The sequence below is a fragment of the Xenopus laevis genome, chromosome 5S, assembly GCF_017654675.1.
Source record: "Xenopus laevis strain J_2021 chromosome 5S, Xenopus_laevis_v10.1, whole genome shotgun sequence".
Taxonomy (NCBI): Eukaryota; Metazoa; Chordata; class Amphibia; order Anura; family Pipidae; genus Xenopus; species Xenopus laevis.
The window spans coordinates 119,165,638-119,237,726 of record NC_054380.1 but is presented as its reverse complement, the minus strand read 5'-3'; the positions used below and the strand labels follow the sequence as shown (position 1 = coordinate 119,237,726).

Here is a 72,089-nt window from a genome sequence, read left to right as displayed (position 1 = left end):
CAATTTTTCTTTTTTAATATTTGAATTCGAATTTACCATTCAAACCTTAAACCATAAGGGTATATATTCAAGGCAACCTATAAAAATCAGTGGCACATCATTTACAAAATGCCTACAAAAATGAGTTTTGGCACAATGATGTCACACAAAGACATGACAGAGATGTGTGAATCATATGACAAGATGCACTAGCTTACTATTACATTGACAATGATTAGTACCTGAATATATCCTTTGAATGTAACCTAAAACATCAAAAAAAAAAAAAACTGCCACTATTTTTCCATTGCTCAACTTCCTGTGCCTTTATTTTTCCCCGTGACAATCTTAATGGACCTATGTGTTTCAGCTTCTTGTAATGGTTCATAACGCCCAACCTTTTCCTGACATTCTCAGTGGTGAAAACTATGACTCATTCTGCCAGATGATGAACTCATGCTCATGGATACTACGGATACTACGGATACTATGGACTGAAAAGGAGAATTAAATGAGTTTCTTTATAATTACAGATAACCCTATCAGTGGTTTCGCTGAACATAGCCACGGTCACATGCAACAATGCCAAAATGAGAGCATGAGACAGAGAGAAAAGAAGGAAGCCGCAATGATTTGACTTCAACAGCTCTAAATGGAAAGACCTACATATAGTCATGTGATTATTAAAACATGAAGACGTGAATTTGTCTTATCAAATTGGACAGATGGCCAACTTCTCTATGATATTTTGCCCACAGAACATTGGTATAATATCCCAATGTGATGAAATGTAACAAATAGTACAGCTGCTTGTGAAATCAGAAGCTTGGCGCTGGCCGCCTACATATACATGATCTGTTATCCAGAAACCTGTCTCCCATAGACTCCGTCTTACCCAAATAATTCATATTTTTACAAATGATTTCCTTTACCTCAGTAATAATAAAACAGTAGCTTGTACCTGATCCAAACTCAGAAATAATTAATCGTTATTGGAAGCAAAACCAGACTATTATTTTCTAGTAGTCTAAAGGTATGAAGATCCATATTACCGAATAGTGATGGGTGAAGTTATTCGGCAGGTGCGAATTCGAGTTGAATTCCTGCGATTCACAAAATCCCGCCGGCGTCAAAAAAATGGATGCAGGCGTCAAAAACGGGACGCCGGCGCCATTTCATGAATTTTCCACCGTTTAGCGAATTTCGTGGGAAATTCGAGAATTTTTTGGTGAAGTGAAATGCCCCAAAATCACTATTACCGAAAGATCCATTATGGGGAAAACCCCCAGCCCTGAGCTTTCTGGATAATAGGTTCCATACCCGTACTTAAATTGTTTACATATTTTTACACAGGGGAATGAAAAATTTAAAATTTAAGTAAAACTTTCATAAATGTTCTAAAAAGGTAAATAATTCACTTGACCGTTATTGAGGGCTTTGTTAGCCTGTACATGAAAACGTTCTCATTTTTTAACAATTCAGTTCATCTTTCTTATTGTGGAAAACAATAGAATTAAATGAAACATAAAATAGGGGTCAACCTGAGGCCCTTCTGCCGTTGGCAACATATTTTACCATTTTGCATAGTTTACCAAAACTCTACCGAGGAGGTGATTCATCCTGCATTATACTGACATCTTTTAGGATTGCTTTCTAAGATGGGATATCACCGTGTAAGGTTAAAGAACTATTACATTTTGTATAAATTCTGTTTTCCTCAATGCAACAAAAAAATGTCTCTTCTAAAGATACCATGCCATTTGGAAATAATATAAAATACACGTAAAATGGTTTTGTTGTAGAACTATTCAAGTTGATTAAATAAGGGGTTTTCCATTTCTGGGGGGTGCTACGGTCAAAATTTGGTCTGATGGTGGGTTGCCCTGTGTTGGCGGGAAAGGTTCTCCTTTTGTGTTAAAATGGCCCTGAGAAAGCAAAATCCGTTTCTAAAGAAAAATAACCAGTGAAAAGAAATAAATAAAATACAGTGAGATTTGATCATTATTCCAATTTACTACAATTTGGTCTAATGCTAAAACTTTTTGCTTCAATATGGTGCTCATGAATGTGCTCACTGCTGGCGCCTGGAGCTTGATTTGGTTTTAACTGGCAGTGATCTGATTATACTAAATATTTGTTATGCAGATGCATACATTTATAAATACAGAAATATTGCTACCACAGGGTTCAGTTAAAAACAATACTTTTTATCCTATATTAAATAAATAATAATTCTATATTAATCTAATTTTGCAATCCAATGCCCCTCTTGTTTCTTTTATTAAATACATGGATGCCCTGTTATAAAGATATAAGGTCATCTGTGCCATAAAGGATAGGAGAGAAAGGAGAATAAATTTCCCTATAGAACAAAAATAGTATCAGCATTTAGAAAATGCTTTTTTTGACGTTGGTCATGGTGGGTTGATGATTAGTGATAGGCGAAATTATTCGCCAGGCGCGAATTCACTGCGAATTCCTGCGATTCGCCACCGGCGTCAAAAGAAAAATGGACACTGGCGCATTTATGCCAGCGAATAAAAAACGCATGCCAGCATCCAAAAAACGGACACCAGTGTCAAAAACTATACGCCAGCGTCAAATACGAGAAATTTTCCAGCGAAGCGAAACACCCCAAATTCGCCCATCACTATTGATGATCCATATTGCATAAAACTTCAGTTACCTTGTCTGAGTGTCACCCCCAGCCCATTACATCTGTTAGTCATGAGCCCTACAGGGTGTGGAAAGGAGATCATTTGCATGGTAAACAAAAACCTCCTGGTACAGAAAGCAGCACTTATCTGCCAGTTTCTGATTAGGCCATGGGCGGAACCCTGGTATAAGCGTGTGTATTTCTCATTCATGACATATACTCAATTCCAGAGCAATAATACATGCACAGATCCTTGATTGAGAAGCGCCTTAAGAAAGTTGTGAGTGAATTCTATCATGGCTGTAACAATGTGCCAGTCTTTGGGATTCTTTATCTCCCTTGTAGGGGTGGCTGGGATCATTGCAGCAACTTGCATGAATCAATGGAGCACCCAAGATCTCTACAATAATCCAGTTACAGCCGTCTTTAATTACCAGGGTTTGTGGCAGACCTGTGTCAAGCAAACCTCTGGATTCACAGAGTGCCGTGCATATTTCACCATCCTTGGACTTCCAGGTGAGAGAAGTGCTATGATTAACTATGATCAGTTTATGTTGATATTTGCTATTTGGCAATAATATGAAACTAGAAATTATTATTATGGGGAGGAGCCAAGCATCCCCTGGGATTATTATCATGACATGGTACAGAGTCAGTACAGTGTCTTCTGTAGGACAGGACAGAAATGGATTGTAACTGTATCAGAGGGGCTGTTGCTAAAGGACCTATAATATTATGAAAAGGGTGTTAGATTACATTATTCGGAAATCCCAAAAGCTAAATTTAAACAAACTCTTTATAATTATATACTGATTTTGTTTTGCTTTGTTAGGATAAAACAGTACAATGTGCTTAATGGTAACTAAGCTAGCATAAATCCATGTCAGTATCAAACCTGTTTAAATGTATTTAGTAGCCTTAAGGTAAAGTGCACCAAATTTAGGAAAAAACCCTTACCTGGAAAGGTCTTAAGGTAGTTATTAGGTCCCATTCCTGTATGTTCTCTACATCAGATACTGTATTTGTGAACTGCAACTGAAAATCCGACAATCTGTATTTTCTTGTCTTGGAATTCTGTGTATTGTGGATCAACAATTTAGAAGGGGAACAATGGGCAAATATTTAATTCTTATACTACCCGAATAGCCTTCTTGCATCACCACCCTCGACCCCTCTAACTGTGTCCCTGTTTCAGTTAAGTTTGTCATAAAGAGCGGCTGATATTTTATTTATGTGGAGTTTTATTGGAGTGTTTTAATGAATCCAGTGGTATGAAAAGTAATTTTCTTTCTCTGATTCATTCATTAAGTCTAAAGCGGGTGCAGTTATCTCTACCTGCAGTAATACAAATGAATTAATTCATTCTCAGCTGTGAAAAATTAAGGTAATTGGAGAGGCGTATCTCGGATAGCATGAGTCTTTTATATTAGTTACTATTTTTAATGAGTTTGTCTGAGCATTTTGCACTACAGATACTGTAAACATTATTATATCTGTTTAATATATCTGTCTTATATACAGTAGCTTCACTACTCTTCTACTTGTACCCACTCTCCTACCCCTTGACCAACTCTGTGAAATCTCTGTAAAGCAGTATACCCTCTTAAAAGAACACCATAATATAAACATGTGTTCACTACAGTAAAAACAGATATATAGCTTATTGTACCTGGTAAGTGCTAAGCAAATATCACAGTGAAGCTTTATCCCCTTGAGAACCTGTTGTTTTTAGAGGTAAATGTGGCAATTACCTGCTACTAAAAATCTGCTCATAAGATACTGGTCATTACAATCACCAGAACAGATGGATGGTCATATTGCTTGTACCCAAACCTTGCATGTCACCTTTCCATTACTTCTTTCTCCTATCTATAAAATTCTCTCATCTGCTTATACTTTCTCCCTGAAGTTTACTTGGTCACTGGTCAAGAAACAGGTCAACTCTTCACCGTTTCCATCGCCAATTCTTTATCCCACATGTATACAAACATGGTTGATAACAGGGTCACAAGTAAATGATCTTGGGCCTCAACTCTGGTCAACGCCAGACTCCTTTGTCCCTATATATCACCAATATCAGAATCCTGATCGTTCTATAAATATATCTTCCATTCTAACCTTAGGTGGCATTTTTGATACAGTAAAATAATAATACGGTGGGAAAGGGACAAGAGAAGAAATCCAATAATGAAATGTGATATTTATATTTCTGGTTTTTCTTTGTCCAATGATATCCATATTAAACCTCTAATCATAACACCTTGGAATATTTATTTGGGCTATGCAAGTAGCAATTTCTGAATTAACTCTTTCTCAAACATAGGAGAGTTGATGTTTAACGTAGCATGGTCACACCACCCCCCCAATAAAATATTCCTTCCTTATTTTGTGCAAAGTTTCTCTGTAGACAATAATGTAAGCATTGACTAGCGATGGGCGAATCTGTGTAAAAAATTTGCAAAACGCATTGAAGGCAATGGACATCAAAATAATTTTGATGTCAATTTTGATGTGAGCGACAATTTTTTTACGTGCGACTGTTTTGTCTAAATACATTAAAGTCAATGGGCGTCGAATAATTTTGACACACAACAATTTTATGTGCGCGACAACTTTTTTTTGGCAGCGGAAATTCACAGCAAATCCGTGCCTGGTGAATTAATTCACCCATCACTAGCATTGACATATCTCTGCTTGCTGCTGTTAGAAAAAATGGAAACAACCTCAGCAATATGGCAACTTTCATTCAAACACAAAATAATTTTTAATTCTCCATTTGGGTTAAAAATACAAATATTTTAAGAACGTGCATTTCGACAGTTGTAAAGTCAAAAGAACGCATGTCTCCAGTCCAGTTCATGAAAATTTGTGCTGTGTTTAAGGCAATTAAGGGAAATAGTTTCATATGCATTGCTTCTTTTCTTGTTTTGGGATATAGTTACAGCTTGTTCTCTGAGATAAAAGTTAAGTTGTATGTTTTAACAAGCAGAAAACACAGTGAATACCTCTTGTTAAAGCATCATAATGTCTTTCTTCAAACGGCTGCAGGCAGCATGAACTCACAATAATGCCCCACTCTGCCACTATTGTGGCTTATTTGAGCAAAGTACATCATATAAAAAAAAAAATCAGCACTGAGCTCAGACTTGTCTAATTTCAAAGAAACAGCAGCATTTTATTTGTCCATGAGCAATAAAACCTTAAGTAGTCTTATTAAAAGTGTACACGCAGTTAATAAACTGAAGTAGATATTCTAACAAATAAAAACAGAAAGCTGGAACTTTTTCCACTAGATCTTGAAGAAAATGTATGTATTTTTTAGCATATTTTTTTGCAAATATCTTTTTTTGTTAGGGGGGAATTATACTGATTAGTCAGCCCACTACAAGATGATTTATCAATAATTAAGGTTGGGCTTTGGGTCAATTGATTTTTACAAAGTGTGACTGTGTTTTTTAAATCAAACACAATCTGTTTTTTTTATCTTTTAAAATATTTAAAATATAAAATAAACAAAGCTGGTCCTTTTTCCGATGATAAGCTTTTTATTCTTTTATATACATGTATGTGTGTATGTGACTTTTACAAGAAACACCCATTTGAAAAGAAAAATAATTATGGGAATGTGGTAAAGTTAAACATATGTTAAATTAAAAAAAACAAGCTCAGTCCAAGCAAACATTTTTTTTTAAAAGTGTGGCTCCTCAATGACCTTAAAATAACAATAACAATACAATCCCCCTTAGAACGAAGATAAAGAAAAAACCTTTTTTAGAAATTGTATATTTTCTTCTTTTACAATTTTTTAATCTATTCTGCCTCTCTCTAACCTGACTTTAAAATACTATCCACTATTCTAGGCAATATCAAATAAGCAGATTAAAATATACAGAAGCAACATATATATGAGCACCTCATACAGTTTTGCTGCAAAATTCAGTGGCAATCTGTTCTAGAATTTCACCATAAGTTTTGGTTAGCTGGAAAAAAAAGCAGAACAAAAAACAAAAACACAGATTGACTGCAATGTACTGTATATGACTTGAGAAAACACCACCAATAATGCAACAATGTTTAATGCACTTTGTATTTTCTACACCAAAGTTATTATTTCTGAATCAATATATCAATATAGGTTACCTTAAGTAGGGGTAACATTTGCTTCTGCACCTCTGATTATTTTCTGAAAGATTTGGTGTGCCCTCCATGCACTATTTCGATTTATTTCTGAATCAACACAGCTATTAATTAGTTTGCAAACTGCATATTTGGTTTATTAATATTTTTATATATTATCAGAAATTATTCTCAAGCTCCAAATATTCAGGTTTGTTCCCTTCACAACACCTTACTGGGAAATTTACAAAATAAAATCTAAAACAAGTATTTCACAATTTGCTTATTAATGAGTCTGTAAATAGGACAATTTTTGTCCCATTGACTGTCTTACACTTTTTACACCTACACATTTTTTTTTGTAAATTTCCCAGTAAGGTATCGGTTACAAAACAAATCTGAATATTTGGAGCAGAAGAATAATTTCTGATGATAATAGCTAAAACTAAAATATGCAGTTTGCAAACTAACTAATAGCTGTGTTGATTAGTGATGGGTGAATTTATTCTCCAGGCATGAATTTCAGTGTTCCAATGTTTTCGTGAAACTGTGGCGAAAATTCACTGATGAAAATTTTTCCGCAACAAAAATGGTCATGCATCAAAATTGGCGAATGCATAAAAATTGTTGAACCTCAAAATTATTCAAAAGTCCATTGACTTTAATGCATTTGGACAAAATAGTTGTGTGTCTTAAAATTGTCACTTGCGTCAAAATTATTTTGACGCCCATTGACTTTTGACGCCCATTGACTTTTGCGTTTTACAATTTTTTTGCAGAAACAGGACAGATTCGCCCATCACTAGTGTTGATTCAGAAATCATCACTTTGGTGTAGAAAAGTGCAAAGTGCATAAAAATTGTTGGGATATTGGTGGTGTTTTCTCAAGTCACATACAGTACATTGCAGTCAGGGAAACAGCATGAAGAAATTCTAATAATGCTGTTGGTGTTTTTTTCTGGCTATCTGAAACTGGAGGATCATTTCTGATGATAACTATATGTCTAAAACATGCAGTTTTTCTCACTAATGAAGAGCTGAGTTGATGCAGAAATAATGACATTGGTGTAGAAAGTGCAGTATAAATATAAAAATATTGGTGGATTTGCTGCAAAAAGACACTTGAGAATAGTTTACACCCATTTCAATCACCAGTTCAGCTTCTGCATTCTATATACACAGCTAACGTATGATCTTCTTTATGTGGACACATTAAGCCATAGGAAATAAAGTAGAGCTGCTGTACTCGCTAATGAAATTCTTTGTAGAATTTTTCTGATAATTTTAACTCAGCTAGGTGTTGGGAAATGTGACTGCGTTGTACCTCCTACAGAGAAGTAATATTAATGTACTACCAAGGCACCATTTTGAAAATAGGAACTAACTGTTAAAAGATGTATTTGCCCTTTGCTTTTCCCTCCAATGCCAATACTGTTCTTATGTACCAATGATGAAAAAACTGCAATATAACTATTAGCAGGACAGATTGTTAAGAAGGGTGTTTTTTTTTAATAAAGTATCTTTTTAATAACATAATTACAATCAGGTGTGTTCCTTGGAGAACCCAGAATATGTAATAAAATAAAACTAGATCCACTTGTTTTGGTTGGTTTGGCTTCATACACAGTCCAATAAATTACCAACTCAGTCTCACCTTTAGACAGTAACTCTTTAGTCTAAAACACAAAGCTTGTTTTCTTGTCTTCTTGACTTCTAATTCCGAATGTTGGGGATATTTGAGTAGGAAGTAAAATGATGTACACAGAAACTGCCCCAAAGGGTCATTTCGTTAGCAAAAAAATATGAAGCAAACAGCTTGATCTCATCATATTGTGGGTGACCATGACATCATGAAACTCCCACCTCAGTGCCTACAGTTTCATTCTGTGTGAATATCATATCATATGAAACTGGCTACGCACAGCCCACAAAGAGGTCGAAACCAAACAATCTTACGAAAACATACTAAGCAAACAAAGCTAGAAAAGAGAGAGGAGGTGATATCTGTCCTTATGAATGGTACTTCTGTAAATTAATAGAGGGAAGCACATTGTGCTTGGACAATACACAGCTCACAGCCATGTCGGTAACAATGTGTCAAACTCTGGGCTTTATTGTATCAGCCCTGGGCTTTGCTGGGATCATAGCAGCAACGTCTTTGGACCCATGGAGCACCCAGGATTTATACGATAATCCAGTTACTGCTGTATTTCAGTACCAGGGCCTCTGGAGGAGTTGTGTTCAAGAGAGTTCAGGCTTTACTGAGTGTCGACCCTACTACACCATCCTTGGGCTGCCAGGTTATTGCTTTCTTTTTCCTAGTGTTTCATGTTTTCATCATTTATCAAAATGGCATTAATAAGAAATGTGTCTCCATCTACAGGTTCAGATGTTTCATCAAAAAGTTCATCATCTAATATATTCGTTTTTATAAATAATATCAAGTTGTTGTCTTGTCTATTGTTGATTAAAACAGTGAACCTGACGTTTAGTTTTTACTAATATGGAATTGAATTGAACAAAGTAGAATGTATTACCTCTCTTCTGGCATCTCTAAGTTTTTATTGAAGGAATATTTAGCAAAAACTAAGATTTAATCCTTATTTTAAATTATTTTTTTCCCCTCTGCATTAGCAAAGAAAGATGTGGAAGGATAGTCAGTGTTGAGCTCTTGTTAGGAAGGGGGCAAACTCTTTTTATACTCCTCTTACCAGTTATTTAATCAGTATTAAGTATCTAGAAAAATTTCAAGACTAATGTATTTTGGAGATGAATACAGAGACAATTCTGTAATTGGCTACTGAAGTAAAATCTGACTCTCTCATTTAATTGTAATGCTAACATTTTGTATAAAAATACACAAAGATTTTATACTTCATGGATTACTTTTTCTAGAACCATAATGATTAAAAGGGAACTATGGCGACATTGTAAATTTAATATAAGCTTCATCATACTGAAATAAGAAACTTTGTAAATGCAATCAATTAAATAATTGTTTCTGAAACAAGTTTATGTTCACTTTCCATCTCTCAGCATCTCTTTCTCTTCATTCTGTCTTCATGCAGAAATTGGATATTCATTGACAGTTAGATCCAATATATCTTATAGCGGGGCTTCCTTTCCTAGCAGCTGTATTAAAGTTCACTAACAAATATCTTACAAAATAACTGCCTTTTGCACAAATCCTGCATGTAGAGAGACAGGATTTCTGGTGATTTTAATAGAGCGAGCTCTAATACATCTTCTAGGCAAAAGGAGCCCCCTATAAGATATATTGGATCTAACTGTCAATGAATATCTGACGACCAATTGCTACATGAAGACAGAATGACGAAAAAACAGATGCTGAGAGAGGAATAGTGAAGAGAAACTTGATTATTTTAGAAACTGTACACCATTTTTAATTGATTGTATTTAGAAAGTTTCTTATTTCAGTATGATGAAGCTTATATAAAATTTTAATTTTCATGATATTTCCCCTTTAATCAAAAAGAGTAAACTCATAAGTGCTAAAGCATGTTCAGAGGTATTCAGATCTTGTACATTGTCAATAAGAGTCCAAGACTACAAATTATTTCCTTGCATTTCAAGCTGACCATTGAGAAACCATCATCAATAAACTAATACAAACTGGGTAATTTAAAATGTTGTATGTTTTCTGTAATTATAGGAAATATGTTTTGCAACACTAACACATTTACCAAGGGATATGGATTATGATCATTCAAGGGTTAAGGAGTAAAAAGGATTTTTACATTATAAGCGAAACTGGGGTATTGTTTTCCTTATCAGAAATGCAGGAGCTAAGCACCTTATCAGTTTTTCCCTTCTATTTATCCATGACTTCTGTTCAATTTACACCCTGCTTATAAATAATGGAGTTCAAATAAGAACAGATTGTCATACCTCCAAGAAGGAAGTATATGAGGCCACTGTAGTGTTACCGGTAGTTTGAAAGCAAAAGCAATAAGGCACTACAGGATGCAACTCTTTAACGCTTCCATTTTTGCACAATTTCTTTAAGTACCATAATATAGCACTTAGTAATCATTGTGATGTTTGTTACTCCATATGTTCTATGTATGTAATTCATGTGATTTACTTGTATAATCACATTTTCTTTACAGTGCTACGCAATATGTTGGCGCTATATAAATACATGTTAATAATAAAATAGTATATGAGAATATTAAAATAAGGGAATTAGTGATTTGGTTTTTTACGATATTATTTAGTATTATATAGTACAGGTATGGGATCTGTTATCCAGAATGCTCAGGACCTTGGGTTTTCTGGATAAGGGATCTTTCTGTAATATGTATCACCATACTTGAAGTCCTAAAAAATCATTTAAACATTAAATAAACTCAATAGGATTGTTTGCCTCCAACATGGATTAATTACATCCTAGTTGCCAAGACAGAAAATTTGTGTGGGTGAGCAGTTAAGGAATAGTGATCATAACATGGTCTCTGTTGCAGAAAAAACTCTATAAGGGAGCAACTAAAACACTAAACTTTAGTTGTACAAACTGACAGTATCTCTGCAACATATTAAGTACGAAATGCTTTTCACAGTGTTAAAAACAGACTTTTTTTGGGGGGGGAATTTTTAAAATGCTGCTTAATAAACATACATGTCAGTATATTCTGCGTGTTGTAAAACAAAACCATTGTGGTTCAATAGAAGTGTTTGTGTTGAGGTGGGTAAGAAAAGTAGGATTCAACCTTTTTCAGCAGGATTCGGATTTGGCCAAATCCTTGTACCTAGCTGAACCGAATTCTAATTTGCATATGTAAATTAGGGGTGGCTATGGAAATCATGTGATTTTTTGTCACAAAAGAAGAATTTTTAAAATGTTTTCCCTTCCTGACCCTAATTTGCATATTCATATTAGGATTCTGATTTGATTCAGATTCGGTTCAGTATTGGGCCGAGGATCAAGAAGGCCAATAATTCATGCAAAAAAGCTATCAGACAAGCTAAAATCGATATTTTTTTTTGCACCAAGCAGTAAAAATAATCCAACATTATTTTTTAAATATATAAATAGTAAAAAAATGAAGCAGGAAGGGGTGGGGCCCTTAATATAGGAGGGGGGGTCAGTTTGTTTATGAGAACAGAAAAAAAGCAGAGATTCTGATTTTTTGGTCTGTCGACACAAATGATGAACCAGTTAATGAAGGTTTCCTTCTTAATAGTCCCAATCCTATTAATACAACTAATGTTGCTTGGTTCACGCATCTGGAAATTCAAAAGTGACTAGAACATTTTAAGATAAACAAAGGTCTGGGACAGGATGATATTCATCTTAGGGGACCTTAGCTTTGTGATTGCCAAACTGCTTTACTTAATTTTTAAGGATTCATTGAGGTCTGGCATGGTGCCGAGAGACTGGCATATTGCTAAGTGGTGCCACTTTTTAAAAAGAGATCCTGTTCAAAACTATAGGCCGGTTCATCTGACATCAGTGGTAGGAAAGCTTTTCCAAAGGATATTATATGCTGAAAATAATAATACTATGAGTTTGTGCCAATATAGTTTTCTGCGTAATAGATCTTGCCAGACTAATTTATTTTCATTTTATGAGAAAGGTGAGCAGGGGCCTTGATTCTGGGAAGGCAGTGGATATGATCTACGTTGCTAAAGCATTTGATACAGTACCACACATAAGATTACTGTTTAAATTAAGGAATGTTGACCTGGAACATAGTATTTGTACCTAGATAACTGGCTAAAAGATAGACTACAAAGAGTGATGGTAAATGAAACATTTTCTAATTGGACCAGTGTTGTTAGTGGAGTACCGCAGGGCTCTGTACTAGGTCCCTTGCTTTTCAACTTGTTTATTAATGACCTGGAGGTGGGCATTGAAAGTACTGTTTCTATTTTTGCAGAAGATACTAAGTTGGGCAGAACTATAGGTTCCATGCAGAATGCTGCCACTTTGCAGAGTGATTTGACTTAATTGGAAAACTGGGCAGCAAACTGGAAAATGAGGTTCAAATGTTGATAAATGCAAGGTTATGCACTTTGGCAGAAATAATATAAATGCAAGTTATACACTAAATGGCAGTGTGTTGGGAGTTTCCTTAAATGAGAAGGATCTGGTGTTTTTGTAGATAACAAGTTGTCATATTGTGGGCAGTGTCACTCTGTGGCTACTAAAGCAAATAAAGTTCTGTCTTGCATAAAAAAGGGCATTAACTTAAGGGATCAAAACATAATTTTGCTTCTTTATAGGACTCTGGTAAGGCCTCACTGGGAGTATGCATACCTCCCAACCCTCCCGTTTTTAGAGGGACAGTCTTTTGATAGCTCAACTCGCAATTCCTCGTTTGTACTGGAAAGTCCCATTTTCCTCTGCACTGAACAAGCAGAAAAAGAAACAATGTTTCTAACTTAATTGGCTTTTGGCAGAGAGCCCAGAACAGCCACAGCAGATAAGATACTTTTGTAACAATTTCTAGAGAAGCAAATGAGTAATTGTAACAATATAAGATAACAGGTCCCTTGGGAAAAGTTTAAGACTCACAGCTTAAAGGGGAATTCACCTTCATTAGCAAAACTGTAATAACTGAAAAAAAACACAGAATTATGTTCAAACTTTCATAACCTGCCAAATTTTGTAAAATGAACATGGTGATTAGGGGGTATGGCCAAAAAATGGGTGTGGTCCAAAAAAATTCACACTTGATAAAGGGTTTGTACCCGAAACATGTTGTGTTTTACACTGCTAATAATAAAGAACCTTTGCAGTTATTAATTACTGCCTGGAAGCTGTCTATTCCTTTATGCATTTCTACTTAATTTTGCAGGGAATAAATTAAGAAAATATATATATATTTACAAATATATAAATAAATTAAATTATTTTATTAAATATAATCTATGGCAGCTGGCTTCCCAATAATTCTGAGCTTTCTAGACAACGGGTTTCCCGGATAATTGGTCCCATACCTGAATTATTGGTATTTGGCACTGACAAGGTTTGAATACAAAATTTGCAAGGTATGGGATCCATTATCTGGAAACCTGTTATCCAGAAAGCTCAAAATTAAGGAAAGGCTGTCTCCCATAGACTCAATTTTATCCAAATAATCCAAAATTGTGAACTTTGTTTCCTTTTTCCTCTGTAATAATGAAACATTATCTTGTGCATGATCTCTAGTGATGGGCGCAAATTTGCAAATTTCCGGCAAAATAAGCGAAACTGTGACAAATTCACGGAAAATCATGAAATCAGAAGGTTCCCAAAAAAATCGTGAAATTTGGAAGTTTTCACTCAAAAATCTTGAAATTTAAAGGTTTTCACAAAAAAATCGTGAAAATTGGACATTATCACTAAAACAATCATGAAAATCGGAAATTTGTACAAAAAAATTGTGAAAATCGGAAATTGATGCTGGCAAATCATCACCAGCAAATTTTCACGGGAGATTCGCGAATTTATTCACCGACGGCGAAACCCGGAAATTCGCCTCAAATTTGTGCCAGGTGAATTTATTCGCCCATCACTAATGATCTCAACTAAGACATAATTAATCCTTATTGGAAGCAAAACATAGAAGTTTAACAAGATATTTCAGCTGTATGTACTATGGCAATAGAATAATTATATTTATTTTATATAACAGTGAGGGTTTATTTACAAGTGTTTGAGCCTTAAGGGGTGCAAAAAACTGCCCTTAATGCTTAGTTACAAAACACTTCAGCAGGGCATTAGTGGCAAAGGTACAATGTTATTGGCAGTACAGGCAGTAAAGACAGGGCTCAGCTGCACAAACACCCTCTGGCACTCCCTAAATGAATGTTACGATGGGTAGTATGCGCCTTTTTGCCTCGCCCAGCCTGTTTCTTGGCTGAATGTAGGCAGAACTGTGTTTACTAGGGGAGGGGTACCAACTGTGAATGTTTTCTGCAGTTTGCACACTGCCCCATGGTTTGTGACCTATTGGGAGTTGGCACAATTTGCTGCCCTTAGACTAACCAAGTCTCTTAGTTCAGCCACATAGTTTAGGAGCCACTGTCTAATGCTGGTAGTGAGAACAAAGAGATATCTGTGTTTGAAATCTGTCTCAGGAAAAGTCTAAAGAAACCTGCCAATATAAATGTTACAATGAGGCTAATTGTTTTTTTATGCTTTTGCAGCAATGTTCCAGGCAGTCAGAGCCCTGATGATCGTGGGCATAGTGTTGGGAGGCATTGGCTTACTTGTGGCCATTATTTCCCTAAAGTGCCTTCGCATTGGTAACATGGAGGACTCTGCCAAGGCCAACATTACCTTGACATCTGGTATCATGTTCATTCTAGCAGGTGAGTGATTCTTGCAGTACTGCTTATGAATAGTAAAATGATTTGCCCAGTAAGATACCACAGTGGCAATCAACATGATATGAGGCAATATTTTCTATTGTACTTGTTAAAAAATTAGAATACTACCCAGAGTTCTCTCTAATACCTTCTCATCTTTGTGCGAAAAACCATTCTTTTGTGCGCACATTTTTAATATGTGTTAGGAGTTTTTAAAAACCGTGTGCGCAGTTCAAAGTTGATTTGTGTTTTCACGCAAAATTCCTTCTTGCACACCACAATTTGTTGTGTTCGCTAGCCTCAAAATGCGTGCGGGTGCACACCTGAGGCATGTCAGAACTGCTGATTATTTGCAGTGTAAACAGTACAATTTAGAAATAAAAACTACACCATAAAAATCATGACAAAATCCTTTTAAAGTCTCTGAAAGGTAAGTTTTTTTTATACATTTACCTTTTATGGGAGATCTGTATGAGAACTGCATCCAGATGTTTGGCCAAACACCTTTAAAAAGGACTTACTATGAATAAAAATGGGGAATTGCCACTCTAGATTAGAACTAGGTCACATCAAGATCAATGTAAAATGAGTTTTAGAGGCAGGTGTAGTGCTGTTGACTTTTTAGACTATGGTGATCCAAGGTATATTCATTGACGGTCTCTTGATCCCTCCAAATTTTGTATACAAAAAATACATAAACACTTGCAAAAATGTGAACAATCACATATGAAGAATCTATGAATTACACAATTAGAAAATTATGCATCTTTTCAGCAATACATATTATTGTTAAATTCAGAATGCTTTGTTTGGTATGGCTTTTGGGGCAAGTCATGCATATGTATTATCTAGGGCTCCATGTCATATAATAGACTGGGTGTAGCTTTGGTTAGGCAAGGTGGTATGGCTTATTGGATCTACTAGTCTGTTACAATGAAGTGGTGGTCCTTATTGGCCTTGTTAAGATGCACAGTGTCACGACCGGCACCCAATACCATAACAAGTGCCAAGCACCCTGGTCTCGGCTCGGCTTCACCAGTAGTGTGACCACCGTTGGGCTTTGGGAGGAGCCCTCAGCTTACTTGGGTGCCACCTGGACTTAACAAGAGGTGCAAGGCGAGATGTTCTGGCTGGCAAAGGGGCACGGCTGTTAGCAGAGTCTTTTGGGCCGAAGGTCACGGTACAAAATGGAGCAGGCAAGAGAATCATCAGACAGGCTGGGTCGAGGCAGGCAGATATCAAGAATCGTCAGGCAGGCAAGGGTCAAACCGGGTTGTCAACCAAGGGGTTAAGCAGGAAGAGTTGTCGTAGGCAGGCGAGGGTCAGGATACAGAATGCAGAGTAGTCAGGAACAGGCTGGGTCAAACACGGGTAATCAAACAGACTAGATACAGAACAGATTGGATGCACAAGGCTCAGGAAACCACTAGAAACAAGTTCTATTACACACAGTGAGCAACAAATCACAGTGTTCCCTAACACAGTGAGATATAAATTGTAGTTTCCTGTCAGGTCCATCTAGCTGCTGATTGGTTGGGATCCTACAGTGCAAAGGGCTAAGAGATGCAGATGCTCCTGCATTGCTTGGTGGGTACTAGTACTACTTTACTGTAAAACAGCCCAAAAAGCAACTTCTAAAAGCACATTCCTGTTATATTTAGAGGTGAAGAATGCAATGGCAAATGCTTTCCCTTTAAAATTGCTTTCTTGGATATTTATAACAAGAGTGGGAGGAGGGATAGATACTTAGTCAAACTCTAGTGTCTAGTAAAACCCCAGTGCAGAACCATGAACCATTTGCCCTTAAAAAATAAAGCATGTTTAAAAGAAAATGTTTAATTTTCGGTACAATCTTGAGTTGTCCCCTGGCCTGACACCTTAATGTTTTTTTAATACATATTTGTTTTATTCAGGACTGTGTTCAATTATTGGAGTATCTGTCTTTGCCAACATGTTGGTTACAAACTTCTGGATGACTACAGCCAATATGTACACAGGAGGTGCTATCAGTGGAATGGGAGGAATGGGCGGCTTGCAGACTCTACAGACGAGGTAGCCTTCATTTTGTGTAGTGCACATAATTACTAGAACAAGAAATTCAATATATGTACGCATGTGCAGGGCCGCCATCAGAAATCACAGGGCCCCATACGAAAAAATTTCCTGGGCTGCGCCTACCACAAGCCGCACCTCCCCACCCCACAGCTCCACCCCCACCACACACTAAAAAAAAAAAAAACATTGGTGGCTATGGTTCCCACATGTTAATAAAAAAATTAAAAAATATTGCTGGTCAGGGCCTCCCCCATTGCAAAAAACATTTGTGGTCAGGGCCCCCCATTAAAAAACATTTGTGGTCAGGGCCCCCCATTTAAAAATATTGGTGGCTAGGACCCCACATGGGTAAAAAAATTGGTGGCCAGGCCCCCCCACACACACGTTATAAGAAAATTGGTGGCCAGGGCCCCCCTTAAACGTCCATGCAAAAAAACTTGCACCCCCAGAAGTTGAAAAAAATTTGGTGCCCAGGGCCTCACCACACAACAGGGACCACAAAGGGTTACCTTTAGGGAGGGCCTGCCATGTTACACTTACTTCATTAGTGTGACCCACCTGCTGTCAGTGAGCTGCCAACTACAGAAGGGAGGAGGGGAGCACAGGTGGCTGCATCTTCTTCCAGTGACAGCATTTTCTTCCCTTATTGGTCACAGAATTTCTAGTCCTGGTAAAGCTGCATGGTGATTGGATGAGCTGGAGAAGTTCAAACCTCAGCTATCCAATACCTGAACAGCTCAACTGGGACTTAAATTCAGTGACCAATAAGGGGAAGTAATGGACAGAAGATACCTCCCCTTGTGCTCCTGCCCTGCCTTCCCGAAGTCAGCAGCTCTCAGAAAGCAGGGGGCCCCGCTAATCAAGAAAGTGCGGTTTAGCTAGGCCCCCCTTACCCTCGGGGCCCCCTACAACCCTCCCCCCTTGTCCCCCCCTGATGGCTGCCCTGCGCATGTGCCATACATCTTCCTCCAACAAACCAGAAGCATCAGCTAATATCTTTATGTATAGGTGTATATTAGCAATTTTCTACATAATTATAACCACAGAAAAACTTGAATATACAACTTTGCCTTACTATAGCCACTCTCTTACTGCTCTTCTTCATGGCAGGAAGATGGTTGGGTACTATCAGACAAAGCTGTTTATTGCTGTAATGTGTTTCTCTGATACTGACAGCTTCCCATAGCAAATGCTGTCAATCACCAGAAATGACAAAGGAGGGATACTAGGGGCATTTTGACTTCTAAAGAGCTATGGTGACCTTCGGCTGGTATTGAAGCTCGAACCATTTAGCTTTTTTTAAATAATTGTTTGTTGATGTTTATTTCTCCTTTAATGTCCTATGAATGGACAAATGCCCGAAGTATATGAATATTCCTGAGAAAGTTGTGAAAACAGGTTGCAGAAATTAGATCCTTCAATATCCTTCAAGTGATATAATCACATTTATTTTCTGATATCTAGATATACTTTTGGAGCAGCACTTTTTGTTGGATGGGTAGCTGGAGGCTTGACAGTGATTGGAGGAGTTATGATGTGCATAGCATGCCGCGGACTCATGCCAGAGGAAAGCAAGTAAGCTATATGAAGAACATCTCACATACTAAAACAATATGTAGGAGATACAGTGCAACAAATAGTGTGGAACTCTGGTAGATTTAATAAATATTAAACTGGGGAATCCAGAGGGAGGCCAAGCTGTTCAACATTTTACTCAGCTATTTCTATTTACTCAACACTTACTTAACATTTAGAGGCTCATTTATTAAGGCATGATTTTTTTTTTTGTGGCATCTGTTTTGATGCCGAAAAAGTTGCGGTTAAAAAAGACGATATCCCCCCCCCCCGATTTATTATGCCTCAAATCTGTTCCAAGTCTGAATACAAAAATACTCCATCTAAAACCTGTTGAATTCATGTAAAATTCAATGGCAGATATTTATTTTATAATCTGAAGATGTTTTATCCCTCACAAAATGTTTGGAGTTTTCCGGGTTTGACGCTGTTTTTTCCATGAAAACTCGGGCATGAAACTCTAAAGATTCGGGTTTTTTGCTCGACAATCCAAATAAGTCACGTTTTTTCTTGAACCGATTTTTTTAATTGATAAATAGGGGCAAATCGTGAATTCTAGTTTGGTCAGACTTTTTTTAATTAAAAAAATCAGAAACATTCAAATTTTGATAAATAACCCCCTAACTGTCTGTGATGTACCTGAGGAATTTATGGAAGACTCAACCACTTCACGGGCACTAAGATGCATTCAAGATTCAGCCTTACAGAGGCAATATACAGAGACAATGAAATATCATCCTTTATAACATAGTATACAATCATGCAAAAGTCCATTATTGTAGTTACTGTAATAAAATAGACGAACCTATATTAATAATCATCATCTGTTTTCTGCAGCTACAAGGCAGTCTCCTACCACGTTTCTGGAAAAACTCCAGCCTACAAAACATCTGCCTACGAGGAGAAGAGTAAAAAATCCATTTACAACGAATCCAAAAGGAGCGAGGATGGGAAGAGCTACCCTTCAAAATATGATTATGTGTAGCTGTCTAAGAACCTGGTATCTACCTACAGTTGTACCGTTTAATATAAGGGGATGGCCAAATTAATTAGTGCAACCCATCAAGATAACTTACTGCTAAACTGTAACACGGTACAGCTAATGGGCAAGTTTAAGTTAACCTGTATCTCATGGCTATGCACTGTTTATTAAGCCAAAGCCTTTTTTCTTGTTTTGTAGTATATTTTATAATGCTTTTTACATAAAACTGTTTGTATCTATAAATTCTAGTTTATAGTTTTTTTCATGACAAAGTTGTTTATTAAAGATATTATAGCCAAAGATTTCTGGAAGGGATTACATTTAGATGAACCCTCCTCTACTGGTTTCCAGGCCGCTACAAGGTTCTGTCTGCATTTTGGGCTGGGAACTTGTATCTTCAGCAGTATCTCCACCTTGGGCAGGCCCTTGGACGTTGAACCTCTGATGTATATCTATGCTTATTAGTTACACATAGCTGACTCTTTCTAAAACTTCCTTCCCAAATTCTTAGGGGCCGATTCACAAAGGGTCGAATATCGAGGGTTAATTAACCCTCGATATTCGACTGGGAATCAAAATCCTTCGACTTCGAATATCGAAGTCGAAGGATTTTAGCGCAAATAGTGCGATCGAACGATCGAAGGAATAATCCTTCGATTGAACGATAAAATTTTTTAATCCAACGATCGAAGGATTATCCTTCGACCAAAAAAATTTAGGAAAGCCTATGGGGACCTTCCCCATAGGCTAACATTGAGAGTTCGGTAGCTTTTAGATGGCGAACTAGGGGGTCGAAGTTTTTTCTTAAAGAGACAGTACTTCGACTATCGAATGGTCGAATAGTCGAACGATTTTTAGCTCGAATAGTTTGATTGAAAGTCGAAGTCGTAGTTGAAGGTCGAAGTAGCCCATTCGATGGTCGAAGTAGCCCAAAAAACACTTAGAAATTCAAAGTTTTTTTACTTCGAATCCTTCACTCGAAGTTAGTGAATCGGCCCCATAGATATTACCCAGTAGTGGAAACTAGTGCAGTAGGCCAATGCATTCAGACATTTCCCTTCTTTATTCTAGTTATACTAGTTAATTGTTGACTGGTTCCTACAGACAATTGGGATGATCCAAAATTGTACCTTTATTAGTAAATAGACCCCAATGCTTTGTTATATTAATCAACTGTATTTTCATAAAACAAATCTTGCATATAGAACTTTAACCAGCATCCAACACCTAAGGTGTCTACTGAATTCTGAGCATCTGTCTGCCTTTAGAAAAGAATCCTGAGTGCCCACAATGCTCTGAACACAGGATGGATGCCTTTGAACCCATGAAGCATCCTGGCATTATGCTTTGCGGTTAGACCCAAGTATTAAGGTTATTACGTGATACGGGTTTTCAGATCTGGTTTATACTATCTCCCCCCCCCCCCGTTAAAACCTTTTTATTCCTGGAAACTTTTCTTTTTTGTGAGAGATTTCCAAGTCTATAAAAAGTTCTAAGTGCGCCATCTGAAAACTTTCTTCGCAGCTGGTCGGCGCTATAAACATGGAAATGTTGCAATACTATTTTGTGAGAAGGAAAAGGGAATTTTAAGAGCTTTCAAGAGTCTTTCAAAGTGTATTGAGTGAAGCAATTGCTATTCATGGGGACTATGCATTTCATGTTCTAGCGAATTCCTTTGCTAACGCTGTATCTGCAAATGGATATTTCGACAAAGTTATAAAATACATAAATCTGGAGTTTTACTCGCTGTCAGAGTTCTATAATGCTTCACACTAAAGAAAGATAGAAGCATTGAGAAAACATTTCTATTGCATTTTGAAGGCTGAACACAGGCATTTCCCGAATTTTATTGTCGCCAACAATCACTGAGGTGCAGCGGTTTAAGGGTCTATGGAATATTACATCTATTCAATTTGCAATTCTACTCCTCTTCTGTGAATAAAGATGGATTTCATTTAAAACCTCCCTGTACCTCTCTGTGTGAGAATAAATAATGTCACAGTGATTGCTCTCCTAAAATAATGCAGTGCTGCAGCTCTTTAATCCCACAAAACTATTTAATAAAGTTATCCTATGCAGCTAGAATGGAAAGCTTTGTCTTTCTAGAACTACTTAAATGAAACACTACAATAAGCCTTTACGTGATTTTCTGTGTGTGTGCAGAACATAAATTGCCCTTATACATATAATCAGGAGATGTTGAAGTGCAATGGTAAGTGCTTAGGGTAACCCCTAGGGATCATGCTGCAGATGTCTATCAATAATAAGTATGGAAACCCATATGGCTGGTATAAATGCAAATAAGGAATGTTTTATGCATTTTAAGGGGCAGATTTATCAAGGGTCGAATTTCGAAGTGTAAAAAACTTCGAAATTCGACCATCGAATTGCATTACTTCGATAATCGAAGTCGAAGCCGAATTTAGGCCTATTCGATGGTCGAAGTACCCAAAAAATAGTTCGAAATTCAAAGTTTTTGAATTCGAAAATTCACTTCGACCCTTAGTAAATCTGACCCTATGTGTTTTAAGTGCCAGTGATTGCCATATGGATGAATAGGGGGGAAATTCCAAGCATTTTATTACAAATCCATTAGCCGGAAACCCATTGAGTTTATTCAATGTTTACATGATTTGCTAGTATTCTTAATTTACGGAGATCCAAATTACAGAAAGTTCCCTTATCGCTAGGTCCCGAGCATTCTGGATAACAGGTCTCAAACCTGTACCAGCATGCAAAATTTGATAACACTCAACAAAAAGTACAAAATCTCCCTGTATGTCAATACCCTTTCTGACTCAGTATTTCTGATTGAAATAATGCTTAAGTTTTAGATGGGGATTAAGAATTAATCTCCAGACTTGCACCAGACCATAACCCCCCCCCTCCCTCCACCTGTGTCTGCCCAAGCCCAACTTTCGGCTTCCATTTAGACCAGCACCGCCCCGCTTAAAACATCATAAAAGAGGTGGGGTGTTCAGGAGCACATCTATAAAAAAGGAAGCCGGAAGTTGGAAGCAGGCAGTGCAAGGTGGCGGAGGGGAGAGCAGGAAAAAGAGCTTAACTCAGACCCGTTCGCCACCCACAAAAGGGGATGCGAGGTTGGCCCGAACCCGCCCGACCCGTGGGTAAACCCGCAGGTCCCGCGGGTATCAGGCCGGCCCGCACATCACTAAAAGCTTCATTGGAGCCTTTTCGAGTAAATGAATGCCATGATATCTGACATGTAAAATTGTGCCAATGTAGATGTCTAAAAAACCTTCTGTCATAGAATTGTATACTGCTAAACGTTTGCCCAAATCTTTATCATGTTTTTATGCACCTTTATAGCTATACCCCTAGGTGTTTCAGTAACAGCCCTTGGATTGGTAGTTCAGCAACATCTCAAAAGCCAAAGACTATAGAGCTGTATTCTACTTTGGGTAGCTCCCCTTAGTACTGGAATTTTTTTTGGTACAAATGGTGCACCTCAAAGGTCAGATTTGAGCAATCGTTCTTCATAGATCTCTATAAATAGCAGAAGTGTTCCAAAAAATAAAAATGAAGGTTGCCATGGAAATGGAATATAAAACATATGTTAACTGAAAACTATACATTGACTTACCAGATAGCAGAATTGCCTATTGTGTCATTGACTAATACTTTGGGCCAGATTCAATTAATTGAGAAAAATTTATCTCATGATTTATCACGTAAAAATGAGTGTCAATTAGAGGAGAAAAAACTTTTCTCCAAATTCAGTTCCAGTTTTTTCCTTATAGACTTCAGAAGAGTTTTCACGTCATAAACCGTGAGATAAGTTTTCCTGATTTTAATGGCATCTCAAATAGAACCTTGTCCATGAATTTTCATGTGATAAATCTTTTTCTCACTAAATTGAATCTGGCTCTTTGTTGGAAAAATAATTCCCACCAAAGAGAAATGTTATTTACCGTCTTTCCTAGTATTCTAGATTTTTACTTAGCACCAGTGTATAAAGTCCCATTCAATATATAAACTTCCTCATTACAAACTTGTACACATAGCTTTAATACCCGATAATATGAGTTCAACAGGTAAAAGCCAGAAAAACAACAATTTTAGAATTTGAATACCTTTGATGTATTAGAATACTTTTTGTAGAAAAGGATTTTTATGTTATTGGTTCATTGTTTTCTGCTATTTTCTGCTGTTTACATTTTGGTTATTCTGTAATAAATATGTTGGAAATATAATAATATTCATGTAGATGTTTCATTTTGTTAGAAACTTATATTGATTTAAGATGCCAAAAAAAAAAGTCCAACAGGAAATCACTCCTCCTCCATATGGGAGTAGTAGTGCACAGTCACTGGGGTTTACACACTTACCTCTTCATTGTATTGAATTCCAACTCTTGCCTCCATCCAACCAACCAAAAGCATAAGGATCTCCTTATGTGAGGACCTCAGTACAACTTTTTCGAATAATTCCCATAGTGATGTCAGCAGCACATAGAAATCTTTTTAATGGTCTAAAGTTCACAGACAACATTTTATCTAAGTTACTATGAATACACATGAGATGTTTGCTCTGTATTTCAAGTCAAAAAAACTAATTTTGTTGATCACTCCTGCATTAAGGCTACATTTCCATATGTTTTTCCAACTGTTAGGACCTGTAAAACTGCCAGCTCATTGGGAAGGGCATTGTAACGTTTGACTTTGGAGAAGTTGATATTTGGCTAACAGAAACCCTCCTTTACTTGGCTTTATTTAAGCAGCTTTGGAAGTGTTGACTTAGTCACACTGGCCATTAGATAAGTGCTGTGTTATCTCTATTTTCACACCAGCTACCCAATCATGTTATGTGCTCCATATCTGCCAAGAGATAGAGCTTTTATATTTCATACCTGAGTCATGTTACGTTAACTGATTAGTTGTGACATGCCTATTTACATCAGGTAGTCATGATTAAAAATGTCTCCACCCTGACCAAACGGAGACATTTTCTTTTTTTTTTTATATATGGAACAACTGGGGTTAGTAGTTGCTTAAACTAAAAGCAAGTAAGTCCTTTGGGTCTTGGAATGCTTTAAATGGAAGCTCCACACTAAGCAAAAATGGCTAGAAGCAGAAAATGTACAGTGTCATTGATTGTACTAGGCAAATAATGGTAAAAAATAAAATAAAATTTAGACTATAGGGCTCATTTTGCAAAGTGGGGCAAGATGCAAAAGGCAAACTCCTTTTTTGACCACAATTCACTTTGTTTCCCTTGGTTTCACCCAGTTCTTAACCTCCAGCCTCCTCTCATTTGCTCTAGATCAGGGAACGCCAACTTTTTTTTACCCAGAGCCACATTCATGAAAAAAAAATTGGAGAGCTACACAGTAATGCAAAAAGTGCCAATTATGGGCTGTGATTAACTATTGGTAGCCCCTATGTGGACTGGCATCCTACAGGAGCATCTGATTTTTATGCAATCAAAACTTGCCTCCAAACCAGAAATTCAAAAATAAGCAGCCACTGGAACAACACCCAATGGGTTGGTAAGCAACATGTTGCCACTGGTTTTGGATTATTGCTCTAGATGCTCTACTAAACAAGGTAATAAACCCGACAAACGCACTATTCTACATATGAAATAAAAGGCAGCAAGTTTGCTCAGGTGCAGTAACCCAAAACAATCAATGAGATGTTTGCTTTCAAACAGACAACAAGTAAGTTCTAGCTGCTGATTGTTTGCTATAGTTATAGGAACTGCGGCCAGTGTCGGACTGGCCCACCGGGATACCAGGAAAAGTCCCGGTGGGCCCAGGTGTCAGTGGGTCCTCTGCTGCTAAACATTTGGTCTATTTCATGGCCCTTCTCTATTTCTATGAGAACAAAGAGGCTAAATAGATGGAAAATAGAGTATAGTATATAAAGAAAAGAGACTAGGAGAATAGAGGTTAAGCAAGCAGAGGAAGAAAAATAATACTAAGAGTGGGCCGCTGGTCTAAGATTAATTGGTGGTCCCCTGGCCAAGATTTTTGGGTGGGCCCTGGTGTCCCAGTCCGACACTGACTGCGGCAAAATTTGCAACTTATATTTCATAACCTCATATATGTATTGTGTGCTGATGTCACATCCCTTTATTCTGCTAGGAATTTAAAACATACAGTACAGATAAACCTCATGCCTTTTGAAAATCAAACGTTGAAGCCACTTAATCATATACTACGGCTATGGGACCTGTTATCCAGAATGCTTGGGACCTGGGGTTTTCCAGATAACAGATCTTTCTGTCATTTGGAACTTCATATCTTAAGTCTACTAGAAAATCACGTAAACATTAAATAAACCTAATAAACTGGTTTTACTTCCAGTAAGAATTAATTATATCTTAGGTTGGATCAAATACATACTACTGTTTCATTATTACAGAGAAAAAGGAAATCATTTATAAAAACTTGGATTATTTTGATAAAATAGAGTCTATGGAAGATGGCCTTTCCGAAATTAAGAGCTTTCAGGATAACAGGATGCCGGATAACGGAGCCCATACCTGTATTATTATATATGACTCTTTTCCTACTTGTTAATAACGGAAGAAGAAAATAAATATTTTAAGACGTTTGCTAAATTGCAGACTAGAAATCGAGGAATGAATTATTGGTTATCTTTTGCCACCTGGTGGATAAAACATGTACAACAACAATGAAAAAAAAAAGCATCCATAATTGAGTTTTATATCTACTGTATATGGGGATGACTAATGCTCAAATTTAAATTTTTGCAACAATTTGAGTTTTTGTTGTTTAGCTTAAACTCAATTTAAATTAGAGTTTCAAAATCCTGAAGTTTAAACTTTTATTAAGAACAAAAAGCTCGAAATACTCAAAATTAAAAGCATCTCAAAGCTGGCGGGTTCAATAATTTTGACACCCATAGCTTTCAATGTGTTCTGCAAATTTTTCGCAGTTTTGAGAATTTGGCAGGAAATTCGCAAATTTTTCTGCAAAGCGAAAAGGGTCAAATTCATCATCACTATAAGTCACCTGTAAATATCTGATTGATTGCTATGGGTTACAAGACCTTGTACAAATGTTACAACTTTTATTAAATTATACCCACATGTAGCCAACCTCAACAAGGAACATAAGCCATTCATTTCACAAGCAAATACACAGATTGCTACTTCTCTTGCTCAATTTAACTACACATGGACACTGCGCTTTACCTAATGCCACTTTGGAACTTGTTGGCAAAATGAAAGTCTGGTTTTGGGCTGCATAACAGTATTGTAAATAGATGTATATGAAAGAAAGGTTCGGACTGGGATACTGAAAGAATACTTGGTGGGCCCCAGGACTGCTCTCCTAAACCGGCCACCTTGCCAAAGTTTATAGAACGTAGACCTACTTACATTTACCCCCAGTACAAACGAGGCTGTTACTTCACAGGAAATTTGCTAATTTTTCGGGACAAATTCGACCATCGCTACTGGATTCTCCATCACGTGGGTGTGGGAATACATAAACAATGGGTGTCTACCTCTGGCCCTCCTGCTGGACTACAAATACCACCATCTCCCAGTTATTTACTGAAACTACTGATGTCACAGGGTCCCCTGTAAAAATGGGGCACAGTAGTAGAGCGCCAAACATATTGCGCAGAGCTTATGGAGTTCATTTAGGTTTGCTGCATAATCTGCTACTAGTTTATGAATGTATTCTTAAATATAATTATGACCAATTAAGAAATATCAGGAATGTCAAGAACAGGGCCAGAACTAGGGGTAGGCAGAAGAGGCACCTGCCTAGGGTGCAACAAAAGGGGGGTGCTGGGCAGGTACCTGACTTTTGCTTACCCCTAGTCCATGTTTACTGCTCTCCCTGCCTCCCACCCCTCCAGCGCTCCTCTCCGCCTCCCTCCCCTCAAGCGATTTACTCTGTCTCTCCTCAGTCTCTTTCCCCACCTCCCTCCCCTCAGTCCATTTCCCCGTCTCTCTACTCTCCCCTCAGTCTCTTTCCCCTGCCTCCTTGCCTCCATCCTCCGGCACTCTTCTAACACCCTCCCCTCCGGCGTTCTACGCATGTGTGCGCACAATGTGTTCAGGAGCGCGCATGTCTGCGCGAGCGATCGTGGAGAGGAGCATGGACGGGAGCACGGAGGGGAGTGTGGTGGCCGGGTCGTCTAGGGCGCCCAGTCGGCTTGGCCCGGCACTGCTCAAGAATAAATTATTTTGCTATTCAATTTCTGTCTTTTATTCACAAAACAACACTCTCCGGGTGGTAATAATAATTGGCGACATTTTTGTCTATATTTGGTGACAAATCTGGATATAACCTTGAAGATAACTTACATACTGTAGCATGAATGAGAAAATAGGCGTTAATATATATATTTATACATAGAGATTTATTCGTAAGGATCCGCACACCAATGTTTTTCATCAAAATAAGTGTTTTATTCGGTACATAGATCCGACGTTTCGGCCCACATTAGGGCCTTTTTCTAATGTGGGCCGAAACGTCGGATCTATGTACCGAATAAAACACTTATTTTGATGAAAAACATTGGTGTGCGGATCCTTACGAATAAATCTCTATATGAATTTTTGGACCCTGCACCCACAAAGATCATACTAAGTCCGGTCTTCAGAGTGCGGTCGTTTGACACAGACTATATATATATGTGTGTGTAGAAGGGCTGTGGCACACACTTACTGAAGCAAAGACCCAGGTGCTATTCAGAAAAAATTGTATATTCATGTAGAAAGCTGACGCACACTGGGATTTATCAAAATAAAACTTGTTTTATTGGATCGACGTTTTGGTCCACACACGGACCTTTATCAAGATGATAAAGGTCCGTGTGTGGACCGAAACGTCGATCCAATAAAACAAGTTTTATTTTGATAAATCCCAGTGTGCGTCAGCTTCTACATGTATATATATATATATATATATATATATATATATATATATATATATATATATATATATATATATATATATATATATATATATATATATATATATAGCTGTTTATCACACCTTAGTAAACAGACACCTAAGTCACTATAGCAAGCCAATATTTTGTTCCTTCTCTCAGTGAAGATGGACTACATACATTTTATATATCTCTGTTACTTTCTCAAATAGCAGCCCCTGCTGCCTGTTACCAATACAGCTACACTCAAAGCTGTATAATAAAGTAATTAAGGAGTTTATGTGAGAAATAATGATTTGAAGTCTTGACTGTGCTTTCTTCATAATCAAGTGCAAATAAAGGGAAGGAATTGTGTAAACTGAATAATGCAATTTATTGGATCAGCATGGGGTTTAAATTGCAAGAATTCAAAATGAACAGAGTTTCCCTTCAGGATATAAAAAAGACCAACTCAAAGAAGAACCCTGGGAGCTTCAGACGCTTGTAATTTCAGGCAGATCCTGGCACAGTAATAGGTATCATTCTACCTATATAATCCTGCAACCATTTGCTTTTTGTTATAGCATTAGCTTATTAGTTTGCAGAGGACCAAATGATTCTGGTGTCTGGTATCAAGGGACTAGTCCAGGGGTCCCCAACCTTTTTTACCCGTGAGCCACAATCACAATGATAAAAAGTGTTGAGGAGCAACACAAGCATGAACAAAGTTCCTGGGGTTGTGATTGCCTATTTTGTAGCCCCTATGTGGACTGGCAGTCTAAAAGAGGCTCTGTTTGGCAGTATACCTGGTGTTTATAGAAATTAAGCTTACTTCATGCCAGGAATTCAAAAATAAGCACCTGATTTGAGGCTACTGGGAGCAAAATCCAAAGGGTTGGTGAGCAACATGTTTCTTGCAAGCCACTGGCTGGGGGTCACTGGTCTGGAACAGGGGTAGGCAGCAGAATAGGTATATGCCTGACACCCCACTGCACCCTAGGCACATGCCTCTTCTGCCTATACCTAGTTCCGGCCCTTTGCTTGGCCTGTCCATTGGGAAGACTCCATTCCCTCCAGTCTTCCTATCCTATATGACTTTAAGAAAGCTACTAATATATATTTCTAATCCTGAACTGGATAACACTGAATTATTTTTCCCCAAATGGGTTGTTTACCTTTAAATTAACTTAATATTTTTCATTATTTATTATTTGTGTTTTTTGAGTTATTTAGCTCAATATTTAGCAGCTCTCCAGTTTGCAATTTCAGCATCTGGTTTCTAGGGTTAGCGACCCCCATTGGAAAGCTGGAAAGAGTCAGAATAAGAAGACAAATAAATCAAAAACTATAAAAAAAAGAAAAAATGAAGGACACTTTAAAAGTTGCTTAGAATTAGCCAATCTATAACATACATAGGGGCATATTTATTATGCTGTGTAAAATGAAATAAGCAGTAAAAATGATGTAAAAACTGTGTAAAATAAATGGCGAATTTATCAAGGTGTGTTTTATTTTACACCATGCAAACGCCAGATTTGCCGCTGTTATATTACACTGCTTTCAGGGGTCAAGTCACTCGAATAAAAAATACATAAAATATGTCATTTTTTTCATGCCGAAGCCTGGTGATGTGTGTTATATTATCCCTCTGTTTTTTAAACAACATAATAATTATACCCCTAAAAGTTAACTTAAAAGTGAATTGACCCTTTAACAAACTTGAACATCTATCAAAGGACAAAGATGTGCCAGTTGGTCAGAATGAAGCAGCCCAATAGCATTCTGCTCTAATGGGGTGGTAGAACTTAGCAATAGGCTCTAACACCCTCCTAAATCATTAATTACCACTGCAAATTGCAAATGTGTTTTTAAGGATTCTTACAATTTAGAAAATTATGAGTTGCTAAGTCGGAATCATTTGGGCTTGAATTCTGCCCCTTAGTAAACAGAGCTGAATTGCTGTATCTGTTTGTGCCTTTTTTTTTTTAGGGTGCAGAGCTTAGTAATGCATTTGCCTGCCAACATACATGCCAACATACAGTACCTTATTTAATCTTGTTGTATCCATGATTAGCCAGGGGGGGGGGAGGTAAGGGCGCCACACTCAGGGCAGGGGACAGGTCCTTGAGGGCTGGGGCCCGCCCGGTTTTTTCAAAGTGCCCTGCTGGCCCAATCTAACCCTCTGACCACCGACTACTCAGCAGGACATTTTGACCAACCATAGAATATGTGCCATAGCTTTAGCATGTATAGAATAACAGAGTACACAGGATTATACAGCAATTAGTAATACATACAGATGAAGCCACTTGGATTTGTGAGTTAAATGCGTCATGACTCAGGGGTAATTGAAGAAACTGTGTTATCTTAAGTCATCTTAACTCATTTAATGCATTTAACCTTTTCATTAGCATACCAAAGCTCCATTGTTCACAATGGTGAATGCTTTAATTAGATGGGTTGTTGTGACGCAGTTTTCTGTGTTAAATGAGATAAATGGGATATCTGTGTTTAGTTATTCTGTGTCAAACAGACAAACCAAAGTGGCTGCATCTGTAGATGCGTTGATACAGCTGATTACCATGATTGCTATTAAGATGATTATGGGCCAATGCATGTCCCTCTTCTTAAAAACTTTATTCCATCTTTGGTGACACAGTTGAATCGTTTGTGCCAAATAAGTCCCAGTACCTGGTAGCAGCCATAACTTCTGTCCCCTCCACAGTTACACCTCTAATGCTTGCCATGTTCTCTATTCTTTAAGCAGATTTTTTGAATTATTTTAACAATGTTTAAACTCCATATGAATTCCCTGCACAGCAATTCATTGTTTCTCATTATAATTACTGTGGTGCCCTGTTCAGGTTCTTGTCTTTGTGCGGTTAATGAATTTGCCCTGCTTACCTCTGTGGGAAGAAGATTTGCTAACAAAGGCCGGGGCGTGTAGAGAGTATCGGGGATGAACACTACATGAATAACAGCCATAATGCTGTTTGTATCTCGGATGGCTTGTTTATGTCAGACACATAGAGACACAATCCATCTGTCAGATATAAAACCGCTCTTCTGTGGCACAAGCTACCTGCAGATGTGATTGCGGTGTGATTGTCAGGGATTTTTTTTAATGTTCAAAGGGATGTTATATTCACATAACAGGACTCATTTACTACTTGGAACAATTATACCCAATTCACACTAGAGACTTGCAGTTAGCGTTATAGAACACTAGGGGCACTTGCACTTCTTCTCAGAGTCTTTGTAAATTACCCCAATAACAATCCTCTAAATTGCTCCAATATGGAGCAGTTATGATGGCTAATGTTTAGTGGCCAAACATAACAAGCAACACACATCGTCATCAAGTCCAGATCTGTGACAAGGCCCCAAAGGCCTGGGTGTAGGGTGGCATAAATTAATGGGTTAATTAATTAATTAATTAATTAGAGTGCTAGGTGTTAGTACTCAGGTACGATAAGGATGCACATGCCCGCGATCCTGTGGGAGGGAGGGGGCAATGGAGAACTCTGGCCTTCAGGCACCCTCAGGGGAAATCCGGCCATAAAGCAAATTATATTTTTGTGCCTTAATACAATAGGGCTTGATGCAACCTGCAGGGCATGGGGCAAAGCCTGCATGTTTCAGAATTGCCACAGATCATTGTGCTCCAAAATGTAGTGCAAATACATGCATCAACCCATGAATACAATGCTGTATGTGTTTGGCAACTCTGTATTCCAAAAAATTCAAAGCAAGCTTTCAAATCCTTATATCAATATGTACAATATGTTTTACTGCACACCCTTCTGCGCGTTACAATAGATCTTTCATTTTAATTAGCCAAGTTCCATTTTTCTAAAGCAACTGCTGATTTTAGTAAGAGCCGCTGATCGTGGTCAATGCCTACTTCTGTATCTTTACTGGTGTATTTCCCATATTGAAATAAAAACTGATAGGAGTATGAGGACACAAAATCCCACCAGAAACTGTTCCAATAAAAATAAAGCAAAAACACAAATAAAATATATAATACAGTATTTATTAAAACAAATAATTTATAATATAAAAGATATACAGGGGAATGTAATAAAAGTCGCAAAGAGCAAAACAATTCGCACCAATAAGACTAAAAATCCACATCTCACAATGTAATATTGTTCCTTAAACTGTTATTGCATTGCGAATTTTAATTGCGCATTGCGAATTTTAATTGCGCACTCATAAGAAGTGCTTGAAGGTGTCGTAATCTTTTGGAGCAAACATAACGACTTTTTCAGTAAGGAGTTTTATTACATTGACTGCGCATTGGCGCAAACTATAAAATTCGCAAACAGTCTTTCACTGTCGGAAGTGGTCGCTAAACAGTTTCCGGGCTTGTAAAAGCTATATTAAATTCGCACAAAGCAAAATTTGTTCACGCAAAGGCATAACTTTTCGCATTGCGAATAGTTTTTCCGTTAGCGATTTTTATTACATTCCCCCACTAAGCTCTTTATTTTCCAAAGAAACACTGACAAGTGATCCCTTGACCAATATTCTCATTTTACTGGACAAAAAACCCAGAATAGCCATGCCCCCATATGTAGTAAAAGGCACTTAGTTTGCCCAGGAGCAGTAATCCATAGTAACCGATAAGATGTTTGCTTTTAAACAGGTGACCAGTAAATTCTATCTACTGATTGGTTGCTATGGGTTACTGCTCCTGGGCAAACTTAGTGTCTTTTATTACATACCCCCGTTACAATTTTTTGTGATATTTTTGTGTTAGCACTGAAATGCAAATCAAATATTTGCAATAATTTCCTAGAGAAAAAATCTTAAGAACAACAAATTACATTTTTTGCACAAGTTTTCGATCTCTACACTTTAATAATTTGGTTGCAGCAGCTTGGGGTACCGGTAAGTATGTGCTAACTTTGCCAATATCTCCTTGCAGATTTGCTCCATAGTGTTCAGGTTACACTTATGCACATGTCAAACAGATCCACAGCTGGACATAGGTCAGGGCTTTGATTGGCCATTGTTGGTTTCATGTGTTTGTTCTTGAGCTACCCCTATTCTATGTCTGGATGGAGATTTTAACAGCACACACAGGCCCAATATGAAGCACCAGCCTTCATAAGTTAACAAGCTTTCAGTACCCGTACAACACTTCCCTGTAGTTATGGCGTCTTTTTTGTTTCTGCATGGTTCTGTATGGCAACTTTTTTTGTCATGGCAACAATTTTTTTTTTTTGGTGTATTTTTGCCGTAGTTTGAAGAAAAAATTTGCAGATGGTGAAATACAGAAATTTGCCACAAATGCACACCTGGTGAAAAAATTTGCTCATGACTAATAACTGGGCCTCTAAGGGTCAACACGGGATTAGTGTTGTATCCCAAAGCCTAGAATATAAAAGATAACTGTCTAGTTGGTTGATATGGATTACTAAACAGGGATCATGTTTCCTAGTATATATATATCAGTAATGGACAAATTTGTCCCGCTTGCCCCGCGTAATCTGTGAAAATTCGCGAAACACGAATTTTGATGCCGGCGAAATATGTGTTTTGCTAATTTTTCGCGAATTACAAAGTTGACGGGCATCCATTAATCATCGCCAGCAGTGAAACTGTTGCAGGCCTCAAAAAATTTTGTTGGTGAATTTATTCACCGGCGGCAAATCGCGGAAATTCACAGCAAATTTGCGCCTGGCGAATAAATTCGCCCATCTTTAATATTTATATATATATAGATGCCTCTTTTGATCTATAAAAATTAACTTTTGCAAAATCTTTGTTTGTTATGAAGGTGTTAGATCACTTTATCCTTAATCTCCAATTCCTGTGTTTGCTATTCTGAACATTCCAACTCATGTCAAGAATCAATGGAGGAAATATAAACAAAATATGGAAGTTATAAGATGCATGAAAAATAAATAAACTATGGAATGGGAAAGTCATCTTTTTCATTAAAGAACCATGACCTTTGGTCTACATGAGCTCAATAAATAGAGAATGTGTTGAGAATGTATTCTTGCTAATCTTTTAATTTACATTTCTCTTATAAAACACTAACCAATGATTGTATTACATCCTCCTCTCATTCTGAAAATAGTTTGTGTATAAACAATTGTGTATAGTTATGTAATTCCCTCTCTATATCTCAGTTAAAACAATAGGTGAAAAGTAAGTCCAGTGTACTGCCGTACTTATAATCACTGGGTGCCAAGACTCCTTAAATCGGCAAAAAACAGTCCCAAAATAAAATGTGCAGTTTCAAAAGTAAGAATAAAAAAATGCAAACAAAAAAAAGGCAAAAATACCAGTGCAAAAAAAATAAATAAAAAGTCTTCAGACTCCTGATCAAATAGTGTAAGACCCTTGGGTTCAACATAAGGCCTTCTCTTCCTTAGGGTATGTGTTTACAATATGCATTTTGGCATTTCTCTATGTGCTACCATTATTATTCAGGATATTTTGGTCTGGGTTTGGAGAACATTAAACTTGGTGGAAAAGACTCCCTACATGTCACCGACCCCCACCCTTCATGCTGCTTATGCTCCATATGCTGGTGCCTTGGGATCCCATAGACTCTGCACTCAGGCGCACCGCTGGTTTTGGTTTTCCCTCGTTTGTGCTTAAGTGCTCAGTGATTTCTTCCAATGAGGAGAACTCATATTCACTCCCATCCGATTCCTGTGAAGGACACCATGTTGTCAATGTGTGTCAAAAAGTCCTCATATCTGGATCAGGTTCTGATAACAAACTTACCTGCATTTTCTCTGCTGCTTTGGATTTATTTGGTGACTTGATGGGAGGAGATTTTAAGATTTCCACCCCTCCCAACGGCTTTCCCTTTGGTCTGGACTGCTGCCTCTCTAAGCTTTGTGCCAATGAATGGACCTTTGAGCCTAAACGTGAAGTGAATCAAATAGTAAATAAGACATACTAATAAACAAGGTATGCTATGCAAAATAACTGACTCTTGGGGAATCCCATCTAGTGGGGATGTTAAAGAGGTAATAGGCAACAAACAGGCATAAGAAATTAACAAGAACCACTAGCCAATACAAACTCCAGCATTTAGCAAGAGCAAATTTAAAAAAGCTAATCAGGTCATCTAACTACAACCTTGTCTCCCTCAATTGTGCTAAGGTCTTAAAACAGCTCAGGTTGCATGTCAGACCACCAAATTGCCACCTTTCCCTTCCTCAAGAAGTGTCCCAGAAAACAACAGAAGCACCGAAACCAAATTTCTACTGTTGTGACCTCCCTCATTAAAGTCCCCACCACCTTGGGCCACGTTGTGGCCCCTCTTCTGCTCCTGTGGCTCTCCAGACTTTCCTGCATAAGTGTAAATGAATCACATGCACTTGTAACACCAATGCGCACTATTTACACATACATACTTTCGGAGGGGGTAGGGCTGTGGGCTTTTGCACACTATGAACAGACACATATACATCCACACAAACACAATACACAATTTAACAAGCATACATATTTTTTTGTGCTTTACTGCCCAGTGTGATTAGTGTCAATGCTAATGGAACTGCAGAATTGTTTGTTTTTTAATTTTATTTCAGCAATTATTATTAAATTTTTCGCTATATTATTGTATTTTCGGTTCTGTCTTGCTGTTCAGTTGCTTGTGCCAACAAGACATTCATTGCACATCAAGACTTGTAGAACAGGGGTTTTGACCACTGATTACACAGTGTAATTTTTTTAGTGTTTTGATTGGTATCATTAGATTTTTAATGACTTCTGCATTGTTCTTGATTACTTGTTTTGGCCCACAAAATGATTTATATTTATGATGTTTTCTATTTGTACTTAAGAACATGTAGAAAATACGATGCAAAAAAATTGCAGGCATTGAATTTATAAAAAACTTTAGTTGGGGACCTGTTATCCAGAATGTTTGGGACCTGGGGGTAAAGAATATTTCTGTAATTTGGATCTTTATAGAATTAGTCTATTAAAATGTATTTAAACATTTAATAAACCCAGTAGGATTGTGTTGCCTCTAATAAGGAGTAATTATATCTTAGTTAGGATCAAGTACAATGTATTGTTTCTTTATTACAGAGAAAAAGGAAATCAATTTTAAGAACCTGAATTATTTGATTAAAATGGAGTCTATGGGAGACTAACTTCCCATAATGTGGAACTTTTTGTATAATAGGTTTCTGGATAATAGATCCCATACCTGTATAGCTTTATACATGTTTATAGAGTTTGTAAGTGTGTGTGGATAACATACAGGAACAATTAGGAGAGGGAAACGTGGGCAAATATTTGGATAAAGTTCTATTGGCACTGCCACCAGTTGGATGCACAATTTTATGTATATTTTAATGCTTTTAACTTGAAAATGTTAAGATAGGCATAAAAACCTTAGTTATTCTTTTTGTAGCTTCTAGCTTCTAAGATCATGACCCCTGGCTCTGTTCCATTGCAGTCCATGGAATAAACATCTATCTAGGAAAATTGATTTGAAGCTGCAGTATTATTGCCAGCTCCTACCTTGGTTAGTCATCCCCGTGGAAAATGTCACTGATCGAGGGCTTGGTTTGCCTGGGGATAAGTCTGAATCAGACCACTCATCACTGTCTACTTCGGTCTGCCTCTTAAGTCTGGAACTCTGCTGTGTGTCTTTTGAGGCTTTGTGTGACGGGGTGTGAAAGGACCCATAGCCCATCATGGAAGAATCTTCTTCTGAAGTAAAAGGAGGGGTCCTGCTTGGAAAAAACAGGCATAAGAAAGATTATAGGTTGAGCAATTTGTGCTCCTTGTGATACTCTATCCGTATAATATAGACAAAAGTAAACTGGGTACAGGAGACAACATTGGCATTAGAGCAGAATCTTTCAGTAATATACTGTGTCCTGTTTTAGTTTCTTACATGACTTGTACAATTACCTCCAGTATAGTGTCTCAGTAAGATCCAGGGAATGAGGCTTAGATGTCTATATGAGTACCTGTGGATCCTGGGAGCATACAAATAGAATTCAATGTGTTTATGAATTCTACTACTTCTTGTGCCTTAAAATTTCAAATAGCGTACCCTGTTAAATGATGGTCTTTTATAGGGGAGACAATTTGCGGAAAGTATTGTGCTTCTTCTGCCTCTAATTTTGTAGCATAAAATTGCATGGCATAAAAATAAGTGGTTGTTAACATCCCTTCTTTGTAATATACTGCTTCTCTATTGATTATCACATGAGGTTTGCTGGAAATGGGTAAGATAACCTGTAAGGACTTATGTGCGTGAGCATTTTGGATGAGATTTCACTAAAAGTCTATGGTTGGTGCAGTAGAAGCCATATTTGTATAATGTAGAGAGAAGATTGCTGACATCTATGGTTCAGGATATACTGTATATGATGTACTATTTAGTGATTCTTCCCATCAAAATACTTCTATATATGTATCAGACTTTCCATTATCCTTTGTTATCAACTTATTATCCCTTCTTTCTCCTCCTCTATTATATCCTCAGCCAATCAACTCTTCTGTCTCCGTCCTCATCCATCCTCCATAATGCACTGTTACTCAGCCTTTCTCCCTCTTCAACCTAACCATAACCCCATCTCAGCAGTCCTAGCATTGTGATTTGACTAGGGTTAGGTTAAGGAGTTAGGCCAATAACTAATAGAAAAGGAATGATAGGCTAGGTCTAATTACCAATTATTATGGAGGCTGGTGCATCGATGAAAGATAAAAAAGAAGACAAGACAAAAGAAGGGAAGAGAGACAATTGATAAGTTGTCTAGAGGCTCTAAGAAAAATATTGCCATAACTGAGCACTGAGCACAAGTATCCTGTATATTGATTAAGGCTCTGCAACTACAGGACCAGGAATGAGCTAGGATTCTATTAATTGTAGCTATGTTTGTGCTTTGCATATCACACAGTAGCATGTACAGCAGCATTTATAAAATAAAGATTTTGGCATCCCTTTGACTTGCAGTTACATAACAGCTTGCAGAAGATCTGCTGACAAGGATGTTGTATTTCAGCCATAGTTGGCAAGTTGCCCATATGTACAGAATAAGTGGAATAATAGGTGAAACTTACAGGTAACCGTCTCTACTGTAAAATAAATGACATGTTCCTTAGATAAAACATTGATAAGGGCACTGGAGAGTGTTGCATGTATATACTGTATCCAGCAATAAAATGATAGAACCTAACTTCAGATAATAAATAATATATCACCTTGCAGTTACAATAGCATTAGCCTCTGCTGCTGAATTCTGCCGCCCTGTTGCTTTGGCCCTTGGAAATGGAACTGGTGCTTTGTTAGGACTCTGCTGAGCACCAACCATTAGGACATTTCTGTTTCTGGCTTGTGATGTCCCTTCATCAGATGGAGGCATAGTGCGCTGATTAATTGGTTTCTGACCTATAGAACACAAAAGTGAATCTTGTGAGCATCCATTGGAACTCCTTGGTACATAGTAGTGTTAGTTCTATACTAAATTTTTCTTCATTTGCTCTGATCAGTCTCCTACTCCTACTGTGGGCTTCCATTCAGAAACTGGTACAAGGAAGGGTTGGCAGACTAACCCATCACTCAGACCTGCAGTAATATTGCTGGAGGACCCCTATAATAATATTTACAAATAAGGGTTACTCCTTGTGCCACACGCTGCAGTGCCAAACTGGACCCTACGGTTCACAAGAGAACCTTATATCCAGGGCCAACTTTTGGAAGTTATATGAAGAGAATGCTAAATATGACTGGATTTGCTGTGATGTCCATTTACCCCAAAAACATCAGTTTCCCTTTACTCTTCACTTTGAGGTTTTATCTGTATATGTGTGTTTTTGTTGTGCTTTTTATGAACATATCGATGAAGATACATATTTTATTCAATGTCACTCTATATTGGAAATTCCTTTTTAGAGGATTCTATGATTTACTTTGGGGCTGTTAGGCTCTACACCCATGGGATATCCTTTGCTTCATTGTCAGGCCAGTAAGCTCCTGTTTTATTGCATTATATCAAAGCTTTAACTATATCTTGATTACATGAAGTGATTGGGTGGATATAGTCATATATCAGTCTGTAGATCAGGGGCAAGTCTGTTGGACAATATTGCATTGGCCTCTGCAATGCTTGCAACATGGAGAATTTGTATTTCCAGAGCTAATGCTATAAAGAAATGCTCTTGTCTAGAGATCATCTCAGCTGAAATTTGTTTAGAAAGTTAATAATTTTTCCCACCTGTTAAAGAGGGACTGTATTTAGTTACAAGGTGCAAGGTCTAGTTAACTCAACCAGTCAGCAGGCAAAATTTACTGGTCATCTGTATAAAAGCAATTGGATGTTATAAGTTATTGCACTGGGCCAGACTTGTGTATTTTATATAAACTTGGATAGCATTATTGCTGACAGTTGTTTTCTTTGGCCCAATTTCCACTTCACTTAAAGGGCATGTAAAGTCTAAAATAGAATAAGGCTAGAAATGCTGTATTTTGTATACTAAATATTAACACGAACTTACTGCACCACAAGCCGAATCAAACAAATAATTTATGCTTTTTACAATTGGCTACAGGGGGTCACCATCTTGTAACTTTGTTATACATCTTTGCAAGACTAAGACTGTGCACATGCTCAGTGTGGTCTGGGCTGCTTAGGGATCGTCATAAACAAAGCTGCTTGAGTTCTGCATGGCTGGGAAGTAAGGCGGGGCTGATTGTTTCGCTGCTCAGCAGTTAGGGACCGTCTGACAATTCCTATCCACATCAGTAAATGAAGGGAGAATTTCACTGCATACAGTCAGGTTTCTTATAAAAACGGTACACATTTTTTAATTAAAGTATATTGGAGATAGGTTTCTTTTTCATTATAGAAAGTAAAAATGGGATTTTATTTTTTTTGCCTTTACATGCCCTTTAACTCAATTTTCTCATGTTTTTTAGAATTAAGCTGCAATACATTACATGATGTTAACTACATATTTTGAAGTAACTTTACAATATATTATACATTAATTACATATGTCAGTGGTTATAAAGTTAGTTGCAAAAGTAATGGCAGTTCAATTCAGTATTTTTGTTTATCCCTTTCTGTTCTCTGGTTCTGTATCTTGAAACAATTCGCAGTAGTACAATTAAGTTAATCTATGGCTCTAATAACCATTGGGCTTAGCCACATTCATTTGAGATCAGAAAGCCAGAGAATATAAACAGTCAGCCAGGTTCTGCTTTTGGTAGCTATTGAAAAGCTTCTTAAAAATAAATTTTCTAAAAAAAAATAAATAAAATAATAAAATACATAAAAATATAAAAGCTACCATCTAAAAAAACTATATTTAGGTATAGTAAAAATATAAAAATAAACTATTTTTAATAGTACTTTTTAATAAATTATCTTTTATTCACCATCAGTTTTTTTCTTCTAGAAATTGTATTTTTAGAAGAAAAATATATTTAAAAGAAAACATTTGTTTCCATGATGTTTTTTTTTCTTCCATTCCTTTTTCTAAAAATCATAAAAAAAACATAAGAAATAAAAAGCTAGCAAGTGGCAAAAAACTGAATGAGAAAAAAATGATAAAGGAGAATTTTTCATTAAAATGTAACTGTGATAAGGATCACTTAATAAAAAAGTTTTTAAAATAAAAATTGTCTTTCTACAATTTTAATTATTCAGTCCCTTAATGCCAAGAAAGAGTTCTTCATACTTGATAATGGGGAAAACTGGTATTGATGAGTTTCCTCATTCTTCTGCCACTGTTTCACCATCTGTATCAACTTTTTAACCATCTTGGCTCTTATTGTTTGTATTTCTGGATGTTTGCGGACTTTCTGCTCTAGTTGGGTCTGCAGGAGTGTTATCAAATTCTTGCGTGTAGATGAATTTATTCCTTTGGCGCCCTAAAGCAGAAACATACACTTGAGAGAAATTTCTCAAAAAACACAAGTACGACACACACACACAAAATCTATTTAATATCAAGGTAGACAAACTCTGTAAGGTACAGCAAGCTCTTCTCCTTACATAAATATATCCAACTTTGGTAGAATGGCCCAAAGTCAAGAGTCAAGAGGATGATGTTGGAGAAGGTGCATCTGTGCAAAGATCTCCCCATATATCTTTATATCCCATGAAATCCCGACAAAAACAACAGTAATTAGTGAGTTGTTTGCTTAATATAGAGCACATCTATAGTAATCAGTGTGGCCCTCTATACTAACCAATAAGCCAGACTAATACATTTAAACACTCTAAATGAGCTAACTAATTAATTCCAGGGGCTCCCAATAGAAAAGTGTATCCAAACAAGCTTTAGCATGCCATAAAATATGGATACTACCACAATTGTTTCCTCACCTAGGACACCTAACAGTATTTAATGCAGCCCCATGAGCTGCCTCCTGGCAGAGAAAGCATGGGTTGGCGTTTGCCATGTCTGGTAGCGTCATATTCCGAGTGCAGGCTGTTAAGTATTGACATCTGAGAAACAGCACATGCATTGGAACCTGACCAGGTCCATTGCACATGCACCTGGCCAACAATCAATTCCCGGGGGCCTGCCCTATGGATGTGAAGAGGGCAGATATGGAGGCCATCAACTCTACTGCACTACTCTGCATTATCAGCCCAGGTATGGGGCAAGGGAGCAGCAGATGGTTTCGGGCAAAAACTGATTAGCATGCCCAACAATACTGTGGTGAAATATTAGGCACATTCTTTGATTCTTCCTGCTGATGCCTCAGGATTTATAATTGGAAATATCTCTCTTTATCGTTACTTATGCTATCTTTATTTCTGAGCAAAATTTATTTTCACCTTTTGTGCTCATATTGGCCTTTTAAAAAAGTTTGTTTGCTTTGCTATGGTAAATCGACGCTGAGCTCTGTACACATGAAGAATGACGTTCCTCCAAAACACACATATCAGAATGAAACACTGTCATTATTATGAATTTTACTCATTATTTTGACAACAAGACTGAAGGATGTGGAAAAAAATCAATTGGGGAACAATCGGTTTGCTTTTGTTTTTAGGGATTCTTGTGTACTCCTTGCATTCCAGATCTTTATCTCCTCACCTTTTTGACTCCAAGGCTCTCAAGCTTCTCAATCAAAGTCTGCTCCAGCACAGGACGAAACTGTTTAATGAAGTCTGGGTTCCTTCGCAAATCCTGTATGTATTTCAGATTCTGGCTGAAAGAGTAGTCAAGCTCTGTAGAACACAGACCAGGAAAAGAAAAATGCTGTTGTTCACAATACATGTTTCCCTGTTCAGATAATTATTCAGACACACAAGATAATAGAGACAAACAGCCTCTTGCTATCAGCTATCCACCAGAATAATCTTACAAATGATGCAGAACACAAGAAAGCAATTGTGAGATTGACTAGCAGCTGTGTCCCAAAGAACACACACAAGGATTGGTTGAGAGAAACATTTGCAACATACCATCTTCAGATGCTTCATCTTTTATTGCTCCAACAGGTAAAACCACTTGTGCCACTTGTGGAACTGAATTAGAAAGGTATATGACAAATCAAACAGTTATTTTAAAATTAATTTATTGTTTGGTAGATTACTAGACTGATCCCTTTTAATGACACAAGGAATTTATCTTGCTATACTTTCAAGAATATCCAAGTTAGTAAATAATTATTAACCTCAAAACATACCATAACTGGCCTTAAAGGAAAACATACCGCCCCAATAAGAAAAGCCCCTACCTACTACCCTTGGTATTCCCCCCTAGGCTGGCGATGATTAAAGGTCAATGCACCACTCTACAACAAAGTGGTATATCTTATGGAGAAGGGGCACCAACCCTAGTAATAGGATCTCTGGGACTGCCCAGGGGGCAGATTAATACACAGGATGCTGTGGCTATAGCCTAGGGACCCAGTGTGATCTGGCTTTTTTAAATTATTTCTATTTTCTTTTAAAGCTTCTGAGTCTAGTGGGGAGCACCTGCTGGGAGAATAAGGCAGGTGAGGTGTATGCATGCACCCTGCTTCCCCCCCCCACATAATTATTTACCCCAGAAAACGCCCTTAAGAGTTTGCTCATGTATCTGTGCTGAGTAAGCGCAGCAGAGGTCATGGGCGCCATCTTCCGGATCTCTGGTCTTCTTCTTTAAGTGAATGCTGTATTAGTGCATGCGCAGTTGGAGCAGTCATTCGGTTCATAGCAACTGTGCATGCGACAAAAGTGCCAGAAATTGCTGAATGGAAGGAAGAGGACTGAAGAAGACCAGAGATCCGGAAGATGGCACCCATGAGCCATAATCACAACAGTCAAGCTGAGAACAGCTCCATCTGTAAATATAATGTGGTAGAAGAAGACTTTTCCTTTTACCTTCCCCCTATAAATATTTTGGTTAAAGAAACTCCAAATTGATCTCTGTAATTAAATAGAAAGTTGAGGATAAGGAGCAGCTTTACTATTAAAATTAGACAGAAGACTCTGTTGGGAGAACGTAATATTGATCGCAATACAGTTCACGCAGGTGTTTAAAGTTGACAACGCTCAATTAAGATTTGCAAAGCAATAAAAGTCTAATGAAGAATATTACATTGCAACAAGCACATTTTTATTCTGATTTGTGCTCAAATTTGTTCTCTTTGCAAATTTTATTACATTTCCCCCTGTATCTCTCTAACATTTTGGCTCAGTACAGATTACAGTAAACAAAGAGACTGAACAGATAATCATTAGCGCCATCACAATGCTCCACTATAATCTATACTAGTCTAGAGAGCAATTCAAAGCCATCTCACCTTCTCTGCTTCTTGATAGATCCTCAATCTGTGAAACAGAGCAAAACTAAAATTATCATTCAAAGAACAATAATTCATGCCATGTACTTTAGATGGTCAGAACATAGAGTGGCACCTCAGTGATAGTCTTTGGCAGATGAAGATACTTGAAAAATGGATAAAACTGCTGTTTAAAGAATAATAATCACATATCTAATGTTAAACTGTAGGGTGACAGCCAAATCATGTTTGTCACCAAAATAAATATGTACGTTTTTGAACATTTTTATTTGCGGGAAAGGCAGCCTAAGCATATTTTTGATGGAAGCTTACAGTTTGTTCATAGTTCTTGATCAGCTTGTTCTTCTTCTTTATTTGAGATTTGAGAGATTGCATTTGTTTAGTGGCCTGTTCATCTACTGCTTGTTGGTCTCTTGACATTGACGCTTTCAGTCTTTCATTCTCATATTGAAGCTAAAGAGGAGAAGGGATCCAGAATATGTAATTAATACTGTATATAATAGGACAGGTAGATACAAACATTCTCTTAATTGGCAACAAGGTGCGGAGCCAGGCATACGTGCATTGACCCCCTACAGGCTGCAATTTTGCACCCCTCAGTGCACTTGCTATATATATATATATATATATATATATATATATATATATATATATATATATATATATATATATATATATATATATATATATATATATAATGTAATTATTATTATTTATTTATTTATTTATATAGCACCAACATATTCAGAAGTTATTTATATGTTGTGCATTGTGGGTAAACAAACATTGCAATTTTGCATCCAAAAACTTGACAGTAAAATGGTCGTAAGTGAGCCCTACAATGTTTACCTCTTGCTTTTCAGCATCATTCTCCCTCTGGATCTCCTTCAGCTTCTTTTTCCATCCTGAATGCTGAAACAAAATGAAATGTTAGCACAGGAAACTCCATGAGCATGATGGGAACACTGGTCCTGAGAGGAGGACAGAGAACCTTTGGAGAAATGTTCACCTTGTGATTCATCGCTTCCTTCAAGTTCTTCAGTTCTTCCTGCAGCCTTTTCTGCTCAAGTCGCTCTTCTGCATCCACAAGACTGGACATCATGGAATTCTTACCCTCCAGGTTGTGAAATCTCTAATGTTCCAAAAGGAAGAGGAAGAATAATTTTGTTTGGCTCGTCCCCTTGGTTAGCTTTCCTATCTCAACCACTCTCTTTGAAAATAGGTCAATCTCCAGCTAACACCAAAAAAATGAAAGTGTTTTAAAGGAATGACAATATAATGTACTGGTGCCCTGCACTGGCAAAACTAGTGTGTTTGCTTCAGGAACTCTACTATAGTTTATATAAACAAGCTGCAGTGTAGGCATGGGGGCAGCCATGCACAGGTCACACAGCAAATAACAGATAAATTCTGAAGAATCCCATTGTATACTACAGAGCTTATCTGTTATTGGATGTGTATCCTGTGCCTTTTCTCCTTTTTCCGCTGTGAATGGCTGCCCCCATGGCTACACAGCAGTTTGTTTATATAAACTATAGTAGTGATGGGCGAATTTGCGCCGTTATGATTCGACGAAAAATTCGCAAATTTCACGCGAAATTTGCAAAACGGCGAGAAATTCGCTAAAACGGCCCAGGCGTCTCGTTTTTGACACCAGCATCTGTTTTTTGGACGCCGGCGCATTTTTGCCAAAAAAATGGATGCCGGCGTCAAAAACGAGACTTCTGGGCCCTTTCGCGAATTTTTTGCCAGCGAATTTTGGCGGCCGTTTCGCAAATGTATTCGCCGGCGGCGAATCGCATAAATTCGCTGAGAATTCGCGCCTGGCAAATAAATTCACCCATCACTAAACTATAGTTATATTGCTGAAGCAAACACCAGTTTTACCAGTGCAACACAACAGTACATTATATTTTCATTACTTTAGGCCACTTTCATGTTTTGGCATTAATGAGTAATGGTAACTAATTCTGCCAGGTGACCATCCCCTTACACTCCAAGCAGGGAATGGGACCAGTGTATTTGGTCTTAAAGCAGAATTCTTAAGGAATACTTATCAAAGGGTGAAAACAGAGTTCACCACAGCTGGAACCAAAAGTGATCTCTACAACTATTTATGCCTATGATTAAGGGGTGATGAGCCTATGATTAAGGGGTGTTCCCAAACGTGTTAGGCATCCATTACACAGCAGCCACTTGTTTTTTAATGGTATAATAAACAGTGGCTTTTACGTTATGAGACAGTGTGTCTACAAACTAATTTCTTTTTGGTTTTTGATAAATATGCCCCTAAAAATTCAGCACAGGTGAGTAGAGAGAGTCCTCATCTGGTGAACTGTGTAAACACTATGGTCGGCCTTTGATAACTATGCTTCTTGGTGGCACATTTAGAAAGGTGTATAAAAGAAAAATGGTGTTAAAGGGGACCTGCCACTCAGACATAAAAAAAAAATGTAATAAAAGTTCTTTTCAAATAAAACACAAAACCAAAATCTTTTTGTTTTTAAATATCCATGCCTGTTAGAAACATATTTAAAAATCTCAGCTATCAATCATATATTGGCTTTATACTTCAGGCATAAGGACGGGGCAAGCAATTACTTTCACTTTCCATTCAGCACCTCCTAGATGTCACTGCTCTCCTCGCATTACCCCACCCTCCTCACCATCTAATTGTGTAGTCAGTGTATGGGCATGAGCATCAGGTCCCCCATTCTGGTGCATAAACAAGATTTTGGGATGATGCAAAGCTTGTCTTAATAACAGTGTCCACAAAATTGCTGCTGCCTCCTTGATGTGATTTTGTAATTCCAAGACTGAAGGAAACAACATTTTAATAATTTATATAGTCTAAGTAAAATGTATTTTGCTTGACAAACCCTATATTATCTCTTAATATACACCAAACAACAAAAAAAGTATGTAAACAGAGATGAATAATCCTCCATTTTCATGTTATTGGTCCTTTAACATTTACAGTATATATGTTGACTCATTTTATCTCCTGGTTTTAATTGATGTGTTTACAAATTTTCCATTTTAAATAAAAAAAGATCTAAGATTACACATTGTTTTTCTGCTTACCCTAGAACACAACTTGTATCATAGTTTTGCGACACATACAAATAACTACATTGTGTTCGTAAAATATTGATGATATGAAAACTAAGATGTGACTCACATTTTCATAAGGGCAGTTTTTAAGGGTGACTTCCTGAAACTGAGAATGGAATAGCTGCATGATTTTTTCCATCTCGTCTTGACGTTTGGATCTCTCCTCCTCTTTCCATCGCTCAAAGTCTATCTTTACAGTTTCTTCCCGATGCCGTGTTTCCTCAGCCTCCTATAGTAAGCACAAAAGTGATGTTTAAGGGTCAGTATCATCTCAAATTTTTCCTGCAAAATGATACTGCAGAAGAATAGTTATTGTGGTATAGTTTTATGGTATCGCTCATTACAGGTAATAGGAAAACTTAGAGAACTGTAGCTGATATGGAAAGTGAACTGTTTGGCTAACCAAGTCCGTAGTGCCTTCATGCCATAGCCCCTGGACTTCTAGGCCTATCTATGTCTAACTTCTTGTAATGATAATAACCACAAACGAAAATCATTGTAGAAGGTTAAGAAGATTGTGGCCAGCCAGCAGTGACACAATGGCTGCTAAGGCAAGGATAAAACTGCAAGCTGAGCCAGCAATATCTTCTTGGAAGCTTGGAGAAATAAAGAAAAATGAAACAATATATACATTCAGCACTTAATATTTTTGTATTAAGCAAATTAAAAAAGGAACTACAATGGGCCTTTACGTTGCAAAGCAAATAAGCTATGAGTGGCAACATCTTGAATTGCTAGTGGTTAACCATTTTTCCTAGGCAGCAAGGGGACGCAAAAATGCTGCACCTGCAAACGTAACCTTCAGACAGTAACTCCAGTGCAGGGCCGAATTTACATAGTGGGCGCCCATAGGCCCACTACCGTTCGTAGCCCCTGTCCCCTCAAGGGGGACAGGAGCAATGGGGATTGGTACACAGGAAATTTAAAAAAATGATTGTATCTCCAGCGCATCCCCAGTGTTTTTGAACCAATGTGGGTGTGGTTGAGCAGCATGCCGCCCCCTAAAATCCTGCCACCCTAGGCCCGGGCCTAGGTAGCCTTTCCACAAATCCGGGCCTGCTCCAGTGTGCTATGGCAGTAACTTGCTGAGGAATTTGCAATTAAATTTTGCAAAAAATTATGTTCCACAAATGTAGCCAAACAAAGATGGGCTCTTAAGCAGAATAATGTCAGCTCCAGCAGTGGATTAGGTGAAAATTTATAAGGAGATTTCAGATACCAGATCTTGTTTGTTAACAGTAGAATATACCTTAATAGATGTTTTTATGTTTTACAGACCCAGTTCTGACCCATGATATGCACCTGTAGCTTTCTTTTATGCTCCCTTTCCCGTTCCTCCTCAAGAAGAGCCTGAGTTTTCAGCAGTTTAGATTTCAGTTCCTCAATGCCGTCTTCCATTTGCTCCACCTGCTTCCTCTTTTGTCTTTCTAAATAAAGATCCAGAAACCCCACACATTTATAGAGACCATTGGAAGTATGTTTATGCAGATTTTTTCTCATAGGTTGGATTAAGATCAAGCTAATGATGACAGTTCTTAAAGAACTGTCATCAGATATGTTTGTTTATAAGTTAGAACCAGCATACCAGTTTCTGTTATTTCAGGGTGTCTGCGCTGAATGTGTCCCTGAAGATAGGAGTAGTTCATGAAGGCTTTATCACACAGCTGGCACTGCAAATAGAAGTGAAGGGGTACCACTTTAAGCCAGTTTATGGCATGGCATAGGCTTAAAGACCCATGCCTAGTTGATCCAAAAGAAGAGTATGTTGAAAATTGACTTATATTAGGAGTTATATTCATGGCTAGAGAGTCTTAATTGGTTAGAGTAACGTCAACCAAATGATATTATATGATGTCCCTGGGTTCCAAACACCCTTTGTAATTTAATAATTGTTGTAAGCAAAATGATGTAATTTGAAAAATTTACCATATCATATATTGGAGGCACTACTTAACAGAAAAAAGCCTGTTAGATTCAGTGCATAGACTCACCTTGTGATAGTTGTTAGCTCCGGCCTGTAATAGCATTTGTTGGGTAGCTATAAACTTTTTTCTTCTCTTGCTTTCCTCTTTGACTTTTTTCATCTCGTCAGCCAGTTTGGCCAGCTCATCCTTAGTGCGCTCATGTTCAGCGTCTGCCTCAGCCAAGCGCTCCTCTAGCTGGGCTTCCCTGCTGCGTAGATGCTCTTGGCAATACAATAGATATTCAATGATCATTTGTGCCATCTTGAGAACCTTCAGGAGCACAGGGTCGACTGGCTGCTGGCAATAAGGACACCTCTCCCCATCCAGATTGCAGAAGGTTATGGAATTGATGCTCTCCTGAAGCGTGTTTATGTCTATCTCCCGAGTGAGCCTTTCAATATCAATGGCACTGAAACGCCTCCAGTCAATTCCATCTCTGCGCGGCTGGAATCTAAATGTTGGTATAGCCGTGCTTTGCAGGGTTGTAACAACATATGGAAGTGATGAATACTGAACAGGGGAAGAGTGGTATCCTGGCATCTTCAGTGAACATGTGCTAAATGGTAGAGACGGCAATAGTATATGTTCTGGAACAATGGCTGCAAGAGATATATCAGCATCGGATGTTATTGATTGCCTTTTAAACAAGAATTCATCCTCATCATTTATTTACATAGCGCCGACAGGTTACACAGTGCTTTACCTTAGTTTATAACAAACGGGGAACAAATGGTGAATAACAAACAAGGGTTTACAGAGAACAAAAGGACTAGAGGACCCTACTTAGTTTACAACTAAGGTTAGGGTTCAATTGAGACATAAGGGGGCAGATTTACATAGGGTCGAATATCGAGGGTTAATTAACCCTTGATATTTGACTGCCGAATATAAATCCTTCGACTTCGAATATCGAAGTCGAAGGATTTAACGCAATTCCTACGATCGAAGGAAAAATCGTTCGATCGAAGGATTTTAATCCATCGATCTAAGGATTTTCCTTCTATAAGAAAATTGTTAGGAAGCCTATGGGGACCTTCCCCATAGGCTAACATTGGCCTCAGTAGGTTTTAGGTGGCGAACTAGGGGGTCGAAGTATTTTTTAAAGAGACAGTACTTCGACTATCGAATGGTCGAATGGTCGAATGATGTTTAGTTCGAATTGTTCGATTCAAAGTCGTAGTCGAAGGTCGAAGAAGCCCATTCGATGGTCGAAGTAGCCATATTCGACCATTCGAAATTCAAAGTATTTTTTCTTCTATTCCTTCACTCGAGCTAAGTAAATGGGCCCCAAGGATTTTAAGTTGCTGTCACTGCATTGACTATAATGTCATATTATGGAAATACAGTGTGCACAGAGATTAAAACTCAACCTCTATTTGTACCTCTTGCACTAAATAAAAACAAAGCAATCATTTCACTTCATGTTGCTAACACCATTATTTTGCAATATAGTCTCATCCTTATATGTCTCAATTGCACGGTATTAACCAGTAACGTAACTAGAGGGGGGCGGGCCCTGGCGCGGGACGTGCAGCCGGGCCCCGCCCCCCTCCGTACACCCGGAAACGCCCGCAATTACCAAAGAACTCAGTGGCGCGTGAGCTGCCAGGGGGCCCTGAGGGGGTGCGGGCCCTGGCCCAATCGCACCCCCTGCTCCCCCGGTAGTTACGCCACTGGTATTAACTATTTTTTAGTATGATACAGACATTGATAAACTAAGACAATTTGCAACTGGTTTGCATTTTTTGTTTTCTGTATTTTTTAGTTATTCAGCTATATGCTCAGCAACTCTCCAGTTTGCAATTTCAGCTGCTATCTGGTTGCTAGGGGCATGTCTACCTGAGCAACCAGGCAAAGGTTTGAATGAGAGGCTTGAATGTGAACAGGAAAATGACTAAATAGAGGGATAAGGATTGAAAAGTAATAGCAACAATAAAATTGGCAAAACAAAAACAGTTTTTGGCTGTCGGAGGTAGTGACCATTTAAAGCTGGAAATTTGTAGAATAAAAGGAAAATAATTTAAAAACGAATAAATAATTACGACCAATTGCAAAGTTGCTAAAAATAGTACATTCTCTAGCATGCTCATGCTTCTTAAGAAATAACCCTCTTTCCTATATACAGTATTTTAATTTAAAATTGTGTTCCAGTTTTATATATTAAAAAAAAAGCCCTGTATTATAAAGATCGGATTAAAGTTAGGATCTCTTTCTTCTCCCTCATGGCTCACACACTTCTAGGCTGCTGCCGACTGCAGGACTTGGAAAGAGTTCCGGATTGCAGAAAAGCTTCATATGTGTCTGTTTCAAAGGCTCCTGCTTATTTTAAGCTACAATCAGATGCTGATGTTTATCTGCAAACCAGAACCAAAGTGCCGCTGATTCTTTACAAATATGAACTGTGAGAGCAGTCACAAAAGACCAACCACATCTTTAAAAAGCATTTTTAAAAAAGTATGGAGCACAATGTTAAATTATCATACATTAGAAAGAAGCTTATTTTTAATTGGGGATTTTCTTCTCTGAATGACAATGTAGAATTTTTTTAATAAATATGTTATATGCTAGATGGCCATTAGGTGCCACTGTAATATAAAATTTACATTTTTTGTAACTAGCTGTTTGCAAACTATTTCTGTCTCCTGTTAGTATCGCTGTAACACTATTTGAACAAAAAAAAAACAGAGATGCTAATTTATAGAGAAAACTATAGAGAAAACTAGATTATTTACAAATTACACCCAGAAATGCAGCCAAAATGTGGCAGCTACTGATATTTTACTTTATATAGTACAGTGTAAAGCAAAAAGTTGGGGAAAGGAAGCGATAAGCAAGCAAATCAAAAAGATCATTGAACTGATTTGGAAAACATGAAGAGAAGCGTTATGGGATATGTAATGTTATAGTTTGGCAGTGTCGGACGAGGGGTTTCAGGGCCCACTGGGGTTTCAGGTCTCAGGGCCCGCCAGGCCCCAGCCACATCCCCATACACTGACCCCTCCCCAGCCGCATCCCTGCTGCATTGGCTGGGAGTAAGAATGGGCCTTAAATACCTCTGAATTTCGTGCCAAACCGTGCGCCAATGTGCGCTGGCGTAATCGCGCCAGCGCGCCTGTACCTTTAAGAGGCGCGCAGGCGCGCGCCGTAGAGAACCAAGATGGCACCGGCGCTGGAGGCCGGAACAGGAGCGCGGCGACGTGGCGGCCGTCCCCGCCGCCGCACCACTAGACCACCAGGTAATTTTATTACAACCAGGCATTAGGGAGTAATAGGGTTTCCCACTACAACAAAGAATGGAGTTATTTTCCAATAAGAACAAATACAATGAAGACATATAATATATGAGCAGGATCCGACACACTATGCAAAGTGATACACTTGCACATAATAACACGTTGCAGGATAAGAAAAAAAAGAAACATTATTAGAAAGATACAGAAACACAGGAGTTCAGTGATACAATATATATATCACAGAATACAATATATATGTTGCAGGATACAAACACTGAGTAAAATGATACAATAGCTTGCACAGACGCAGTGAAACAGAGGAATGTCAACTTTTCATTGGTCTTCATTTTTTATTTATTTTATTTTTGTATTTTTTTTACTATTTTTACTATGTACTATTTGCCTTTTTTATTGCTCTTTCCAGCTTTAAAAAGACTGTGCCTTGCTTAAGAGATAGAATTATCTTAACTCAGAGGTGAGCGGCAGCTAGAGTAGGTTGGGGGAGGAGTTCAGGTGTAGGTTGGTGGAGAACCTATTTCCAACCCTGTGAGAATTGCCTCAGTCCATTGCATCCATAAGTCCCATATCTGCTTCTCACAGTAAAGGCCTGCCACTGGGTGGTCTCTAGTGATGTGCGAATTTCTCCCGAAATTCGCAAAACGGCGAAAAATTTATGAAACATTCATGAAACTCGAAAATTGACACCAGCATCAATTTTGGACGTGCGTCTGAAAAGTCTCTCGCGTCAATTTTGATGCCGGTGTTAAAGTCAATGGGCATCCGAATAGTGTACGTTCGGTGATTTTGGCGCAAGCGACTTTTCGGACTCGCGTCCTAAAGATTTTGGCGCCAACAAAATACGGTAATTCGCCGCAAATTTGCGTCAGCCAAATTTATTCGTCCATCACTAGTGGTCTCATTACAAATCTATGACTATCTTTATGCTGTGCAGCAAGATCATGTAATGTGAGATGTAACAACATAGCACATTTAATACCGTATATAACCCTCTGTTCTTATACATACTGAAATATCTATCTCCTTAAAAGTAAGTTATACCCCCTTTCTTTTTCTTATTATTACGTAGACATAGGAGCTACAATATTGCTTGTGATACCAATATATTTTCTCTTCCCTGCACTAGACTGGGTAAGCAATAGAAAACTTTTTTTTTATATATATTTTTTTCATCTTATATATTTTTCTTCTTCTTCTGCCTTTTTTTTCAGCTTTCAAATGGGGCTCACTGACCCTGGCAGTAAAAATGCATTGCTTTGTGAGGTTACAATTTTATCATTGCTTATTTTTCTATTTAAGCCCTCTCTTATTCATCTTTCAGCATCTCACTGCCTGGTGAGTAAATTGGATCATAGCAACCAGATAGCTACTGAAATTTCTAACTGGGGAGCTGCTAAATAATTCCCAAACCACAAAACATGGAAACCAATTGCAAAGTTTGCATCTCAAGGAACTCGTTGCTCTCCCAGAATGAATGCAAGGAGAATCACTCCTATATGAATAAAGTGTTGCCTTCATTCCATAGTGTTGGACAAGGGGCAAGCAGTGAGTGGAACAGGGCATCCCCCCAGCTTGTGCATCATTGAAAAATACAAGCCAGGGAATGCCGTCATATGCAGGGCGTTTGCCGCCCCCCATTGCACCCGGCACATACCATTTTGAGCACTGGTTCGGGTGGGGGGGGGGCACATCGCTTGCTCTCCGCACTAGCATAGCCAAAATTCCGATTTAAAGATTGGAATTTCAACTCTTAAAGTTACCAGAAGCAGCGTTTTTGCCACCCCTGGCAACTTTGGGGTTATTGCTGCCAGAGTTGAGTTTCTCAACTTGCCTCATGGCAGTAGGACCCCACATCAAATGGAAGGTGCGGGAGAGCCTTGTACTTACCCGTGTAAGTAGGACCCAGCTCAAGCTGCACTCTGTATTGGGTTGCCTAGCTTCTTGCTGACTTTAACACTCCCTAGGCCTTTCTGATGCCGCCTCCTTGTACCCTATACATACCATTTCCACCGGAGTGGGTGAAAGGGGGTCCGGATCACTAGTTTTGAGATGAACTGCATTCTTAGCACTAGCAGAGCTGAAATAAAAATCAGAATTTCGGCTCCTAAAGTTGCCAGGAGCGTTTTTTTGCCTCCCCTGCTAACTTGCAGGCTGCTGCTGCCTGAGGCAAGTTTATCAACTGATACTTCATGTGGCTCCTCTATGTGCCATGCATCAGAAAGTACAAAGCATGGCAGTAACACTTGCAAGGGATACTGCACCCCCACTGAAATTTTAAAGACCTAATTGATCATGACCACTGATTAGAGATGGCGCGAACTGTTCGCCGGCGAACTTGTTCGCGCGAACATCGGGTGTTCGCGCTCGCCGGAAGTTCGCGAACGTCGCGCGACGTTCGCCATTTTGGGTTCGCCATTGTTGGCGCTTTTTTTTGCCCTCTCACCCCAGACCAGCAGGTACATGGCAGCCAATCAGGAAGCTCTCCCCTGGACCACTCCCCTTCCCTATAAAAACCGAAGCCCTGCAGCGTTTTTTCACTCTGCCTGTGTGTGCTGAAGAGATAGTGTAGGGAGAGAGCTGCTGCCTGTTAGTGATTTCAGGGACAGTTGAAAGTTTGCTGGCTAGTAATCGTTTTGATACTGCTCTGTTATTGGAGGGACAGAAGTCTGCAGGGGTTTGAGGGACATTTAAGCTTAGGTAGCTTTGCTGGCTAGTAATCTACCTTCTACTGCAGTGCTCTGTATGTAGCTGCAGTGGGCAGCTGTCCTGCTTCTGATCTCATCTGCTGACTGCTGCAATAACAGTAGTCCTTGTAAGGACTGCTTTTATTTATTTTTTTGTTGTTTTACTACTACTACTACTACTACTATAAGAGCCCAGTGCTATTAGTCTAGCAGTGTTGGGGAGTGGGACTGGTGTGCTAATCTGCTGCTCCTAGTAGTTCAGCAGCACCAACTTTAATTTTTTTTTTTAATATTCATTTTTTTTTATTTTACTTTTTTTATTTTACTACCGCTGTAGTAGTGTATAAGTTGACCTTTTAGGCATTATTTGCCCTGTAGGCATTTTTTGCCCAGTGTGTTATTCAACCAACTGCCATCTAGCTGTGTGACCTTGTTCACATTCTGTCTAAATATCCATAATATTACCGTCTCCAGAAAAAACACCGGAGTGACTTTTTTCAAGCAGCCATAATATATTTTACGTAATCCGTATCCATCGCTGTAGTAGTGTATAAGTTGACCTTTTAGGCATTATTTGCCCTGTAGGCATTTTTTGCCCAGTTTTTTTGGCCGCAGCCACTGAAGCACAGAGGCCAGAAAAAATATGCCATATAAATGCTGAAAATAGTCATTTTTTGCCATACGTTGACTCAACGTATATGGCAAAAAATTACTATTTTCAGCATTTACTGTATATGGCATATTTTTTCTGGCAACTGTGCTTCAGTGGCTGCGACCAAAAAAACTGGGCAAACAATGCCTACAAGGTCAACGTATGGCAAAAAATGACTATTTTCAGCATTTATATGGCATATTTTTTCTGGCAACTGTGCTTCAGTGGCTGCAACCAAAAAAACTGGGCAAACAATGTCTACAAGGTCAACGTATGGCGAAAAATTACTATTTTCAGCATTTATATGGCATATTTTTTCTGGCAACTGTGCTTCAGTGGCTGCGTCCAAAAAAACTGGGAAAACAATGCCTACAAGGTCAACGTATGGCAGTTGTTTAAAGAGAACAGTAGATTACTAGCCAGCAAAGCTACCTAAGCTAAAATGTCCCTCAAATCCCTGCAGACTTCTGTCCCTCCAATACAGAGCAGTATCAAGCAGATTACTAGCCAGCAAACTTACTATCATCTGTCCCTGAAATCACTAACAGCTCTCCCCCTACACTATCTCTTCCAAGCACACACAGGCAGATTTTTCAGATACATTTTTGCCCTTGATCCCCCTCTGGCATGCCACTGTCCAGGTCGTTGCACCCTTTAAACAACTTTAAAATCATTTTTCTGGCCAGAAATGTCTTTTTTAGATGTTAAAGTTCGCCTTCCCATTGAAGTCTATGGGGTTCGCGAACCGTTCGCGAACCGCTCGCATTTTTGCGCAAGTTCGCGAATATGTTCGCGAACTTTTTTTCCGACGTTCGCTACATCCCTACCACTGATGGGGTGATTTCTGGTGGGGGCCCTGCACTCCCCTCTATTACGTTTTGCCCCTTCTGTTTTCCTCTGCTCTCTGCCTCCCATTTATTCCCATCCAACTGCTGGAAAGAGATTCAGCATGGTGGGGGGGTATACGTTGGGGTTAACACAGGTAGAGAGGGCAGCAATAAGGCAGCACTGAATGGTATACATGCACAACAGTGGGTTATAAACTCAGTTTTGGATGTCAAAACTCTCTGTTTCTACAGATATAATTTACAGCATGTATTATGGAGAAATTACTAATGATGGATGAATTTATTTACCAGGTGCGAATTCGCGGGCGAATTCAAGCGATTCACCGCAATATAAAACCCACCGCAAAAATTCACATTTTCACCAGCAAATGTGCTCCAGCATCCAAAAAAACGCTGGTGTCCAAAAATGCCCTTTTCCTGAATTTTTCGCAGTTTTGCGAATTTCGCTGGAAATCTGCGAATTGTTTGGAGAAGCGAAACGACCAAAATTTGCCCATCACTAGAAATTACCTTACTGAAGATATTATGTATATAATTAGTGATGAGTGAAATTTGTTGTGCCACCCCACACATCAAAAAATATTGTTACCCATTTACTTCAATGCTTTCCGGCAAAGCGAAATGGGTCAGATATATACAGTACTATATAATATATTTATTATGTACCCCCTTCTACTATTCTACTATCCTAATATTTTTCACCAGGTGGTTCATTATTTATTATTATACACAAGTTTTTATTGAACCGTGTGACACTAATGACAACCTGCATACTGTATATACTTAATGTTAGCTGAACAGCAATGAATGGGTTAATATTCAGCTCTGCACAAACCCCAGTGCCCATGAATATAAAGATCAGACCAGTTATGCCCGGCATGCTGCTGAATCACAGCTTATAGTATCCCTATGCACCCTTGGCAATTTAAGGATGAGGAAAGTTATAGTACAACAACATAATAACGCTCACAACTGACAATTTTCAGTGTATCTGTAACATTGTGTTTAAATACACTGGCAGCCTGTGTATTTAAACACAGTGTTACAGATACACTCTTGTCAGTTCTTGCCCATGTCAGTTCTTGGCTCAGCAGTTTGGATTTACAGACAAACATGTTGGGATGCTGACATTATTATTGCTGACCTTATGATCTTTCGTTTTTTCACTGCATCATAGTATATGTAAATGTTTGTATTATGGTAATTAGGGTGTAGATAGTCATACAATTAATATAGGAGGGGCCCCTTCTTTTACATAACAACATTATTCAGTTTTTATGTGTTTTTATATGTACTGTGATTTATTGGCAGGGTGGTTAATAAACATTGCCTTTTTATTTATATACACACTGATTCAAATATTTGACCACCACCAAGCCGATTCAAAGAGCGTCAATCCTTTTTGTGTATAGTCTTTTGCTTAACGTGCCTGTGTGGCTGTGGAGATACTCTTTTGGTAATTTCCGACTTATAGATGAATGAATTATTGCTCAGTTTACAAAATGAATTATTATTTAAACACACTGGGGCTCATTTATTAACACTGGGCGAATTTGCCTGTGGGCAGTTACCCATGGCAGCCAATGAAATTGTTGCATTCATTGTTCTACTTGCAGCTGGCTTTAAAAAGCTAATCACTGATTGGTTGCTATGGGTAACTGCCCATGGGCAAATTTGCCCAATGTTGATAAATGAGCCTGTTACTGATAATTGTCAGTTCTTGGCTCACCAGCAGTATAGTTAATAACTGACTCCCAGTAGCTTGTAATAAGCAACTGGCTGAGAGTTGCAGTTCAACATATGGACAGAAAAATAATTGCACAGGGCTGAGTATGCAGATGTATATACCTGGAGCTTGTCCGCTGGCTTTGCAGCCTCTGGGGTCCTGTGCAGCTTCTCCCCCAGCAAATGAATGCTCAGTCTGTCCCAATGTCGGCCTCTGTCCCCTGTCTCTCTTCCCTAGGGAATCCCACCTGAATGAATGCTCTGCTTCCCAGTAGCAATGTCAGTGTCCCAGTAGCAGTGTCAGTGCCCCAGTATGAGTGACAGTGTTTGCTGCCTTCTGGAACAGAGCAAGAAGTGACTGTACTGTTGGTAACCAGGGAAGCCTGACCCCCTGGGAGACGCAGCCGAGCAGGTTCCCTGCCATAGTTACCTAATAACATCACCGCTGACATATCTGGGAGGGGCCCCGCTGGATCTCATTGTATTGTACTTGCTCAGGAGTCAGGACTCACACCTGTCAGCAGGGGAACAAGGCAGCATGTGGTTGGAGAAACTATACACTTGCATACCACCCAACATTTTGGAAATGAAAAAGAGGGACGAAAATGTTTGCCCACACCCATTTTGTGACCACACCTCCTAATTACCATGTTCCTTTTACAAAATTTGTCAGGTTATAAAAGTTTGAACATATTTCTGTGTTTTTTTCAGTTTTGCTAATGAAGGTGAATTGCCCTTTAAGCTGTGAGTCTTAACTTTTCCCAAGGGAACTGTTATCTTATATTGTTACAATTACTTATTTGCTTATCTCGAAATTGGTACAAAAGTATTTTATCTGAACCTTGTGGCTGTTCCGGGCTCTCTGCCAAAAGCCAATTAAGTTAGAAACATTGTTTCTTTTTCTGATTGTTCAGTGCAGAGAAAAACTGGACTTTACAGTACAAAAGAGGGACTGTGGGTTCAGCTGTCAAAAGAGGGACTGTCCCTCTGAAACCGGGACAGTTGGGGGGTATGCACTTGCAATTGGTCTCTTTGTTCCGGAACCTTCATTATTCTTCACGTATGCCTGTTTTCAGTAGCATTTCCATTAAAATGGAGTATTAGGGGAAAGGGTAAATGATCCTATTGTCTGTCAGTTCCAAGAATCATGTGGCCCTAACAGCATTGCTTTTACCATGGGAGACCCCCTCCTCCAGCTCTTGATTACTTTATCTACTTCATCTACTTTATCTACTTCGGAAGACTCGGGGGATGCTGGGAAATGTAATTTACATTCAGCTCAAAATTTGCTCCTGAATTTCCTTTTAATAACAAGGGGGTTACTAGAGGCACATTTGAGCCAGAACAAAGTTGACCAATACATGTGACATGTCAGAAACTGGCACAAAACAGAGTCTTATGTGTCTTATTTACAGGGTTCATACAGGGATTATATATTGTGCCAGGAGAGCTACAAGGAGATCACAATTTGGTTACATTTTCCATCTCTCACTCTCTGTGCCCACCTGCTTCTTCCCCCACTGTCTTAGTCCGGGATACACGTGACATTGACTTTCCAGCCTTAGCTCAGTCTTTCAGGTCCAGTCTCATTTCCTTTAAAGTGGACCTGTCACCCAGACATAAACATCTGTATAATAAAAGTCCTTTTCAAATTAAACATGGAATCCAAATTCTTTTTTTTATTAATGTATTCATAGCTGTTGTAAACTTGTTTAAAAATCTCAGCTGTCAATCAAATATTGCCTGCCCCTCCTCTATGCCTAGGCATAGAGGCGGGGCAGGCAATTACTTTCACTTTCCATTCAACACTTACCAGATGTCACTGCTCTCCCCACGTTCCCCCGTTCTCTTTACCATTTAATTGTGTAACCAGTGCATTGGAATCAACATCAGTTCCCTCATTTTGTTGCACAAACAAGATTTTGAGATGATTTTGAGATGATGAAAGGCTTGTCTTAATAACAGTGTCCACAAAATGGCTCCTGCCTGTTTGCTATAATTATGAATTCCCAGACTGATGGAAACAAGATTCAAATACTTTATACAGTGTAATTAGTTTATTTTGCTTGACTAATGTGATAAAATAGGATTTGGAATATTTTTTTCAGGTGACGGGTCCCCTTTAAGGAAATGTCTGATCCTAATACCCTGGTAAGGGAGTATAATCACATACTATCCTCAACCATTGGCTCGTTTGCCCCTTTACAGGCTAAGCATACAAGTGCTCTGAACCCACAACCCTGGCTGAATTCACAAACCAGATTCTTACGCTCTTGTACAAGATCTGCTGAACATATGTGGAAGAAATTCCATACGCAAGCAGACTTTATTCACTATAAACTTCTATTGTCCTGCCTCAATTCTGCCTTGTCAAAGGCCAAGCAAGATCACTACAGTACCCTTATAAATAATCACAAAGCCAACCCACAATTCCTGTTTTCTCTGTTCAATACTCTTCTCCATCCCTCATCAACAGTATCAGTCAACCAGAAACACTTTCCTCAGGACTTTGCTGATTTCTTTAAAGACAAAGTAGAGTCCATCCACAATCAGATCCCTACCTCTACTAATGTAAACCAGCTCCTCCTTCCTAAGCCCCCTTCTGCATGTCTTAATTTCTTCCCTCCGGTAACAATGTCTGAAGTCTCCAAGCTTCTCTTGTCCTCCCCACTCACAACTTTCCCCCTTGACCCTATGCCTTCTTCTCTGCTCTAACACTGTGTTGCAGAGCTTACACCACTACTTACTCACATCTTCAATTCTTCTCTAGCTGGAACCTGGAACCTTCCCTTCTCCTTCCAAACAGGCCTGTGTAAAGCCTATTCTTAAAAAGGCCACGCTTGGCCCATCCTGTCTATCAAATTACCATCCTGTCTCCCTTCTACCACTTGCCTCTAAACTCCTAGAGCGTATTGTGTTCTCCTGTATTACTAACTTTCTACACACCCATGATCTGTTGGACCCTCTGCAATCTGGTTTCCAGCCTGGTCACTCTACTGAGACTGCTTTGTGCAGAGTTACAAACGATCTTCAGGTTGCCAAATCCAAAGGTCACTTCTCCATCCTTCTCCTCCTTGACCTATCATTTGCATTTGATACAGTTGATCACTCTCTCCTGATGCATATTCTCTATTCACTTGGCATCCGTAACCAGGCTGCATCTCGGCTCTCTTCTTACTTTCTAACCGATCATTCACTGTCTCCTATGATAACAAAACCTGATCTCCAGTTCCACTTAATGTGGGGTTGCCACAAGGCTCTGTACTTGGTTCGCTGTTGTTCTCCCTGTACACTCTGTCTTTGGAGATCTCATCCGTTCATTTGGCTTTAATTATCAACTGTATGCTGATGATACCCAAATATATTTATCCACCCCTTCATTAACAGCTGAAACAGAGGCTCAAATCTCTAACTGCCTCCTGGCTATCTCAAATTGGATGAACCAGCGCCACCTCAAACGCAACCTAACAAAAACTGAACTAATCATCTTTCCACCTAAGCCTGGTCCTACTCCCCTATTTACTATCTCTATTGATGGCATGCTCATTAATCCTTTCAACTCAGCTCTCTGTCTGGGGGTAATCTTTGACTCCTCTCTCTCCTTCTCTGATCATATTAACACCACTGTCAAAACCTGTTACTTTTTCTTACGCAATATTGCCAAAATCCGTCCCTTCCTTTCACCTGCTACGGCCAAGACGCTCATGCATGCTCTCATCCTATCCCGACTAGATTACTGTAACCTTCTACTAACTGGCCTCCCTAACTCCCATCTCTCCCCTCTACAGTCTGAATTAAACACTGCTGCCAGAATTATCCTCCTCTCATCCAAAAGGGTACAGGCCCCTCCGCTGCTGAAGTCCTTATCATGGCTTCCTATAAAACAAAGAATAACTTATAAACTCCTCCTCATAACCTTCAAAGCCCTTCATTCCTCTGCACCTAACTACCTCTCATCTCTTGTTTCTCTATATGTTCCTGCCTGAAACCTCAGCTCCTCTCAGAGCAACCGTTTGGTTGTACCCCCCACTACTACTGCTGTTTCCCGTATCAAACCCCTTTTCTCTTGCGACTCCTTACATTTGGAATGCCATTCCTGAATCTTAGGAGAGAATCCTCCTTCAGTGTTATTAAAATGAAACTCAAAGACTACCTCTGGGAGCACCTGGATAACACCTGAACTGGGAACTGGCACTTATATAACAGTGTAACAAACTGTAACCCACAGCACCTTAATACCCCTCTGAATTGTGTCTGTATGTTACCCTCCCATTTAGACTGTAAGCCCTACGGGGTAGGGTCCTCTAGCCTTTTGTTTCCTTGACACTGAGCACTTAATCTGCATTGTAATTATATTTTTTATTTATGTGAATTGTATTTCTAATAATGCACTTATTGTTACTTTTTATTCTAATGACCCCTTGTTTGTTACTACTAATTTATTGTTTTGCTGTACAGTGCTTTGCCCTGAAGGAGCGCTTTACAAATAAAAAAATTTATATACATACATACCACATGTAGAAGCACACAGCCCCACAAAGAATTAAATACAGCAGTACATCTGTGGACATCTACAGTTTATAGGGGGTTTTTCACCCAAAAAAAATAACTTTTAGTATGATGCAGAGAATGATATTATGAGGCAATTTGCAATTGGTTTTCATTTTTTATTAGTTGCAAATTTGGGGTTATTTAGCTTTTTATTCAGCAGCTCTTCAGTTTGCAGTTTCAGAAATCTGGAAATCTGGTCCCCTAGCAACCACGCATTGATTTAAAAAAGAGACTGGAATATGAAAAGAAGTGGCCTGAATAGAAATATGAGTAATAAAAAGTAGCAATAACAATTAATTTTTAGCCTTATGGAGCATTTGTTTTATAGATCGGTCCAGTGACCCCCCCATCTGCAACTGGAAAGAGTCAGAAGGAGAAGGCAAATTATTCAAAAACACTAAAAAAAGAAAATTAGAATTAGAGACTTTATAACACACTAGAAGTTAACATGAAGGTGAACCAACCCTTTACGGTTTTAATCAAACAGAGTTTGTAGCTATGCTGGAGTGGGGCAAAACACTCCCCCAGATTTAAAGGGAATGGAAATTGCCAACAGTTGGCTAGTATTGTTACAGGCCCTAATGGTGCTGCATTTTGGAGGAATAAGCTCCTGTTACTTTAAATAGTGACTTCCTCTGTCAGTATGGGGAGGGGGAGATTGTGCCAGACCCCCTGCTGTAAACTGGTTTGTTCACTATGTAGATCCAGTGGGGTTGGGGGCTGGGTAATGTTTAGAGTTGCCACCTGGCTGGTCAAAATGATGCTTGATGCCATTGTTATTAATAGGAAAAAAAGGGCAAGAATATAGGAAGGCCGGTATTTTTTTCCAGATCAGGTAGCAACACTTGTAATGTTCTCCTATCTTGATTGATAGGGGAACTACGAGAAGAACGTTTTTTTGGATGGATTTTCCTTATAAAACAAATGGGGGGCAGTTTAATGTCATTTGTACAGCAGTTCCCACATCCCATACAGGAACCAATCCAAGCAGGAATAATCAGCCTATCACGGCCCAGCTTTTCATGCACTACAATACTAAGGATCCCACCTGGCTGTCAGGCATAAGGGAAGGAAAACTCTGGTGCAACAAAGCTGGAGGGCTCCAGAATACAGCAGGAATACACAGGCCTCACATAATACAGAGGACTGTTCCTTTTATGTGACCCAGTGTCAACAACAGTAAAATCCAAGCTGCAGCCTTCCTGAGTGCAGCCGCCTGTGAAATAAGCAGTAAGTATCCAGCTACGTTCCATAGTTAATCTACTAATGTTGCTCAGTAACCAGAGCCGGCTGCCTCCCTGCAACTGTCACCCTTCACCTGCTGGAGTCAGTTCCACCCAGTGCCAGGGCCCCTGCAGTGCTGCTTTTTTGGAGGCCCCAGAACAGGCACAGAGACTTCTTTGTGATATTTTGGGTATGGACACGGAGCAACATTACCCAGGGGCACATGCAGTGAAGTTACTACAGATACTCTGCGGGGCTGCCATAGTGCATATCATTAGTCATACAGTTACGTGATTCACTGCCAGGTCTGGATTCACAATACATATACCTAAAATGTGCAAAATTCCCGCTGGAATAAATACATGATCCTCCATGCAGTAAAGAGGAACTTAATGTTTAGCATGATGATTTAGGAATGATAACAACTGCCTGAATTGAACTGATCTTTATTTGTTGATTTTTTTTCCTGCCTTTTTCCTGTTGTGTTTGCCAGTCTGAAAACGAGTGATCACTACACTGTTGTAGTGACAGAACTGTAACTCCCAGGAGGACTCGTGGCTTTTAATACTCTCCAGACATCACCTGCTCAGTGTAAGTGCAGTTCCCCAGGCTCCTTATTGTGCCTTGGCTTGCGACACGATCAGACTCATTATCTGTTTGTTTAGTGCAATGTTATAATGATGTAAACACAAGGCCTGATTGTGCTAATGAGCAAAGCTATCACTGCGGCCATGAAAATATAATAAACTATGCACTTGCTCAGATCATGATTACAATTAAAGGAGTTGATCACCTTTGAGTTAAATTTAGTATGATGCAGAGAGTTATATCACAATTTGCATTCAGTTTTCATTTTTTATTATTTGTGGATTTTGAGTTATTTAGCTTTTTATTCAGCAGCTCTCTGGTTTGCAATTTCAGCATTCTGGTTGCTACTGTCCAAGCCTTAATGCAACCATACATTGATCTGAATAAGAGACTGGAATATGAATAGGAGAGGCAGGGCCGCCATTAGAAATCACGGGGCCCAGTAAAAAAAATTTTTTGGGGCCCCACCCATCTCAGCCACCAAGCCCCACTTCAGATTCCGTCCACCGCACACCACAGTTAAAAGACTACACAGACATCAGCGCTAAAAATTGTAACAACCCCCCACACACGTTATTATAAGCCATTGATGGTCAGGGCTCCCCAATAATTTAAAAAAAAACTGTGGCGCCAGGGCCCCCCCTTAAAAGTTTTTTTTTAAAAAAAATTGGCCCCCCTACAAGTTAGAAAAAAAATTGGTGAGCAGGGCCCCCCTATAAGTTAAAAAAGAAAACATTGGCACCAGGGCCCCCCCATAAATGTTTTATAAAAATCATTGGTGGTCAGAGCCACCCCCATAAGTTAAAAAAAAGTTGGCGCCTGGGCCCCCACTTACATGTTAAAAAAAAACATATTGGGTCTCCAGAGAATATTTTTTTAAAAAAACATTAGTGGCAGGGACCTATAGATGATTTAAATAATACATTGGTGGCTAGGGGGTTTAATAAAATAAAAAACACAGATTGGTGTTTAGTAGAACTGAACTTGGGACTTCAGGACTTCAACTGCTTTCATGACTTCGGGTTTTCTTCGCGGCTTCAGGACTTCAAGTTTGGCTCTTTTCGTGACTTTGGCTCTTTTTACGGCTTAGGGACTTTAAATTTGGCTCTTTTCTTTGCTTCAGGTCTTTTCGCAGCTTCGCAGTTCGGGACTTCGACTATTCGGGACTTCGGCGGTTCAGGACTTCAGAAGAGGAGGCATGGCTTTGGCGCTGTCAAGGGGGCTATTTCGAAAAGTGCAGCACAGCTGGGCCCCCTTTTAGGCCCGGGCCCGGTACAGTACCCCCTGTGCCCCCCTGATGGCGTCCCTGAGGAGAGGTTTAATGGGGCCAGTGATCCCCATTTGGAAGCTGGAAAGAGTCAGAAGAAGAAGGAAAATAATTCAAAAACTATACATTGCTTAGAATTAGACATTCTATAACATGTTAAAAGTTAAAGGAAAACTATACCCCCAAAACGAATACTTAAGCAACAGATAGTTTATATCATATTAAGTGGCAAATTAAAGAATCTTACCAAACTGGAATATATATTTAAGTAAATATTGCCCTTTTACATCTCTTGCTTTGAACCACTATTTTGAAGTGTTGGAGCAAAAGACAGAACTCTGTCTGTTAATTGGCTCATGTGACCTAACAAGTATAGTTTGTTGGTATGTTTGTGTGCACCGTGAATCATACGGTCCCGGGGGCAGCTCTTATTTTTTAAAATGGCAGTTTTCTGTTTATGATTACCGAATGGCACAGACTACCAGAAAAGTATATTATTATGAAAATGGTTTATTTACATGAAGCAGGGTTTTACATATTAGCTGTTTTATGCTATTTATTTTTATAGAGACCTACATTGTTTGGGGGGGTATAGTTTTCCTTTAACTTAAAGGTGAGCCACCAGCCTGAAAAAATTACATCTCTGTGAGTGCTCCCACTAGTGGTAGAAACTTCAGTGCCCCTAGTATATATGAGGGGTAGGGACCAACTGCACAGTTAGGGGGTTATTTACTAAAGTCCGATTTCTTTCTAGTTGGATGTTTTAAAAGGGGAAACACCGTTCTTTTGTGGGAAAAAAAACCTTGAATCTATCGAGATTTATTATACCCCGATGCTGCAAAAAGTGAAAATAAAAAAATACTCCATCTCAAACCTGCCATGTAGAATTCAAGATATCATGATTTGCGCTGGGTTTCGTACAATAATCCGAATAAATAAAAAAAAGGTACAATTCTGAGTTTTTCACGATTTTATCAAGCCTTTTCTCGCACCAGATTTTATCGAGTTAATTTATTGATAAATCAGCTAAAATTGTGGATGGGAGTTTGGTCGAAGTTGTTTAAATAAAATGCTGAGAAAAATTCGGTTTTTAACAAATAACCCACAAAATGTTTCCTTTGTAGGATGGGAGAGCTTCTAGTAGTCTAACCAGGTATGAAGTCAAATTAGTATTTACTCTGCAATGTAAGGGGTGTGTTCTATAGCAGGGGTTTCAGTAGAATAAAATAATGACTACTTTTCAATTGGCTTATATTTTTCTTTATATATATATATATATATATATATATATATATATATATATATATATATATATATATATATATATATATATATATATAAAAACTCGTAGGAATTCCGCACACCATTACTGAAAACAACTGACCCGAGTGCTACTCACAAAAATGTAGTTAAATGCAGATCTTGGATGTGTGAGTGCACATCAGGAGCCTTTAGACAAAAGATATTTAGTTAAAAATAAAAACTTATATCAGAACATTTTAAAAATTGGCCAACGTTTCGGTCTCCATCTAAGACCTTTGTCAAGACCCAATATATCTATAGTATAGTACTATATATAGTATTTGAATTATTTGCCGCCTTCTGACTCTTTCAAGTTTTAAAAAAGGGGTCATTGACGGCATAAAAGAATACTCTTCAAGGCTACAAGAGTAGTTGTTATTGAGTATTTTTATTGATGCTTTTTATTATTCACCTTTCTATTCAGGCTCTCCCCTATTCATATTCCAGTCTTTTATTCAAATCAATGCATGGTTGTTAGGGTAAGACCCTAGCAACCAGATTGTTAAAAACTGCAAACGGAAAACTGCCAAAAAATTACTCAAAAGCCACGCATAATAAACAATGACAACCAATTGCAAATTGTTTGAGAAAACTACTACATAATACTAAAAATTAATTTACAGATTAATAACCCCTTGAATGCTTCTCATCATCAGGTCATCAGATTCCTGTGCGTATATATGTGTACACTTAATTATTTCTCCCTGATATTACATTTTCCAGATTTCAAACCATTTTTCTAGTCCCTGAAATGTGAAATGTGGGTTCTACATTATAGCGACGCAGAGCTACATTGAATGCAGGAATACAGCAGTTTACTGCTTCCATCTAGTGGAATGTTGGTAATATTACACAATGTATTTTGCCTAAAGAAGTTAAATTCTATGTTACACTTAAATGGGTTATTCGCCTTCCAAACACTTTTTTTTCAGTTCAGTTGTTTCCAGATTGTTCACCAGAAATAAAGACTTCTTTTCAATTACTTTCAATTTTTTATTTTTTACAGTTTTTCCAAAATCTACATTTAGGGGCCCATTCACTAAGTTCGAGTGAAGGAATAGAATAAAAAATAGCAAGGGACCTAGTACAGAGCCCTGTGGTACTCCACTAACAACACTGGTCCAATTAGAAAAGGTTCCATTTACCACCACTCTTTGTAGTCTATCTTTTAGCCAGTTCTCTATCCAGGTACAAATACTATGTTCCAGGCCAACATTCCTTAATTTAACCAGTAACCTTCTGTGTGGCACTGTATCAATTGCTTTAGCAAAGTCTAAGTAAATCACATCCACTGCCATCCCAGAATCGAGGTCCCTGCTCACCTTCTCATAAAAAGAAATTAAGATAGTCTGGCAAGATCTATTACACATAAAACCATGCTGGAGCACATTCATAGTATTATGATTTGCTATGAAGTCCAGTATCTTATCCTTTATTAACCCTTCAAAAAGCTTTCCTACCACAGACGTCAGACTAACTGGCCTATAGTTTTGAGGCTGGGAACGGGATCCCTCATAAGAGTATAGTCTCTTTTTGGCAGTTTATTTTAACTTGCAACAGTTATAAAAATAAATGGCCCACTTAATGGGCTTCTAATTAACACAAGTTAGTTTCCTAACTAATCAGGAGGAGGCCTACTGCCTGGAGATCCTAAGCCTGTTCCCATAATTCTGGGAACAAACGTCAGTGAAGTCCAGGCTACTTTACACCCTTCAGTGACTGGGAAAGGAGCCTCTATAAACACTGATAACAGTTCAAAGATTGCATGCAACAGCTTTACAGTTACCTACAAGTATGGATTGTTACGCCATGTTGCTGGCCAAACTGTTGAGCTCCCTCTGGGCTCCATTAGGACTGTGAGAGCGCTAACTGATGTTAAACCAGAGATTATGCAAGGCTACAGATGTGTGCTGGTTGAAAGTCCCCCAGAGGCTGTGGCCCTAAATGGATGGCAAGTTGTTCCGGAGAGGAAGGAGCGGGGAAAGAAAATACCCCTACTTGTTCAAGTGACTGTTCAAAATCTTTCTCCATATGCTGTGGTAATCCGACTTAAACAGGAGTTGGCATACTGTCCATGACATTTATGACTTTGTTGATGTTCAGTCCACTCTCATATCTGCTTCTGTGTCAAACTTGCCATTTGATTTTGGGGATTCCCCTGTTTCTGAGGAGTGGAAGCAGAGGCTGAGTAATGGTTAACTGTCACGTAGACAAGTCTTTTCAACAGATGAAATGGATGTAGGGTGTGCTAAGAGTACACAGCACACCATCCGCTTATCCAACCCCACTCCATTTAGGAACAGCCGAGGAGAGTCCCTCCTAAGGACCGAGACTCTGGAAGCCCTTAATGGTAGCAAATGGTTCACTGTTATGGACCTACGCTCTGGTTATTATCAGGTGCCTATGGCACCTGAGGATCAGGACAAGACTGCATTTATATGCCCCTTAGGATTTTATCAGTTTACCAGGATGCCCCAAGGTATTTTTGGGGTCCCAGCTACCTTTCAAAGACTTATGGAGAAGGTGGTGGGGGACATGTCGTCCCAAGAGTGCCTGGTGTATCTGAATGATATCACTGTGTTTGGAACTACTCTAGAGGAGCACGAGCAGCGATTGATGAATGTGATTGACCGGTTAATAGTTGAAGTACTGGAACTGTCAATCGACAAATTTAAGTTTTGCCACTCCTCAGTAACCTATGTAGGCCATGTGGTCTCTGCAGAAGGGATAGGAATGGATCCTGCCAAGATAGAAGTGTTGGCAACCTGGCCCAAACCCCAAAATGTCAGTGAGCTGAGATCATTTCTCGGGTTTGTGGTTACTACAGGCGGTTTGTAGAGGGATATTCAAGAGTGGCTCACCCTTTAAATGAATTGCTGAGGCTTGCTAATGTGCATGGCGATGAGACAAAAAGAGCTGCTAAAACCCCTTTTGGTGATAGACGGGGTTCAGCCTGTGAGGAGGCTTTGTTCTGTTAAAGAAAATGCTGACAGAAGCTCCTGTATTGGCTTATGCTGACCCTTACAGGCCATATATCCTCCATGTTGATGCCAATAATGAAGGATTGGGAGGTGTCCTTCACCAGAAATACCCAGAAGGACTGCGGCCAGTGGCCTATATTAGTAGGAGTCTGACACCCAGTGAAAAGAATTATCCTGTACATAAACTGGAATTCTTGGCTCTCAAGTGGGCCCTTGCAGGCAAGTTGCATGACTTCTTGCATGGAGTAGAGTTTTAAGCAAGAACAGATAATAATCCTCTTACATATATTTTGACTACTGCTAAACTTGATGCCACAGGACACCGGTGGTTAGCGGCACTGTCAAACTACTCTTTCACCCTCAAGTACAAACCAGGGCCTAAGAATATCAGAGCCAATGCCCTCTCTGGACGACTGGGCCTGCCTGCCCTGGAAGATGATGGGGAGTGCGAGGAGATACCTAGCCCAGGTATGAAGGCCTAATGTGCTACAGCTGCTGTAGTGGATGACAATGTGGCCTTTTCTGAATTGAGAGTTGTGGATTCTGTTGGTGGAGGGCCGGAGTCTGTACCACTTATGTACTTTTATCCAGTTGACCTAGTGGGTGAAGACTCTAAGTTCATCAGTCATAAGGACATGGTTCAAAGCCAGAAAACTGATCCTGTGATAGGGCCCCTGTGGAGAGCTGTTAATAACAGAAATCCTGCTTTGCTCAAGAAGAGTTTGCCAGGAGGGGATGAATTTTTCCAGCGTGACTGGGTGAAGTTCTGTGTGGAACAAGGACTGTTATACCGGGTGATACAATATCATAATCACCCTGGGAGGTGGCAATTAGTGTTGCCCCATAAGTTCAGGATCATGGTGTTAAGGAGTCTGCATGATCACCATGGACATCTTGGAGTGGAGAAGACTTATGGATTGGTCCAAGACCAATTCTTTGTATTTGAGAACGATTCAAGGGGCATCGGCAATGTGTTGGTAGTCACAGATCACTTTACCAGGTATGCTCAAGCTTTCCCCACCAAGGACCAAAAAGCCTCTACAGTAGCCAAAGTACTATGGGAGAAATTGTTCATTCACTATGGTTTGCCAAAAAGACTACATTCTGATCAAGGCAGAGACTTTGAGAGCCAGCTCATTAAAGAGCTTTTGCAACTGTTGAACATTGAAAAGAGCAGAACTGAAGGAGGAGGCTATGGTGCATGCCTATAACAGTACATGGCATGATAGCACTGGTTTCTCTCCATACTTCTTGATGTTTGGGAGGGAGCCACGGTTGCCCCATGATATTCAGTTATGTGTATCTACAGATGGAATGAGACATCTGGACCACTTTCAGTATGTTTCCCGGTTGAAAGAAAGCTTGGCTACTGCCTACCACTTAGCTGAAGAGAATGTTAGCAAGTTGAATGCCAATATCAAAAGAAGGTTTGATCTTAAAGTAAAGTACAGAGGGTTGTTTCCAGGTGATCAAGTGTTACTGAGTTACTGAATTTAGGATTGCCTGGGAAGCATAAACTGGCTGACCGCTGGAGACCTGAACTGTTTGATGTGGTGAGCAAGCTGCCTGGGATTCCACCCATTGATTATACATGGCATGGGGCCATTCTCATTTTGCTGGTAGGTGTATCCGCTC

At 38.7% G+C, this 72,089-nt stretch overlaps 2 protein-coding genes and 1 long non-coding RNA gene across 4 annotated transcripts; 2 read left to right on the top strand and 1 right to left on the bottom strand.

Moving 5' to 3' along the window:
- The first annotated feature begins 2,852 nt into the window (after window positions 1-2,852).
- cldn18.S (claudin 18 S homeolog) lies at window positions 2,853-19,922 on the top strand. 2 transcript variants are annotated; one of them, XM_041565011.1, is made up of 5 exons: window positions 2,853-3,151; window positions 14,906-15,070; window positions 16,981-17,119; window positions 18,587-18,697; window positions 19,535-19,922. In XM_041565011.1, exons 1-5 carry the CDS (start codon window positions 2,932-2,934, stop codon window positions 19,680-19,682), a joined length of 783 nt encoding a protein of 260 aa, XP_041420945.1. In that variant the 5' UTR covers window positions 2,853-2,931; the 3' UTR covers window positions 19,683-19,922. The 2 variants fall into 2 exon arrangements, with proteins under 2 accessions (XP_041420945.1, XP_018120300.1); XM_018264811.2 differs by lacking the exon at window positions 2,853-3,151 and adding an exon at window positions 8,776-9,051.
- A 13,061-nt stretch (window positions 19,923-32,983) lies between these two features.
- Window positions 32,984-59,014, bottom strand: dzip1l.S (DAZ interacting zinc finger protein 1-like S homeolog). Its single transcript, XM_018265899.2, has 16 exons — window positions 58,665-59,014; window positions 49,409-49,980; window positions 49,003-49,087; window positions 48,720-48,844; window positions 47,485-47,646; window positions 45,313-45,435; window positions 45,153-45,215; window positions 44,616-44,756; window positions 44,304-44,331; window positions 42,979-43,041; window positions 42,608-42,741; window positions 41,237-41,429; window positions 38,759-38,945; window positions 37,064-37,275; window positions 35,306-35,445; window positions 32,984-35,230 (listed from the first exon to the last, which is right to left on the bottom strand). The coding sequence occupies exons 2-16, from the start codon at window positions 49,919-49,921 to the stop codon at window positions 35,063-35,065; spliced, it is 2,337 nt and encodes a 778-aa protein (XP_018121388.1). The 5' UTR covers window positions 49,922-49,980; window positions 58,665-59,014; the 3' UTR covers window positions 32,984-35,062.
- A 4,807-nt stretch (window positions 59,015-63,821) lies between these two features.
- On the top strand, window positions 63,822-66,353 carry LOC108717594. Its single transcript, XR_001935869.2, has 3 exons — window positions 63,822-64,322; window positions 64,810-64,907; window positions 66,028-66,353. It is a non-coding gene; the product is annotated as an uncharacterized LOC108717594 (long non-coding RNA).
- The last annotated feature ends 5,736 nt before the right edge of the window (window positions 66,354-72,089 follow it).

What these genes read in the sequence shown, in the direction of transcription:
- dzip1l.S (XM_018265899.2), bottom strand. Translation starts at nt 49,921, where the DNA reads ATGCCAGGATACCACTCTTCCCCTGTTCAGTATTCATCACTTCCATAT. An exon ending in TCAAGAACTATGAACAAACT is followed by an intron (nt 44,332 to 44,615) that starts GTAAGCTTCCAT and finishes TCTGTTTCACAG; the next exon opens with ATTGAGGATCTATCAAGAAG. An exon ending in TCTATCAAGAAGCAGAGAAG is followed by an intron (nt 43,042 to 44,303) that starts GTGAGATGGCTT and finishes TTTCTAATTCAG; the next exon opens with TTCCACAAGTGGCACAAGTG.
- cldn18.S (XM_041565011.1), top strand. Translation starts at nt 2,932, where the DNA reads ATGGCTGTAACAATGTGCCAGTCTTTGGGATTCTTTATCTCCCTTGTA. An exon ending in TATCATGTTCATTCTAGCAG is followed by an intron (nt 15,071 to 16,980) that starts GTGAGTGATTCT and finishes TGTTTTATTCAG; the next exon opens with GACTGTGTTCAATTATTGGA. An exon ending in CTCATGCCAGAGGAAAGCAA is followed by an intron (nt 18,698 to 19,534) that starts GTAAGCTATATG and finishes TGTTTTCTGCAG; the next exon opens with CTACAAGGCAGTCTCCTACC.